This window comes from Macaca nemestrina, chromosome 8 (genome assembly GCF_043159975.1).
Source record: "Macaca nemestrina isolate mMacNem1 chromosome 8, mMacNem.hap1, whole genome shotgun sequence".
NCBI classification, from domain to species: domain Eukaryota; kingdom Metazoa; phylum Chordata; class Mammalia; order Primates; family Cercopithecidae; genus Macaca; species Macaca nemestrina.
In genome coordinates this window covers 22050797-22102902 of record NC_092132.1, presented here as the reverse complement: position 1 = coordinate 22102902, position 52106 = coordinate 22050797, and the positions used below count along the sequence as shown (strand labels likewise).

The following is a 52106-nucleotide window of genomic DNA, read 5'->3' as shown; positions in this document are numbered from 1 at the left end:
AGAACATGAGAGAATGAAAGAAATACTATGATCTTATTGTCCTAGGGTACCTCACCTAGGGTCAAACGCATCCCCAAACCAGGGACTTAGGATCACAGGACCTGTCTACAGGACTGTCAGCCAGCACGGCCTGAGGTGTGAGCTGCTAATGATCAACCCTGCTCCTCAGAGCCCCTCTCTCCTCGGAACGATCTGTTACCTGCACTTGGTCCTCATCAGATCCTGCTCTCCTGTCTCTCCATGTACATCATAGGAGCCCAGAGACCAAAGGTATCTCTCTGGACCCACAGGATGCCACAACGGTGCCACAGACAGTCTCAGGGCACAGTCAGTCCTCCCTGGTTGAACACTGGTGAGGAGCTTTGCTCCCACAGGGGAGATGAATATTCAGATACCCCGAGACCACCTTCACTCTCTGCCCCTCCAGAATGCAGGGGAGGAAGGGCTGCTCTGCCTTCACTTAGTCTTCCTGCTGGCCCTGCTGGCCTGTCATGAAATGCCAAAGCAGCTTCTTCAAATATTTCACTTTTTCTTTTCTTTCTTTCTTTTTTTCCGAGACAGTGTTGCTCTGTCGCCTAGGCTGGAGTGGCGTGATCTCAGCTCACTGCAACCACCGCCTACCGGGTTCAAGCGATTCTCCTGCCTAAGCCTCCCAAGTAGCTGGGATTACAGGCACCCGCCGCCACATCGACTAATTTTTGTATTTTTTGTAGAGACAGGGTTTTGCCGTGTTGGCCAGGCTGGTCTCAAACTCCCAACCTCAGGTGATCCACCCACCTCAGCCTCCCAAGGTGCTGGAGTTACAGGCGTGAGCTACCACGTCCAGCCCAAATATTTCACTTTCTGAACTTGATCCAAGAAGCCGGTGGACACAGAGAAACTGTCACTCACTTTCCTAGCTTCCTCCTGAAGATTGTCTGTGTGTTGGAACAACTGTTATTAGAGGACATAAATATCGCAGATACACATGCAAACAGAAACACAACCTCCTCTTGCTGTTATTCACTATATTTCGTTGACCCAGGCATTGCTTCCTAGGGCGCTCCATCCTTCTTTCCTCTGTAGTGTGTGGTGAAGGAGAACATGAAACCATGATGCAGCACACGGAGCGGACAGAGAGGCCCCGGCAGACAGCGGCGGCGGCACGCAGGGGAGGCTGAAGTCCACCATAGCTATGCTTGCCAAGGCCCCCTTCCCCTACTGTCCACTCCCTGAGTCAGGCAAGGATGCCCTTCACAAATTCACACGAAGACACTTTCTAGGCTAGTGGCCTTGACTTGAGAACCGAGATTTCCAGATTCTCCCACTGACATGGTGGTAAGTGAAGAATCGCCAAGCTCGTTGAGCCCTACCTTACCAGTCTCCCTGGAAAAATATAAGCAGGACTTTCCCTTGTTTTTCAGGAAAGTGGAGGAATAAGAAATGCAAACCCTGGAGGTAAGGAAGATGCCACCGACAAAGCACGCAAAGCAGCCCAGAGAAAAGGGAAGAGTAAGAAAATCCTCTGAGGAGTAAGAAAATTCCAACAGGGCTTTCCCTGTTTGTGTTTGGAAGGGCAGTGGGTTCCTAGGGCTGCTGGGACATAAACACCACACAATGGGCAGCTTCAACAACAGAAATGTATTCTCTCACAGTTCTGGAGGCTGGAAGTCCAAGACCAAGGTGTCCACAGAGCTAGATTCCTCTGTGGTCGCTCTCCTTGGCTCACAGCCTTTCTCCTTTCTTTTGCTGCCCCTTTACGTGGCCATCACTCTGTGTGCCTGTGCCCCAGGGGTCTTCCTGTGTCTCCAATTTCCTCTTCTTATAAGAACACCAGTCAATTGGATTAAGAGTTTAAGGAGCTGTGCACAGATGCCAGGTAGACCTACGATGGTTAATTTCATGTTTCGACTTGGTTATGGAGTGTCCAGATATTTGGACAAACATTCTTCTAGATATTTCTGCGAGGGTGTTTCTGGATGATACTAACACCTGACTTTGTAGATGGAGTAAAACAGATTATCCTTCCTAATCTGGACGGGACTCATGCAGTGGTTTCCCTGCTGAATATCCTATTCCAAATCCTGGATTTGCAATTAAAAAAGGGGTATAGAGTCGTGGAGGTCTGGGCTTGGGGAGGCCAGCCTTGGGTTCCACTTCAAAGGGACCTGCATTCGTGTATTTCATCACAGTTGTGGCCTACAACGTGCCAGGGGAAAGAGACTAGTGCTGGCACTCAGCTCACATGAAGGTGTCCGGAGCCTCCCTGCCTCTGGCATTTGCACTGCCCTGATCTGTGGTTTGTTGGACTGACAGAGAATGATATGGAGCAGCGACAGGGGCAGGGAAGGTCTGTATGAGGGGAGGCATCAGTGCTGAGACCTGGAAGGGAGAAGGAGCCAGCCACACAAAAGGCGGGCAAGGCATGCCAGCCAGAGGGCAGAGCCTTGGGGAAGAGCTTGGCTCTGTTCAACATGGAAAGGGAGCTACCGAGCGTGATGCCCTTTCCACCAGTATGGATCCCCAAGGTGCCTCTTCTTGAGTTCACCTCCACCCTCCAGGTGAGCACTTATACCTGGGGCTTTCCCAGAAAACACATATTGCTTGAAGCTTAAAGGTAGTTTAACATTTAGAAAGTAAAATCAGATTTGCCATTTAAAGCACAGCCCAATACTAGCCATTCCCGTTCACAAGTTTTCCGCCTGACTACAGCCAAGCTGCTCACCAGGGCATCAACGGGGCCTCGTGATTCAGCGCTGGCTCACCTGCCAGCCCCATTCCCTGCCACCTCCCTTCCTGCCACTCACCTGGCCTACCAACCTCCACTTCCTCTCTGCCTTTGCTCTCCTTATCCCTCAGCTGAGGACTGACACGGTACCTCTCATTCTCCACCGAGCCTGCTGCAAACCTTCCCCTCTCCTGAGATCTAACTCAGATGTTACCTCCTTCCTGAAGCTTCTTTGAGAGCCCTAGCCCTTGTCTGCATGCTGCACTATCCAGGCCTCCCTCCCTCCTACCCCCTCTTAAGTTCCACTTCTGGCCGGGCGTGGTGGCTCACTCCTATAATCCTAGCATTTTTGGGAGGCGGAGGCAGGCGGATCACCTGAGGTTAGGAGTTCGGGACCAGCCTGGCCAACATGGTGAAACCCCATCTCTACTAAAAATACAAAAATTAGCCCGGCGTGGTGGTGGGCGCCTGTAATCCCAGCTACTTGGGAGTCTGAGGTAGGAGAATTGCTTGAACCTGGGAGACAGAGGTTGCAGTGAGCTGAGACCGCACCATTGCACTCCAGCCTGGGCAACAAGAGCAAAACTCCATCTCAAAAACAAAACAAAACAAAACAAAAAAACAGTTCCACTTCTGTGGATGTCCTGAACCTCTAGTAGATGGGAGCTGCCTAAAAGCTGGTGTGGCCTCTGATCTTTGATATTGCCTACAACAATGCTAAATCAAGGTTTACCATTAAGCCGATGAGTAAAAGTATGTCATTTATAAAGAGCCTTCTGAGACACAGTGCTATTCTAAAGCCAAGGTAAAAAGGATTCAAGTGGCCCACATTAGGATTCTTGAGTTGCAAGGACTGGGTTACCTGCTGTGTTGGTTTCCTGTTGCTGCTGTAAGAAATGACCACACGCACAGTGGCTTAGAGTAACACAACGTTTTCATCTACAGCTCTCTCATTCCGACTCTCAGACGGGTCTCACTGGGCTCAAATCAAGGTTTCTACAGGGCTGTGCTCTTTCCTGGACACACTATAGGAGAGAATGTTTCCTTGCCCTTTCTACCCAAATTTCTTGGCTCATAGCTCCTTCCTCCATCTTTAAGTTAGTGCCATATCATCTTTCCGACTCTGATTCTCTCTGCCTCGACCTTCCATTTTTAAAGATCTCAGTGATGACATTGGGCCCACTTGGATAACGCAGGATAATCTCCCTATTTTAGTCAGCTGATTAGCAACCTCAATTCCCCTTTGCCATGTAACCTAATGTATTCATAGGTTCTGGGGATTAGGATGTGGGCACCTTTGGGAAGAGGACCTTCTTCTGCCGACCACACTCCAGGGTTCTCATGGAAGCCTCAGGCCCTAGAGACCAGGAAGGGCCTGGAATCGGAAGTAGTAAAGCAGGCAGGGGTAGTGGCTCATACCTGTAATCCCAGCACTTTGGGAGGCCAAGGCAGGCAGATCACCTGAGGTCAGGAGTTCAAGACCAGGCTGACCAACGTGGAGAAACCGTGTCTCTACTAAAAATACAAAATTAGCCAGGCATGGTGGTGCATGCTACTCGGGAGGCTGAGACAGGAGAATCGCTTGATCTCGGGAGGCTGAGGCTGTGGTGAGCCGAGATCACGCCATTGCACTCCAGCCTGGGCAACAGGAGTGAAACTCTGTCTCAAAAAAAAAAAAAAAAGAAAAGAAAAGAAAAAAGAAAGTAGCAAAGCAGAGAACTGTCCCTCTGGCCCTTTGGGGCATCTCCTTCATTTTGCTTCTCTGCAGACCTGCCCTGTCTATTCCTCAGTCACCTTGGCAGAACACAGCCACCCCCCCGCTTTTGAGCTTGTTAGGGTCAGACCCATGAGAAGAATCATTCTGAACCTCTGGGAGAGAATCTGATTGGCCAGGTACAGCTTGGGTCAGGTACACCCCCCGACTCCCCCATCAGTTAAGGTCGTTGAGTGCAAACATGATTGCTAGGTACTCGCCCCTGTGAAGAAGGGGGCAGTTCCCAGGGGGGCAGGGGTGGTGGTTAGCTCAGAAGCTGGGCCGATGCAACACCAAAGCGCGAGGCGATGAAGCCACTCTGTGCGAAGGAGGGAGAAAAGGACAAGAAGGACAAACGCCTTTCCTCTCCCAACTTCTTTAGCAAAGTCTCCCGATGGACACATTGTGACTGGGAACACGGAACTAGAGCTGTCACTCTTCGGACTGTTCTTCTGCAGGTTGGGGGGCAGGGGGCATTCTCCTCAGCTTCTGACCCTACAGCGCAGGGCCAGGCACGGAGAAAGCGAGCGTGCGTGGATGACCGAGTCCGACCTCACTGGGTGTGCAGCCACACTGGCAGAGTTCTCGGCTCTTCTGCACATCCCTCTCTGCTTGCTCATTGTTTTGTTGTTTTGATGAAGCCCCTGGAAAGCAGGGTGTAGACAGATTACCTAGATTCAAGTTCAAAAGCACTATAAAGCTGCCCTTTAAAACCATCTTTTAGGCCAGGTGCGGTGGCTCACGCCTATAATTCCAGCACTTTGGGAGGCTGAGGTGGGAGGATCACAAGGTCAGGAGATCGAGACCATCCTGGCTAACACGGTGAAACCCCGTCTCTACTAAAAATACAAAAAAATTAGCCGGGCGTGGTGGCGGGCGCCTGTAGTCCCAGCTACTCGGGAGGCTGAGACAGGAGAACGGCGTGACCCTGGGAGGCAGAGCTTGCAGTGAGCCGAGATTGCGCCGCTGCACTCCAGCCTGGGCGACAAAGATTTTTTACCCAAGGTTTTCCTAAAAGGAAGCACATTTTTTTGGAAACATGGTACTGTGCAGGGGACAGGCACTGGTAGTGGGGCTGGTGGACGGGGCTGTGTGCTTGTGGCTTGCCATGCCTCAGACTGCCTCTGCAAGGGCCTGAGCTCCAGGAAGGCAGCAATGGCAGAAGCCACCACATGTCCCACATGTCCACATTGCTGAGCTCCACCACAGAAGGCAAACCGGAGACAGCACCCTAGAGCTTGTGATCTGGCCAGGAGGAATTATACAATAAATTAATTACAATTCCAATAAGCCCTTTGTTTAAAAAAAAAAAAAAAAGCACAGGGCATATGATGACATTGGAAGGGGAACGTGAGCCAGTCTGGGGATTGGGCAGGAACATCTTGTCTGAGAGTGACCTTTGGGTGGAGATCCATAGGAAGGGGACATTTAAGGCTGGGCTGGGGGATTGCAGGGGAGAATGTTCAAAGTGGAGGTGACTGGATGGGCAAAGGCTTGAGCAAGGGCAAGCTTGAGGAGTCCAAGAACAAGAGAGGAAACCAGGGTGAGTACAGTACCAAGGGGAGCAGAGCGAGCTGGGCTGGAGTGGGTCAGGACCAGGCCATGTGGGGCCTCGCAGGCCTCATGAAGGACTATGAGAATGATGTGCTGTTTGTTTTTATGAGATGGAGTCTCACTCTGTCGCTCAGGCTGGAGTGCAGTGGCGCGATCTTGGCTCACTGCCACCTCCACCTCTCAGGTTCAAGCAATTATCTGCCTCAGCCTCCCAAGTAACTGGGATCACAGGCACCCGCCACCACGCCCAGCTAATTTTTGTGTTTTTAGTAGAGACGGGGTTTCACCATCTTGGCTAGCTGGTCTTGAACTCCTGACCTTGTGATCCACCCGCCTCGGCCTCCCAAAGTGCTGGGATTACAGGCATGAGCCTCTGTGCCCAGCCAGGACTGTGAGAATGACCTTTCTAAGATCCCTCTGGCTCCAGTGTGAAGATGGTAGGGGTGTGAGAATATAAAGGACAAAAGATGGCTGGGCGCAGTGGCTCACACCTGTAATCCCAACACTTTGGGAGACTGGGACGGGCAGATCACCTGAGTCCAGGAGTTCAAGACCAGCCTGGCCAACATGGTAAAACTCCATCTCTACTACAAACACAAAAATTAGCTGGGTGGGGTGGCGCAAGCCTGTAATCCCAGCTACTTGGGAGGCTGAGGCACGAGAATCGCTTGAACCCGGGAGGGGCAGGTTGTAGGGAGCCAAGATCATGCCATTACACTCCAGCCTGGGTGACAGAACAAGACTCCATCTCAAAAAAAAGAGAAGACTCTTATCAGCTCAGCTCAGACACCCAGCATAGATTCCTCTTGAGGAGCAAATGTTGAAGACAGGCCTTTTGAGAGTGGAAGAGGCAAGACATTTCCCTTAGGTCCCACCCCATGCACCTGGAGTACAGTCACATCCGTGGCACACATTTGCTCACCTTCTAAGTGACTCACTCACTGTCGCGGGTAGTGATGTCGGAATTGGCAGGCCTGAAGGTTTTTCTTTAGTGTAATCATTGCTCAATTACCTTCACCATCTGTGCTGGAAATGATCGTGATGACTTTGTGTGATGACACCCAGAGATGCCCAGTATTCCTGGGTGTCCTTTCTCATCCTTTATTACAGCAGAGGCATCAGAGTTCAGGAGGCCAAGTTCTCACTTGCATCAACAGCGTCAACACATTGCTGCCAGGAAGGCGAGGCGGGGCGGAAGTGAGGTGTGAGCAGGATCTGTGAAGACCACTTTGGCATTCAGGATGGCGCAGACAGCAGGTCTGGGAGGAGAGCCAGAAGATGAAACGCTCAAAGCACGGGCCAGGTTGGCAAGTGGGCTAGGATAGAAACCGGAAGCCTAGAGGGGTTAGGGGAAAAAATGGGGCCTTTCTAGGGAGGTCAGATGGACAGAAGGAAGAGGTTTAGCTACAGACAGAAACAGGCAGGGTGCTAGGACTGCCTCAGCACAGTATCACATCTGCAGGGTATTAACCTTTTGCACAAATTAAGATGCTGGCCAATTCATTCAGCAATTCTTCCAACAAATATTTAGTGAGATGCCAGATTATTGTGCCTTGGGGATACAAATATAAACAAAACAGTCATAGTCCCTGACTTTAAAAAAATTTAGTCTATCGTGGCAACCCATCAGGCAAACATGGAATAGAAAACACAGGAATAAGGGTCAGTATAGGAGTGAATGAGCAGTAAGGGAGCACAGAAGTGGGAAACCTCCCACCAATGGCAGGTCAGGAAGACTTCCAGGAAGCCGCAGGTAAACCAGACCTGAAAAATGAATGTGAATTAGCCATTGGATGGCGGGGGGAGGGGTTGAGGTGAAGGTCACAGTCCATTTAAAGGCGAGGAGCAGTGAAGGATGGGGCTGTAGGTAGCCAGAGCTACACCATGAAGGGCTTGGCAAGCCATGCTAGAGTTTATGCCCCATCCCGAGGGCAATCCACAACTAGACCACAAACTCCATGATAACCAGCGTCTCCCCAGCAACCACACAACGCTTGACACATCATAGCTCAGTACGTGATAGGTAAAGACCAAATGCATAGAGGGACAGCAATGAGGTGCTGTGGAAGGATGTGCACAATTTTTAATTCCTAAAATTGAAATGTCTACTAATTATACAAAGTCTTTGGCTTCACATTAGAGATTAAAGACTAAACGTGCAATTGCTGGTCATGCTATTGAAGTCACTAAAAGAATTGTTTGGCCGGACGCAGTGGCTCACGCCTGTAATCCCAGCACTTTGGAAAACCAAGGCAGGCGGATCATGAGGTCAGGAGTTCGAGACCAGCCTGGCCAACATGGTGAAACCCCATCTCTACTAAAAATACATAAATTAGCCAGGCATGGTGGTGCACGCCTGTAATCCCAGCTACTCAGGAGGCCGAGGCTGGAGAATTGCTTGAATCTGGGAGGCAGAGGCTGCAGCAGTGAGCTGAGATCGCGCCAGTGCACTCCAGCCTGGGCAACAGAGTGAGACTACATCTCAAAAGGAAAAAAAAAAAAAAGAAAAAGAGTTGTTCAAAATGTAAGAGCAGTTCCTTGCCTGTTTTGAGGAGGGTACTAGAAAGGGCGAGCGAGAGGGAGGAGTGTGGAAGGGAAACCCTGATGACTACACCTTTTAGCCCACGGCTGGAATTCTCTTCCTCTGCTGAGAAAGATCAAATAAAAGCTGTGCAGGACAAAAAGACAAAAATGAGCCAGGCATGTTGGTGCGTGCCTCTAATCCCAGCTACTTGGGAGGCTGAGGCAGGAGGATCGCTTGAACCCGGGAGGCAGAGATTGCAGTGAGCCGAGATCACGGCACTGCACTCCAGCCTGGGCAAGAGCAAGACTCTGTCTCAAAAACAAAACAAAAGAAAAAGCTGTGCAGGACAACATTTGCTGAAGTTTTTGATTGATTATTAAATTCCTCATCAGGGAGCTCTTCCATCCCAGCTAATTCACTGAGTAAGGTAATGGCCCTTTGTATTTAAGATGATGTTACAGGCTGTGATTAAAATTCATGTGGCTGAAAAAGGACAGGATGATCAACCTAGCAGACAAAGCTCCACAGCTCTCGTGTTTCTGTGCGACGTGTGAAAGAGGCACTCAGTGCTCATTGTTCCAGTCTATCTTCTCCAAGATGTTTGCAGGGCGAACAGCCTTAAAAAGGAGACAGCGTCTACCTCTGGAGCAAAGGGCAAGCATGCTCACTGCCCATTATCAAAGATTAGAGTTTCCCAAACTCAGCACTCCTCTCCTGAAGGCAACCAGTCATGTGTGCATCACAAGACATGGTAAAGCACATTCATTATATGTGAACGTAGGCATTCCTTCTGTGCCCATTATGTGCCCTTGGGACTTGGAGGCAAGAGAAACTGATGCAAACACACTGAAGTTTATACTGCCTGCTGGGCCATGGGTCGTAAAATCCTTTGTCTCTGACCCAGGAGTCTCCTTTCTGCCAGCATCCATGAAAAGTGGGAGAGGCGGCTGGGCGCGGTGGCTCAAGCCTGTAATCCCAGCACTTTGGGAGGCCGAGACGGGCGGATCACGAGGTCAGGAGATCGAGACCATCCTGGCTAACACGGTGAAACCCCGTCTCTACTAAAAAATACAAAAAACTAGCCGGGCGAGGTGGCGGGCGCCTGTAGTCCCAGCTACTCGGGAGGCTGAGGCAGGAGAACGGGCGTGAACCCGGGAGGCGGAGCTTGCAGTGAGCTGAGATCTGGCCACTGCACTCCAGCCTGGGCGACAGAGCGGGACTCCGTCTCAAAAAAAAAAAAAAAAAAAAAAAAGAAAAGTGGGAGAGGCTAACCTGTTAGCTTACAAGTAGGGTAAGATCTAGACGCTTCACAGGGTAAGATCTCCAACCCTTCACAGCGCTTGGTACACCCTTCTTAGAAATAGCTTAGTTTCACATCTCAACATTCTTGGTCATTCCCAATGAATTTACCTAAACAACGTGGATTCTTATGGTGCTGGCTATAATATAGTAACTGTTTTTAAAAGACCACAAATCTAAAAGCCTCCTTGATACACTTCCCCAACAGATTACCTTCTAAAGGGGTAGTAGGCCTAAGATACAGTACTTATAATGGGATAGGAAAAATCCAAAAAGAAAACAAAACATAAACTGAATGCAGTAGAAATTATTTGAGACAGAAGCCAGTTTTATAAAACATAATCATTTATACTCCATGATTAGCAATGGATCCTGTCTGAAGTAAACAAGGACAACTAATACAGTACAAGATGTTTGTGGTTTTGTTTTTTATAACCCACTAAGCTAAGATTTGTATCTCTGTATGGAACTGATTTTCAAATGGACAGAAATGGTCTTTGATCTTTCTGAACCACTTGTCTTCAAATTCTTCTGAGGATGCAGTCACCAAGGCAGTCAGGGCTACGGAGCCAACACACTTCACCTCTGCGTGAACTTCATCTTTTATTTTTTCTGGGATATCTTCTCCCATAACCTGTAACAGGAGGGGGGGAAAAAAAGAAAACTGTTCCAATAAGAGGCAGCAGACATGGAATGCTAGTTATCAACTGTAAAGGCTTTCACTCAAAGGCAGAAAATAGCAGCCAGGGGACATTCCCAACCCATTGAAAAGATGTTTGCTCGGAAGCAGTTATCCGTCTACCGCCATACCACCCTGAACGTGCCCGATCTCATCTGATCTCAGAAGTAGTTATCCAAGGACAAGTAAAATATCCCATATTTCTACTCTCATTCTCCCCAAGTGAAAGAATCACTTCGGTACTGCTGTGGCAGCAGTATTATTTGGTTTACCAGGAGTACTGAGTTACCCTCTTTGTTTCAAAGAGCATATTCTGTTGGTGAGAATGCAACTGTGCCATGTAGCTGGGCCCACCTTTTCCTGACCCAAAAGGACTCTAATCTCTCTATAACCAAAGCAATCTTAGGGATTTAAGGAGCCCGTTACCAATGAAGGTACAATACTGCCCCCTACTGGTCAGAATCAGGCCCAGATGAACACAGGGTCATGTCCCAAGATTCTGGGTTAGTTTCTTTGAGAAGACATCACAAAGTTAGGTTGTAGAAAGCTTGTACCTGAACCCACTAAGTAAGCAGTCTGACCTTGGGTAATGACAATGAACTAAAATTAAGTTCCAAAACATTTCTTTTTTTTTTTTTTTTTGAGACGGAGTCTCGCTCTGCCGCCCAGGCTGGAGTGCAGTGGCCGGATCTCAGCTCACTGCAAGCTCCGCCTCCCGGGTTCACGCCATTCTCCTGCCTCAGCCTCCCGAGTAGCTGGGACTACAGGCGCCCGCCACCTCGCCCGGCTAGTTTTTTGTATTTTTTAGTAGAGACGGGGTTTCACCGTGTTAGCCAGGATGGTCTCGATCTCCTGACCTCGTGATCCGCCCGTCTCGGCCTCCCAAAGTGCTGGGATTACAGGCTTGAGCCACCGCGCCCGGCCTCCAAAACATTTCATACTATCTGGCATGAAAGCTTACGTAGGTAGCCATGGAGCAGGGATGTTGGGGAGGGAATTTAAGTTCCACATAGATTTGCATTAGATAATCTCCAAGGTTCCTGCAAACTCGGATATGGAATGTGTTCATGAAAACTCAAACTATAATGAATTAAGAAGCAAGCTCAAAGAATGGTTTTGAGGACTGGGTTTAAATCTTCAAAGGTTACATATTGTTTGAGGAAATTGCCAATGAGAGCCAAGTTTCACTAGGCAACAGTCAGTATTTACTAAAGCCTGGTATGTCACCAGTTCTAAGATACCTTTTTGTTTTTGTATTTTAACATCTCTAAAATCAAGATGTAGCTGAGCCAGGTGTGGTGGTTCACACCTGTACCCCAACACTTTGGAAGGCCGAGGGCAGGATGGTCGCTAAAGGCCAGGAGTTAGAGAGGGCGGCCAGGGCAACAGAGCAAGATCCCTGTCCCTACAAAAAAAAAAATTATTATTACCATTTTTTGTGAGTCAGAGTCTCGCTCTGTCGCTCCAGGCTGGAGTACATGCCACTGTACTTCAGCCTGGGAGATAGAGTGAGACCCCACCTCCAAAACAAAAAAAAAAAATGTATTTGATAACCACTAGAGTGAGGCTTTATGTGATACTGTAAATGGCATCTTCTTTTTCTTTCTTTTTTTTTTTTGAGACAGTCTCTCTCTGTCGCCCAGGCTGGAGTGCAGTGGCGCGATCTTGGCTCACTGCAACCTCTGCCTCCTGGGTTCAAGCTGTTCTGCCTCAGCCTCCCGAGTAGCTGGGATTACAGGCATGCGCCACCAGGCCTGGTTAATTTTTGTATTTTTAGTAGAGACGGGATTTCACCGTGTTAGCCAAGATGGTCTTGATCTCCTGACCTCATGATCCACCGGCTTCGGCCTCCCAAAGTGTTGGGATTACAGGTGTGAGCCACCGCGCCCGGCTGACATCTTATTTTTCTTTTAGTGACACATCAAATGATATGTCTTACAACTGATGATTTTCTAGATTCAATGAAATGTAGTATTTTAAAATCTGGGATAAAACACCAAAAATGCCTTTCTTAAAAATAAAAAAAGATAAATGAATAACAGTAAGCCCAAACACACTATTTCCCAAAGAGGGATGGGCAGGTACAATATTTACAGGTGTCCAAAAATCTGCCAAAACAGTCAGCCACATAAACATTTTAAACTTACATATGCCAAAAAAGAATCATAAACTTCAGAAAATATAGTAACATATAGAAAGATACTTAAGTGTAATATAGAGAGAACTCTTAAAATTGCTACGAAAAACAGAAAGAATAATGAAGCAAAAGCAAGACTAGGCATTTGACATGATACAAATGGTCGATAAACATATGAAAGAATTGTTCAACTTAATAGTAAATAAATAAACATTAATGCTAAAAATATTACATTTTTACCTACCAAGCTACCAATTTTTAAAGTAATATTAAATTAAATTATGCAAAATAGATGATTTAAGAGGCCAAAATGATTGATTTCACATGGGCCAATCTAATAGTCAGGATCAGCGTAGAAAAAACAGTGCTTTCACATATTGCTGGAGGATACATAAACTGAACTAACCTTTCTAAATGAGAATTTGGAAAGGTGCTTTTTGGAAATGACAATTTGGAAATGTGCTTTACGTCTTTAAAATACTCATATATTTAAATCCAGTGATTCTATTTCTAATAATCTGTTCCAAAAGGTACAAATGCACACATTAATTTTCTTGCAAGGATTTATTAAACTAGGTACTGAGTATTTGTTAAATGTTCAACACAGGGAACTAAGTAAATTATAGTTTGTCCAAAAACTGACTACTATCCAGTCATTAAAAATTGTGTACTCAAATATAATATTTAGGATATAGGGTCATACCCACGTCACAATGTTAGGTAAATATCACAAAATAGAAAATAAAATGTAGTTTGGCAGTTCCTAAAAAAGTTAAAGATAATATATGACCCAGTAATTACCTTCCTAGGTATATACCCAAAATAATTAAAAACAGAGACTTAGCTGGGTGCAGTGGCTCACGCCTGTAATCCCAGCACTTTGGGAGGCCGAGGCAGGCAGACCACTTGAGATCAGGAGTTCGAGACCAGCCTGGCCAATATGGTGAAAGCCTGTCTCTACTAAAAATATAAAAGTTAGCTGGGCATGGTGGCACACACCTGTAGCCCCAGCTACTTGGAAGGTTGAGATAGGAGAATTGCTTGAACCTGGGAAGCAGAGGCTGCAGTGAGCCGAGATAGTGCCACTGCACTCCTGCCTGGGTGACAGAGCAAGACTCCGTCTCAAACAAAACAAACAAACAAAAAACAGAGACTCAAACATACTTATATGCTAATGTTCACAGCAGCATTATTCACAATATCCAAAAGGTAGAAACAACTCAAGTATCCATCAACAGATGAGTGGATAAATAAAATGAGATATGTACATACATATGAATATTATTTAGCCATAAGAAGGTATGAAGTTTTGATAAATGCTATAATATGGATAAACCTTGAAAACATTATGCTAAGTGAAATAAAGCAGATACAAAAGGACACATATGGTATGATTCCACTTATTTGAAATATCTAGAATAAATTCATAGAGCAAAATAGTAGATTAGAGGTTCTAGCAGGTAGAGAGAGAAGGGAATAGGGAGTTATTGCTTAATGGGTAGAGTTTGTTTGGGGTGATGAAAATTTTTGGAAATAGTGGTCAAAGTGGCACAACACTGTATATGTACTTCATTCCATTGAATTGTACATTCAAAAATGATTAAGATGGCAAATTTAAGTTACGTATTTTATCAGAGTAAAAAAGAGGGAGAAGAGCAGTTGTTATAGAATAAAAAACACACATGAGACAAAAGCACCACATACAATATTTAGACCTTGTTTGGATCCTAATTCAAATACAAGAATTATAAACAGGAAAAAAAAAAAAAGCATATGATCAAAGAATATTTAAGGATATGGGGTTATGTTATCACAAGTCAACTAAAATTAAAAGCACAAAATAAAGGCCGCATGGTGGCTCACACCTGTAATTCTAGCACTTAGGGAGGCCAAGGTGGGATGATCATTTGAGGCCAGGAGTTTGGGACCAGACTGGGCAACATAGTGAGACCCTGCCTCTACAAAAAATTTTAAAACTAGCTGGACATGGTGGTGGGTGCCTGTAATCCTATGAACTTGGGAGGCTGAGGTGATAGGACCACTTGAGCCCAGGAATTTCAGGCTGCAGTGAGCTAAGATTATGCACTGCAGCCCAGCCTGAGTGACAGAATGAGACCTTATCTTTAAAAAAAATAAAAACAAGCACAAAACAAAATGTACATTATAATCCTAATTACAATCCTAACGAGGGCCCAGACATTTTCTATCTTTTTAAAAAGCTCCACTGGTATATCACATGCATTGTCCACATAGGAAACTACTCTTCCACCCAACCAACAGATTTATCGAGCATGGTGAAGAATACAAAGATGCTCAAAACATACTATTACTTATAAGGAACCTAACACCTAGATGAAAACATAAGACACATTCTCATGTCTTTTTAGGGCCCAAAGAGCTATCTATTCAAGTAATCACTATCTGAGCTCAGAGGAAGGAGAAATTACAACAGAACAGACTATTCCAGAAAAGCTTCCTGGAGGATGTAGAACTTGGGGGAAGTAAAAGACTGACCACAAGTGTTTTTCTTGTGTTTTGTTTTTTGAGGCGGAGTCTCCTTCTGTTGCCCAGGCTGTAGTGCAGTGGCACAATCTCAGTTCACTGCAACCTCCACCTCCCGGGTTCAAGCGATTCTTCCACCTCAGCCTCCTGAGTAGCTGGGATTACAGGTGCCTGCCACCACGCCTGGCTAGTTTTTTGTATTTTTAGTAGAGATGGGGTTTCACCATGTTGACCAAGTGATCCACCCACCTTGGCCTCCCAAAGTGATGGGATTACAGGGAGTGTTTTGATGAGTAGTTCCATTTTAGACATTTTGCACTTGAAGTGACAGAAGAGTAATCAATAATTATCCCAAGTTAACCACCTATAGGCAATTAATCTGACGTGAGACACATGTCCCAGAGATGAGACTGGAGATAAAGACTGGAGAGTAATCAACCCAGAGGTGACAATGGAACCTAGGGATGTGGTGATGATTTCTGTGAGAGAAAAGTAGAAAACAGAGAGGCCAAGGGAATCCTTAGTATGCCATTACTTAAGCTACAGAAGAAACCAGCTGAGTCCCAAGAGGCAGAGGAACGTTAAGAAACACAGGAGAAAAACAGACTAGCATAGCCTCTCAGAAGTAAAAGGAAGAGATGTGGCATGGTGGCCCAGGCCTGTAATCCCAGCACTTTGGGAGGCTGAGGTGGGTAGACTGCTTGAGGCCAGGAGTTCAAGACGGACTGGCCAACATGGTGAACCCTGTCTCTACTAAAAATACAAAAATTAGCAGGGCATGGTGGTGCACACCTGTGACCCCAGCTACTTGGGAGGCTGAGACATGAGAATCACTTGAACCCAAGAGGTACAGGTTGCAGTGAGCTGAGATCGTGCCACTGCATTCCAGCCTGGGTGACAGAGCAAGACTCTGACTCAAAAAAAAAAAAGCCAAGGAAGGTTTAAATGTTAGTTTAAAAAAACTGACCTTTGAATTTCTATGCAACCATCAAAGTAGTAACAGGGTGGAGCAGAGATAAAATGGACTTACAGCTGGCAAACACAAGCTCCAGACCTGCTCTGCCACTGAAAATCTGACCAGAAGGAAAGTCACAAGCTCTCTGAGCCTCAATTCTAGCTCTACTCATCTTCACAAGCTGTTATGATGAATGGAGGAAAAAAAATAGAACTGCTGCACAAATGTAAGCATTCATTCATTCGTTTATTCAGCACTGAAACAATTATTGGGCATTGATGATGTTCAGACAGGCAGGTGCTAACAAGCGCTAACAAGTGCATGAAACACAGCCCCTGCCGTCCCACACGCTGCAGGGGAATGCCGATCAAGAGGCCGCCTTGGTGATTGCTGAGTGATCAAAAGGCACACAAAGGAGGGAGACAAGTCCTTCAGTAGATGAGATTTCACCCTGCTTTTTAAAAAATGCTATCAGAACCAGGGAAAATATCTATGATGCCTCGTTTCACATAAACCCGAGGGATACACTCACCTCAGCTATCAACAGCAAAGTGTCTTCTTTGAAGCTGAACCCTTTCATTTTATCTTCAATTTCCTGCTGAGTCCTTAAGTTCCTCTCCAAAGCAAACGATGTTTGCTGAGGTTGGGTAAACTGAAGCAGAAGCCTGAAAAACCGAAAAGTCCCAATGCGTGGCGAAAAGTCCCAGCGCTTCCAGATAAAGGAAAGCCGTGAGGAAACATTCAGAGAGCCCAGGTATTGAGTTGGCTGCGAGCCCCACCAGGTTAAAAAGCAGGTACCCACCCTCACTAGAACTATCATTTCAATCCCTAAAGCTTCCGACTCGGAATCAATTGCCCAACTTTACATTGGAGATTCATCTTTTCTAAAAGATAAAGACTAAAACTGCTCAAAGAAATCTTTAGAGGGCAACACGTGAAAAGAGCTTCCGGCCTCAAAAGAGCCTCCTGTGGAAGTCAAGGGATTGAAAGGATGAGTAATTTGGAGTGAAAGGAACAAGCCTCCCAATCAGACTCCTCTCACACAGGCCCTCCAGATTTGCTCCTTTGAAGTCAGTGTTCTGTGACCCTTCCATCTCGCTGACCCCACAGCAACTTGACCGCAAGGACTAATTAGATTCGCTAGCACACTTCAATTACCCCAAGCAGGGCCAAATCTTTGATGACCCTCTGACAACCACTCTGCGATACCTTACCACTGACTTCCCCGTCATGATCATAGCTGGTCTCCTCTCTCATTTAACTTCCTCCTGTCTTCCTCATTTGGTTCCTTCTGTTTTTTTTAAATAAATAATATGCAGAGCTTCCCCATTTTCTCACTGGTACCTACTGCAATGCCCAGAAGCACTCGGCTCTCCATACTGCGGAACGTGCCCGACACTATGCTAGGCATTGAGAGATACTGATGAGCAAAACACATTTGAGGCCTCATGGAATGGAAGGAGGGAGACAGCACATAAGCATTTCAGGTAGTGACAAGTGCTAGGCAAAAAACCCAAGACAGGGTGGACACAGTGTCCTCTTCAGATGCGGCAGTGTAGGCAGGAAGGCTTTCCTGAGATACTAGGCAAGCTACGAGCTACCTGACGAGGAACCAGTGGGAGAACATCTGGGGGCGAGGGCTTGGCCAGGGAGAAGGGGGCTCTGACACAGGAAAAAACTTGACATGCTTGAAAATCATTAAGATCACTGTGGCTGGAACACAGTCAGAGAGAAAAATGTGTAGGAAATGAGGTGGGGAAAAAAAGGCAGGGCCAATTCAAATCAGACCTTGCAGGCCGTGGCAAGAAACGTGGAACTGATGTAAGTGCAATGGGAAGCCACCGGGGCGTTTCAGAAAGGAGCCTGACCTGACTCACAGGTGAAATGATGATCTGTCTGCTTCAGTCTGACCCGCTGACATCACCTACCCGGCCTCGGGAAGCGTTCACCTTTGTGATCCCTTTGATGTAACTTGCTTTCCGCCCTCTGGATATCCTCCAGGCACCTGAGTCTCGGTACTTCAAGCCTAAAATCATTGCCTTCCACCCCAGTTCAGCTCTGCTCATCTTCCCAGGTGTCCTATCTCAGCGAAAGGCACCACCATCCACCTGTGCATCCACGAGAGACTGCAGAGACTCTTCCATTCTCCCACCCTCATCCTTCCCACACACTCCGCTGGTCACCACGTCCTGTCTATCATGCAGTGATATCCATTTCTTTTTTTTATTACCACTGCACCAGCCTAGGTCAGGCCCTCATCATCTTCCACTAATTAGTCCACAACCTCTAGTCCTTAGCTCCTCCTTCTAATCCAGCATCACAGTCACCAGAGCTCTCTAAATCACAGGTTTTGGCCAGGCGCGGTGGCTCACACATGTAATCCCAGCACTTTGGGAAGCCGAGGCAGGTGGATCACCTGAGGTCAGGAGTTCAAGACCAGCCTGGCCAACACAGTGAAACCCCGTCTCTACTAAAAATACAAAAATTAGCCAGGTGTAGTGGTACACAGCTGTAATTCCAGCTACTCAGGAGGCTGAGGCAGGAGAGCTGCTTGAACCTGGAGACAGAGGTTGCAGTGAGCTGAGATCGCGCCACTGCACTCCAGCCTGGGCAATAAGAGCAAAACTCCATCTCAAAAAAATAATAATAAAATAAAATTTGCCAAATAGATACCACTTCTCAGTAAGCCTATTAATACTTCTTGAATCCTCCTGAGTTGAAAAATCTGTACATTCTTTGGTACCATTTGAAACATGAGAGAATCTGCTTCTTCTCTCATCATTTATAGAACTGGTCAAGTGTATTATCCCCACCCTTCCCTCAAACTCTTATACTTTAAGGATGAAAAGTACTTGGTATCCCTAGGCACAAACCATGGGAATTCTCTAGAGAATGAATTAAGCATCATCTACTCCCATTATCAGCAATGCAAACACAAGAGCTGATTTTCTTCTTTAGATTTCTGTGGAACATATAAACAGAAAATTCCTTCTTTAAAATATCTCCTCTCCCTTTTTCAGTGTTTTATACATTTTTATTTTCCTAATTTTTAATGTTTTCTAATCTTAACATTCCATCTTGGGCAATGACACAGGTTATATTGCTTTTTGTTTCTGAGACAGAGTCTCACTCTGTTGCCCAGGCTGGAGTGCTGTGGTGTGATCTCAGCTCACTGCAGCCTTGGCCTCCCAGGCTCAAGCAATCTTTCCATCTCAGCCTCCCGAGTAACTGGGACTACAGGCATGCACCACCATGCCTGGTTACTTTTTTTTTTTTTTTTTTTTGAGACAGAGTCTTGCCCTTTCGCCAGGTTGGAATGCAGTGGTGCAATCTCAGTTCACTGCAACCTCCGCCTCGCGGGTTCAGCGATTCCCCTGCCTCAGCCTCCTGAGTAGCTGGGATTACAGGCACGCGCCACCACATCCAGCTAATTTTTTGTATTTTAGTAGAGACAGGGTTTCACCATGTTGGCCAGGCTGGTCTCAATCTCCTGACCTTGTGATCTGCCCACCTCGCCCTCCCAAAGTGCTGGGATTACAGTCGTGAGCCACTGCGCCTAGCCCGCATAGTTAACTTTTAAAAAAAATTTTTTTGTAGAAATGGGATTTCACCATGTTGCTCAGGCTGGTCTCAAATTCCTGAGCTCAAATGATCCACCTGCCTCAGCCTCCCAAAATGCTGGGATTACAGGCATGTGCTACCACACCCAGCCACCATAGGTTTTATTCTTAAACAAATGTAGTTTTGTTTCCAAGTATTACATATTAGAATGACAAACGTTCAACACAACCATAGGAAAAATTCAAAAATATATACCAAACGTTTAGCCTAGAACTTTTTGAAGCTTAAAATTAGAAAATAGGCCGGGCACGGTGGCTCAAGCCTGTAATCCCAGCACTTTGGGAGGCCGAGACGGGCGGATCACGAGGTCAGGAGATCGAGACCATCCTGGCTAACACCGTGAAACCCCGTCTCTACTAAAAATACAAAAAAAAAACTAGCCGGGCGAGGTGGCGGGCGCCTGTAGTCCCAGCTACTCTGGAGGCTGAGGCAGGAGAATGGCGTAAACCCGGGAGGCGGAGCTTGCAGTGAGCTGAGATCCGGCCACTGCACTCCAGCCCGGGCTACAGAGCAAGACTCCGTCTCAAAAAAAAAAAAAAAAAAAAAAAAATTAGAAAATAAAGCCTTTACTCTGAGCTCATTGCCAAGTGTTGCTTAAGCGACTCTCAGCTTACCTGGTTCGTATAAAAGAGGCACATGCTTTCAGCTGAGTCTCTGTCAACACTGTTTCTCTCTTTTCTGCCATACAGTTTTGGATATTTGTAATAGCTTTCTCATTTTTCTGGCTATTACTGCTATTTGCTTCCACAGGAAATAAAGAGCTCTCAGGCAAGGTTTCAGGAAAACTCAAAAGACAGTCTTTTCCTGCGTGTGGAAAGGAGGATTTGATAGTTTTGTCACTTGAGGTGAAACTCTGCTGTTTCTGAGATGACGCAAGTGCTGCTGAAAGAGCTGGCCCCAGACTCAGGTAAGCCTCGGCCAATCTGCCCCAGTTCCAAGGATTAAAAGGATGCAAAGAAATCAGTTTCTGCAGACAGAAAATTGTTTTCTCCAAGTTCTGCAGACTTGAAAAAATAGCAAGCTGGAGGTAGAGTACCGTGGTTAAATGGTCTGTGTTGGTTGCTTTATTTTCCTAAGGAGAAAAAAAAAGGTTAAAAAGTTTAAACTTCAAAGCATTTTCCATATAAAATGAGAATGCCTAAAAACCCAAGTTGTATATGTTATAAATCAGAAGTATCTTTCAGTAGCTATACGAGTGACCTAAATATATTTCAATACACTTCATGTTTGAAACCATAAACCTAGAGAGATACATGCTATCTAGAGAAATAGTCGCCAGCCATTCTCAAACATCCTAATGTCATAATAACTTAACAATTCATATGATGGTGGCCTGCCAGAAGTTCGGCATCAAAAACATAAATATCCATTTATGTCCAATTTTTATTATAATCTTTACTGTCTTCAGCCAGATATCTGAAAGACCCAGCCACTTTTCTTAGATCCTGGCCTAATGATTCCACTGTAATATTCAAGGCTTTCTAAAAATTCAAATGGTAATTTCCTTGAGGATTTGAACAAACTCCACTTCCAAATTTTATTTGGCTTAGACATTTTAAACAGGACAGCCCTGAAGCTCTCCATGCTTCATGACGCATTCTAATTGAATCCAAATGCCTTCCCTGGTAACCATTACCAAGGTCAATTATTTTTGGCCAAAAGGGGTTGCTTAGTTTCCTTCTGATCAGAAAATCCTTTTCAAATCTCCTTAACCAGAGCCACCATCTCTTGCCTAACCTGCCATATGGCAAATGTCCTCTGGGTTAGTAAAGACAGGTCTGCTTTTTGTAAGTTAAAGTTTGCAGAGAGCAGATGGCAGACTCAAATTACCTTCAAGTTGATGTGAGGTCTAAGGAAAGCCTGGCCTGCAAGCATCCAGATCAGGCTCCCTCATAGAACCACACTGAGCATGAAACAGGAGCAAAACTACCTGGTATACGGCCCCGGAAACTATACACCAGCAAGTGAAGGCCTGTGGGCAGCTCTAAATATTCCCACACTGAGTGAAGAGATAGGAGATAAAGCTCCATACAACTGACGTGGTGACACTGTACCTTCCCAAAGACAGAACACATCTCGTTTTATTGTTACTACTGTTTAGCATCTGTCCTTCCCAACAGACCATTTAGCTCCATAAGAGCTTTTGTTCAATGCAAATTCCTAGTATAGAGCACAGTTCCTCGGCCATCACAGATGTTAAATCACGTTTGAGTAATGACTTTTCTAAAGTCAAATCATGTCTTTTATTTATAAGGAAAACATGTATAGACTACATCTGTAACAAATGCTACCCTTCTTCTGTAATCAGTCTATAGGGCTTTATATTGTTCAGAAACATTTTTTTTTTTTTTTTTTGAGACAGAGTTCCGCTCTCATCGCCCAGGCTGCAGTGCAATGGTGCGATCTCGGCTCACTGCAACCTCTTCCTCCCAGGTTCAAGCAATCCTCCTGCCTCAGTCTCTGGAGTAGCTGGGATGATGGGCAGCTGCCACCACACCGGCTAATTTTTGCATAAAGTAGAGATGGAGTTTTGCCATGTTGGCCAGGCTGGTCTCGAACTCCCGACCTCAAGTGATCCATCCACCTCGGTCTCCGAAAGTGCTGGGGTTATAGGCACGAACCACTGTGCCCGGCCTCAAAAACATTTTGATATTGAGAAAGCAAGCGTATGTTAAGGTGGAGGCTGTTACTCACAAACTATGACTCTGATGACAGGGTTTTGTTTCTCTGAGATGAAGTCTTGTTCTTTCGCCCAGGCTGGAGTGCAGTGGCGTGATCTTGACTCACTGCAACCTCCACCTCCCAGGTTCAAGCAGTCCTCCCACCTCAGCCTCCCAAGTAGCTGGGACTACAGGCGCCCACCAACAGGCCCAGCAAGTTTTTTAAAATTGTCATTAGGGATGGGGTTTTACCACGTTGGCCAGGCTGGTCTCAACCTCTGGACCTCTGCCCACCTCAGCCTCCCAAAGTGCTGGGAATATAGGCGTAAGCCACCGTGCCCTGTCAATGGTATGGTTTTGAGAGCTGGATTAGTAAACTCCTTTCTTAAAATTAAATTATATTTAGGCTGGGCACGGTGGCTCACGCCTGTAATCCCAGCACTTTGGGAGGCTGAGGCGGGCGGATCACGAGGTCAGGAGATCGAGACCATCCTGGCTAACATGGTGAAACCCCATCTCTACTAAAAATACAAAAAATTAGCCAGGTGTGGTGGCGGGCACCTGTAGTCCCAGCTACTTGGGAGGCTGAGGCAGGAGAATGGCGTGAACCCAGGAGGCGGAGCCTGCAGTGAGCTGAGATCACACCACTGCATTCCAGCCTTGGCGACAGAGCGAGACTCCATCTCAAAAAAATAATAATAACAATAATAATATATATATACACACATACACACACACATATACATACATATACATACATACATATATTTAAATGAGTTTGAGTGATTTTTCCAGAATACTGCAACTCCTGTAACAATAACATGATGATGACAGTTAACATTTACTGAGTGCTTACCCAGTGGCAGGCACTATTCTAAGTGTTTTCCTCATTTAATCCTCCTGACAATTCTTTAAAGTAGATTCAGTAATTTTCCTTATGTTATAGATAAGGCAACTGGTCACAGAGAGGTTAGATAACTTGCCTGGCATAATATGGCTGGTAAGCAGGAGAGCTATAGTCAGTTATACTAAAAGTCAAGGAATAAAAGGTACTTAAGAAGAGGTGATATGGCCGGGCAAGGTGGCTCACGCCTGTAATCCTAGCACTTTGGGAAGTTGAGGTGGGCAGATCATTTGAGGTCAGGAGTTTGAGAACAGCCTGGCCAACATAGTGAAACTCCGCCTCTATTAAAAATACAAAAAAGGCCGGGCACAGTGGCTCATGCCTATAATCCTAGTACTTTGGGAGGCTGAGGCGGGTGGACTGCCTGAGTTCAGGACTTCGAGACCAGCCTGGGCAATATGGTGAAACCCCGTCTCTACTAAAATAAAAAAAAATTAGGCAGGCATGGTAGTGGGCACCTGTAATCCCAGCTACTTGGGAGGCTGAGACAGGAGAATCGCTTGAACCCAGGAGGCAGAGGTTGCAGTGAGCCGAGATCACGTCATTGCACTCTGGCCTGGCTGACAATGGGAGACTCCATCTAAAAAAACAACCAGAAAAAATTACCTGGGCATTGTGACACGTGCCTGTAATCCCAGCTACTTGGGAGCCTGAGACAGGAGAACTGCTTGAACCTAGGAGGCGGAGGCTGCAGTGAGCCAAGATCGCACCACTGCACTCCAGCCTGGGCAACAGAGCAAGACTCCATCTCAGAAAGGAAAAAAAGAGCTGATATATATACGTGCGCTGGTAAACCCACCAGACACTACATGAGCACTGCATGTACACGATGTATTGTTTGTCTTCTTAGCATCGAACCCAGAACCAGGAAAACAGGACTGAAATGTTTGTTGAGTGCTGAGTGGATAAATGAAAAGGAGTCATTTACTACCAGAAAGCCATTTTCTTACCACAGTTACCACGTAAGCATACCAACCACTATAAGAAAATGTTCTAATTATTTAAGAAATAAGTCCTATTATAAATCTTATCCAAAAATCATGAAAAGAGGTGAATGAATTTCAGCAGAAATTGTGAACAGAAAATGTTTGTATCTTGATGGGCACCTTGGGACTGTCTATTTTGTTCAATGTTACATACTGTGACAGGTCCCCTACAGAATGTGAAAAGACAGTAACTACTGTCACAAAAAACAGATATGGGTCAGAGCTAATAACAAAAGGCAAGGGTCCTCACGTAGAGAAGAAATTTAAAAAAAAAAAAAAACAAAACACAGCTTACCAGGAAATGAGAATGCCATGCAGACAGGCAGGGTCCACTGAGATTGTTATGCCCAGACCGTTTGTTCCCCAAAGAAGACCACCAGAGACCAGTGTCCCGGCAGTCGGGGTCAGAGTCAGCTGCTGCCTGGATCGCGAATGCGCTCCGGCAGCTCAGATAGCATTTTAAATCAGAAGAGAGCCAGGGGACGTCTCCCACCGGTCTCCGCTGGCCGTCCTATAGCGCATCCGCCAGGACTGTGCCAGCTCCAGTTTCAGACCTCGCGAGTCACAGATTCAGATTTAGAACAGACACACAGACACAGACAGACAAACGGAGACGAGCCAGCTCACCTATCAGTAGATCGATCCTAGCAGATCCGTTGACCAGGGGTCTGGTGGGCTTGGGGAATCCCGGACGAGCCCCCAGATGTTATGCCCAGACCGTTTGTTCCCCAAAGAAGACCACCAGAGACCAGTGTCAAAGCCAAGCGGCAAGGATCTTTACTACAAGTTCGAACTTGGTCCCTCCATTCCACAGTATACAAGAGGGCAAGAGGGCCCCGAACAATGCGAACGTTTGCTTTTTATAGCCCGAAAGTTGCAGGGGAACAAAGAAATTCTTTTGGCTCCCGCGCTTTCAGTAACCTTGAATGGCTGTCTCCTTATCGGAGATTTTCCAGGTGGTGTTTGTACTGGGCTCAGGGAGTTTGAGAGATATATGGCGGTATGTGGTGGGATGGGAGGATGGGATGTGTTTGTATTAGGCTCAGGGAGTTTTGAGCCCGGGGCTGAGGAATGTGCCCAGCTCCTTTTCAAGATCATGTGCAAAGCCCACAGAAAGGGGCGAACCCCATGAGCCCACTTTCCACCCGACAGTCCTGCCAACTAGATTGCTGGGACACCTGATGCACAGTTCTGAAAGTCCAGGATTCTCTGACTGGTGTTTCTCCTGCCTAGTAACCATCCCCAGCACCAAAAACCTGGCATCGGCTGATTGGCAACAGATCCTTCTCTGAGCCACCAAAACAGACTCCCTAAGCTAGAAGGAACCAGAGATGACTCAACCCCTGCCACGAATCCAGCTGCCACTACCTTCAACGATCAAGGCAAAGAGGAGGAAGCACAACAGTGACGTGCGAGAAAGCGGAGAGAGGAGGACAGTAATGAAGGCTAGAGAGAGGCACCAGAAAGGCCAAGAGCACTGTTAATTTGCAGACTGGGGAGACTAGAAATGAACACAATTAAATCCCATCAAGTTAACTGCTCATGCAAACGCTTCCTGTTCAAGTGATGTATCTTTCAGCTTAAGCATTAACCCCCAATTAGTAGAGAACAGAAAAGAAACAACAAAACACAGCTGTTTCCCTTGTTCTTAGAACAATTACTGCCAAAGTTTCCTTGCAAGAGGCGGAGGTCCTATGCTGTGAAGCCCTAAGCAAGCAAAGGTTAGGGATTTCTCTTAGTTAATGAGACGGCAGATGTCAGCTCAATTGTGTGCATATGTTAGGTTGATCGCTGGGCGGTACATCCACAGAGCTCAAAATCAGTGCCATAGTGTCTCCTTAATTCCCTCCGAGGAAGAAAACTAGTCCATTTAGACTAATTCCCATATAAAATTTACACAAAAATCAATACAAATAATGCCTTAACCTAGAAACAAAAGCAATAGAATCTAGAATTGGAAAGCACGGCCTTTCTTTATCCCTTAAAAAAAAAATTCCGCTTCAGAATGTGTGGAAAAAGGCAATAAAACTTTTTTTAAAGAAAAAAAAATGCCGATTGCAGTGGCTCACACCTATAATCCCAGCACTTTGGGAGGCCGAGGCGGGCGGATCACAAGGTCAGGAGTTCGAGACCAGCCTAACATGGTGAAACCCCTTCTCTACTAAAAATACAAAAATTAGCTAGGCGTGGTGGCGGGTGCCTGTAATCACAGCTACTCAGGAGGCTGAGGCAGGAGAATTGCCTTAATCAGGAGGCGGAGGTTGTGGTGAGCCAAGATCGCGCCACTGCACTCCAGCCTGGGCAACAGAGTGAGGCTCTGCCTCAAAAAAATCAATAAAAAAGAAAGAAAGAAAATTCGCTCTTTTTCTTCAGTGAGGCTGCCAAGCTCCAGACGCAGAGATGCAGACCTTTGTGAAGACCCTCACAGGCAAGACCTTTGAGATCGAGCCCAGTGACACCACTGAGAATGTCAACGCCAAAATTCAAGACAAGGAGGGCATCCCACCTGACCAGCAGCATCTGATACTTGCGGGCAAACAGCTGGAGGATGGCTGCACTCTCTCAGACTACAACATCCAGAAAGAGTCCACTCTGCACATGGTGCTGCGCCTGCAAGGTGGCATTACTGAGCCTTCCCTCCACCAGTTCGCCCAGAAATACAACCGCAACAACATGATCTGCCGCAAGTGCTGTGCCCGCCTGCACCCCGCTGTGCTGTCAACTGCCACAAGAAGGGCGGCCAAACCAACAACCTGTGCCCCAAGAAGAAGGCCAAAGAAGGCTCTTCTTTCCCCCAAACAGCAGCCTCCTGCCCAGGCCCCATGGCCCTGGGGCCTCAATAAAGTGTCCCTTTTGTTGATTGGGGAAAAGAAAAAAGAAAAAAAAATTCTGCAAATTTCACTTAAAAATAAAAAGGACTATTAAGTGTGGCTTAGTATGAGTATTTAGTCATTTTTGTGGGGGGGACCTTTTTTGTGCTTAGAAAAATATATGTTCATTGTAGAAATTTTGGAGAACAAAGTCTAAAAACAATCTAATGAAGAAAACAGATCACTCATAGTCCTTCCACACTGAATGTTACTCCTAACAAGAGAAAAACCTCTGCAAAGGAGATTTTCAGGCAATAAAGAATTTTGAGAATGACACAAGAAAAGTATTACAAGAAAATGATTATGCCTAGGTTCTAAGTTGGTCATCATAATAAAATTCTCTGACAATTTTGACAATTCTCTGACACCCCTGACAATTTTCTTCTGCTTATCCAAACCCATAGATTTTGCTACTAGCAAGAAGTTTGTTTTGTTTTCAAAAAATACACCATTCGACCACCCTTATAGAAATATGTGTGAAAATCAGCAATAAAATCACTCACCAAGTTTGCAGCAATCTCCAGTGCTTCCATATGCCTACCCAGGTGAGCCAGACACCGAGCCTGACTTTCCTGGACATCCCTTTTCATGGCAAAATTGGTTGGTGACAATTTTTCAGAGATACTGGAATACTCCTGCAGTGCTTTCTGGAAATTATTTGTTAAATAAAGGAATGAAAGGAGGAAAACACAACAGAAAAAAGGATTCAGAATAGGGGTGATTTTTTTCGTAGGTGGAAAGTAATGTTATAACTGACCAATGAATTAAATGAATATTTAAATGAATTAAAGAAGATTTCAGCATTCTAGTGATATGGTTTGGCTGTGTCCCCACCCAAATCTCATCTTAAATTGCAGCTCCCATAACCCCCGCAGCATGTCATGGGAGGGACCTGGTGGGAGGTAACTGAATCATGGGGTGGGTTTTTCCCATGCTCTTCTCATGGTAGTTAGTAAGTCTCAAGATACCTGATGGTTTTATGAAAGGCAGTTCCCCTGCACATGCTCTCTTTGCCTGCTGCCATGTAAGACATGACTTTGCTCCTCCTTCACCTTCTGCCATGATTGTGAGGCCTCCTCAGCCATGTGGAACTGTGAGTGCATTAAACCTCTTTTTTTTTTTTTTTTTTTTTAAATAAATTATCTACTCTTGGGTATTTCTTCACAGTAGAATGAAAATGGACTAATACATCTAGTCAATCCTATTTTCCTAAAAGGTAGAGAAGGAATGGCTAGAGAAAATAATCACTACTACTATGGAAAGAATCATGACATAGTAGAAAGAATATTCTGAGACCAAATATACCAGGCTTTGAATTCTGGTTTTGCCACTAACTTACTTTATAACCTCTTCATGAGCAAAATAAAAACAGGATTCTCATGAAGATGAAATGAGATACATGTGTAACGCAATCTAACATCTAGTTGTTAGTTCTTCCTTTTTCCTACACATCTTGGGGTGATTTGCTCCTGTGGCACAGTGAAATATCTGTGCTAGAGGGTCCTAAGTAATGAGGAGATACAAAACCTTGGGGAATAAACCTACAAGGACCCCAAATAGATCCTTTTGTTGGAGTTACAGGAAACAAACAAATCATACAGAGCCAAGCAGAAAAGGACAGAAACTTAGGCACCTCAGATTACAAACACACATCACAAAAGGTTAAATTCATCTTCATAAACACCACACTAACTTGGCACACTGTTATTTGCATATGCCATAATCGATAAAACAAGAGCCCACGTCAAGTACCGCCATCTTCTTTTTTTTTTTTTTTTTTTTTTTTGAGACGGAGTCTTGCTCTGTCGCCCAGGCTGGGGTGCAGTGGCCAGATCTCAGCTCACTGCAAGCTCCGCCTCCCGGGTTTACACCATTCTCCTGCCTCAGCCTCCCGAGTAGCTGGGACTACAGGCGCCCGCCACCTCGCCCGGCTAGTTTTTTGTACTTTTTAGTAGAGACGGGGTTTCACCGTGTTAGCCAGGATGGTCTCGATCTCCTGACCTCGTGATCCGCCCGTCTCGGCCTCCCAAAGTGCTGGGATTACAGGCGTGAGCCACCGCGCCCGGCCAGCACTGCCATCTTCTGTATGTGGAATTCTACCTGATACTCTTGTCGTCTGTAGGCCAGGTCTCCTTTGAATTTCTTGAGAGTCAGCACTTCAACATCATCACTGCTTTCTGTTTCTTCATAAAACCACTTGAAATCATGAAAACAGTCTATTAGAGAGTGAAGCTATGCTTTTCCACCTCATATCAGAAGCAATTTCCCATAATATAATTGATTAAACCTCAAAGACTTCTTTAAGACGAGACTCAGGAGAAACACACTGACAAAGAACGAACATTTTAATTAGGGCTCCATTTTTATTAAAATGATCACAAGCTGCTCAGGTGCAGTGGCTTACACCTGCAATCCTAGCACTTTGGGAGGCCCAGGTGGGTAGGCTGCTTGATGCCAGGAGTCTGACACCAGTCTGGGCAACATAGCGAGAGAAAGACCCTATGTCTACAAAATATTTAAAAATTAGCTGGGCAGGCCAGGCACAGTGGCTCACACCTATAATCCTAGCGCTTTTGGAGGACAAGGCTGGTGGATAGCTTAAGCCCAGGAGTTCAAGACCAGCATGGACATGGCAAAACCCTGTCTCTACTGCAAATACAAAAATTAGCTAGGCGTGGTGGCATGCACTTGTAATCCCAGCTACTTGGGAGGCTGAGGCAGGAGAATTGCTTGAACCCAGGAAGTGGAGGTTGCGGTGAGCAGAGATCATCCCACTGCACCCCAGCTTGGGCGACAGAGCAAGACTGTCTCAAAAAAAAAAAAAAAAAAAAATTAGCTGGGCATGGTGGCATGCACCTGTAGTCCCAGCTGCTCAGGAAGCTGAGGTGGGAGGATTGCTTGAGCCCAGGAGTCTAAGACCAGCCTGGGCAACAGAGGGAGACCTCATTTCTACAAAAAAAAAAAAAAAAAAAAAAAAGAAGGAGCTGGATGTGGGATGTGGTTACTTGGGAGGCTGAGGTGGGAGAACTGCTTGGGAGTCTGGGACTCGGAGACTATGGTAAGCTGTGTTCAGGTCACAGCACTCCAGCCAGGGCAACAGAGTGAGACCCTGTCTCAACTAAAAATATATTTAATAAGTAAAAAAAAAAATTATCACAGGTAATAAGCGCAACAATAATATGATACCTCTCTAGAAAAGCAGCACACAACTGTATGATTTTATCTACAGCATTTTCAATACATAGGGCTGTGGTGCCTGGGAACCTACATTTATCTAGCATAGTTCACACTAGTTCTTTACTTTATTTATGTATTTATTTTTTTGAGAGAGTCTCACCCTGTTGTCCAGGCTGGAGTGCAGTGGTACGATCTCAGCTCAACTTCTACTTCCTGGGTTCAAGCAATTCTCATGCCTGGGCCTCCCAAGTAGCTGGTATTACAGGTGCGTGCCACCACACCCAGTTAATTTTTGTATTTTTTTTTTTTTTTGTAGAGATAGGGTTTCACCATGTTGGCCAGGTTGGTTTCGAACTCGTGAGCACAAGTGATCCTCCTGCCTCAGCCCACCTTGGCCTTCCAAAGTGTGTGAGCCACCGCATCCAGGCCACATTGGTTCTTTAAAATGAGACATGCTCTCTTGTAGAGAAATTTTAGTGTGACTGGAATAGGGATTGACAATTCTTTACTCAAAGGACATAGGAAAGAAGAATTATAGATATGGTGCAATTATGAAAATGTCATAATGGCAAAAAACTAGAATTTCAGCAAAGGAGACAGAAATTAAGGCTAGACGGAGGCTCCAATGCAACGAAATACCAAAAACCTGTAGGAGAGAAGTCTGAGGAAATGCCCATCTGGGATACTTTATTTGCTTTTCTTTTTTTTTTTTTTTTTGAGACGGAGTCTCGCTCTGTCACCCAGGTTGGAGTGCAGTGGCCCCATCTCAGCTCACTGCAAGCTCCGCCTCCCGGGTTTACACCATTCTCCTGCCTCAGCCTCCCTAGTAGCTGGGACTACAGGCACCCGCCACCTCGCCCGGCTAGTTTTTTGTATTTTTTAGTAGAGACGGGGTTTCACCGTGTTAGCCAGGATGGTCTCGGGCTCCCAAAGTGCTGGGATTACAGGCTTGAGCCACCGCGCCCGGCCTTTATTTGCTTTTCTACTGATTTAAATCCTATGGATAAAAAGGAAAGTGAGACTGAGATTGTTTGACTATTGAATAAATAATATACGGAAAGGCAGTGGCTTACACCTATAATCCCAGCACTCTGGGAGGCCAAGGTGGGCAGATCACTTGAGGTTAGGAGTTCAAGACCAGCCTGGCTAACAACAGTAGAGAAACCCTGTCTCTACTAAAAATACAAAATTAGGCCAGCATGGTGGCATACGTCTGTAATCCCAGCTAGTTCCGAGGCTGAGGCAGGAGAATCGCTTGAACCCGGGAGGCGGAGGCTGCGGTGAGCCGAGATCGCGCCATTGCACTCCAGCCTGGGCGACAAACTCCACCTCAAAAAAAAAAAAAAGAAAAAAAAAAGAAAAAAATCACTTGACTTTAGAATTTGTGTTAAATTCTATGCACCTGTACAACACATCAGACCTGACAAAAGTATTTTCATATACATCGTCTCATTTCACTCTCACAATAACTCTGTGAGGCAGCATGTATTATTTTTCTGAAGGGACAAATAAGGAGCTGACACCTTCAAGGCAAGTGGTAAAGCCAATATTGGAATTCAAGAGTCCTATCTCATAACCAGTTTTTTTTTTTTTTTTTTTGTATTTTTTAGTAGAGACGGGGTTTCACCGTGTTAGCCAGGATGGTCTCGATCTCCTGACCTCGTGATCCGCCCGTCTCGGCCTCCCAAAGTGCTGGGATTACAGGCTTGAGCCACCGCGCCCGGCCTCATAACCAGTTTTTTAATGTTCTGCCACGTGGTTTCCAAGCCCATTCCCTGTTTTGAGTCCAAGTGATCCAGGGCTGAGGGTAACTTTGAAAGATCGTTATGTGATAAGGAGAAAATGTAACCGAAATAACCAAAAACATAATTCGGTAATTATCGAGGGCCTGGCATCTTGTCAGTACAATTGTGAGGAACGAATGAGACAATATATGCGAAGGAACCCACCACTGTGCCCGGAACACTTCCGTATTTTCCATACACATTAGTTTTGACTGATGAGCTATTTACACTCATGAAAGAATAGGAAGTAATACTGTACTAATTCAAAAATATTCGCGGAGTCCCTATTATGAATAAAAACTGTTAGGCACTGCCAAGGGCATCAAGAACCCATGCTGGTGCGATCATTTAGCACTCCGGGTCTCAGGACTGCATGAGAATACTGACAAGTGCTTTAAGTAGAAGCTAAATAGAGGGAAGGGAGCCAAAGACAAAAATATATGGCTGGAAGACGAAATCGGAAAAGACTTTCTGGAGGAGGTGACATTTAAGATGTGCCTTGAAAAACGAATATAACAGCGCGGGGTTGGTACGGGGAGGGGGAGCTCGCTGAAGAGGGAGGGGCGAGTGGGTTTGCCGGACGTCACCGTTTTGGGGGGCCTGACCGCCCGGCTGTAGGAGTAGTGAAGGCAAATGGGAGGTACCGGAGATTTCAGGGCAGGGGCGTGAGTCCAGCCGGCAACAGCCAGGCAGGCCAAATGCCAGTTGGGAGTCAAGCTGCTGACAACGCGGGGATTCTCGCCCATGGACCCGGAATGGGGCCTGGGAAGTCCGCTTCCCAGTGTAGGGTGAGGGACGGCGGGGGAGGCGGTGGGCGCTGGAGCTGGCCAGGGTTTGCGTTCGCGCGGGCGGACGGGCCGGGGACCCCCGGAGGGCGAGGCCTGGGGTGCGGGATGAGTCAAAGAGGCCCCAGCTTCTCACCTGCGGCTCGCAGAGCTTGGCGCAGTACGACGCGGGCGGTCCTGACCGCCGCTTCGGCCTCTCCTCGAACACAGAGTCCTCGAACTCGCCGCCGAACAACCAGCACCCGGTATCCATCGCGCCCCCGCGGCCGGGGCAACGAGGAGGCGGGGCCCGCCGGAAAAGGCGGGGCTTCCACGGCCCAGAGCGCGGTAGGCTGGGACTTGTAGTCTTTGAGGGCGACGCGGGGATGTGGCCGCTGCTGGCTGGGAGTAGTGGTTGAGCTGAGATGATTATCTGACCCACTAACTGACCCAACCCCAGGACGGAGGTTTTGACTTCATGTCAGGAGATGGACAGAACGATCCTTACCGGCACGCCTCAAAAAGCACGCTGGCCCCAGAGTAGCTGTTTAAAACTCGCAGGTACCTTTTTAAAAATTAAAATAAAAGGCCGGGCGCGGTGGCTCACGCCTGTAATCCCAGCACTTTGGGAGGCCAAGGTGGGCGGATCACCTGAGGTCGGGAGTTCGAGACCAGCCTGATCAACATGGAGTAACCCAGTCTCTACTGAAAATACAAAAAGTAGCCGGGCATGGTGGCGCATGCCTGTAATCCCAGCCACTTGGGAGGCTGAGGCAAGAGAATCGCTTGAACCCGGGAGGCAGAGATTGCGGTGAGCCGAGATCACATCATTGCACTCCAGCCTGGGCAACAAGAGTGAAACTCCGTCTCAAAATAAAAAATAAAATAAAATAAAACAATTTTGAGACAGGGTCTCACTCTCACCCAGGTTGGAGTGCAATGGCGAGATCATGGCTCACTGCAGCCTCGAACTCCCGGGCTCAACCGATCATCCCGCCTCAGTCCCCTAAGTAGCTGGGGCTACAGGCGCGTGCCACCACGCCTGGCTAACTTTTGTATTTTTTGTGGAGACTGGGTTTCATTACGTTGCCCAGGCTGGTCTTGAACTCCTGATCTAAAGCGATCCGCCCACCTCGTCCTCCCAAAGTGCTGGGATTACAGGAGTGAGCCACTGCGCCCGGTGCAAGTACCAATTTTTAACCACTGTGCATTCCTGGCACTGTGTTAAGCACATTTTCTCTTTTCGGCTAACGACCACCTTGTGAAAGCCACAGTGATTCCCATTTTGCAAATCCTATTTTGAAGATATTGGAGTTTGGAGAGGTTAAGTAACTTGTTAAGTTTCAGTCATTACGTGGCTGAAAGTTGGGAAATACAGAAATGAGTTCGTACTCTCCGTGCTTCCGGACAAGAGACACTACCACCAATAACAAAAGACTGGAGTCATTCATGCATTTATGAAAGAAAAAACACAGAAATATACCGTGGGAGGCTAGATCAGGGAGCATTCATTCGACCCTGGAGAACACCAAATCTCAAAATTCTAAGACTAACATTTACTACAATTTACTACAATTCTTACACTTTTGACTCTAGAAAGCAGAGATTGTTGACAAAATATTGGCCAGTATCATACAGCACAATATTGTGCCATATTACACGGTAGGTAATAAACATACAGGTTTTCCCTATTTTTTTCCTATTCCTCTTCACTCTCACCAGTTTCTCTTACACTATTTATGTCTTTCAGAGTTCTTTTTTAAAATTTTATTTTGTTTATTTCTGAGACAGGGCCTCGTTCTGTCGCCCAGGCCAGAGTGCAGAAGCGCGATTTCGACTCACTACATCCTCAACCTCCTGGGCTCAAGCCATCCTCCCACCTCAGCCTCCCGCGGGCCACCACACCCAGCTATCTTTTTGTATTTTCAGTAGAGAGGGGTTCCTTCATGTTGACCAGGTTCATCCTTCTTTCTTCAACCCAACTTTTTCCTCCACAAACTCACCTAATCCACTCCCCTAGGTGTCAGAATCCATCTCTCTGCTAATTATTGCCAAAATCTAGAACCAGCTCATTTATCCAGCAGCCTGGGGTGGGAGGCTCCACCTGAACAGCCTCCAGGTATTAGCTACTGATGAATTAATTCATCAAGATCCGTTTAAAACATTTTTCTGGCCGGGAGTGGTGGCTCACGCCTGTAATCCTAGCACTTTGGGAGGCTGAGGCCAGCGGATCACCTGAGGTCGGGAGTTCGAGACCAGCCTGGCAAACATGGAGAAACCCCTTCTCTACTAAAAATACAAAATTAGCAGGGTGTGGTGGCGCATTCCTGTAATCCCAGCTACTTCGGAGGCTGAGGCAGGAGAATCCCTTGAACTCGGCAGGTGGAGATTGCAGTGAGCCGAGATCACACCATTGCACTCCAGCCTGGGCAACCAGAGCGAAACTCCGTCTCAAATAAAAAGAAAAAACAAAAAAAAAAACCATATTTCTGCTGAAACAGGAAGTGTTAGGGTGCTTACGGATAAAAGGTAGTTCTTTGCCCTTTAGACTCAGGATTCCTGGGCTCGGGTGTTTCCAGCCTTTTTACCACTAATGACTCTTTCAGTTTCTCCCTGAAAGTTGTGGAGGATTTCTGTATAAAACTGCATTTATTAACTAATAATTATTTTATTTTTCCTTTAAAAAATAGAATCCAGATCCTATATAACAGCCAATCCAAACTTCTACCCAGCCTAAGTCTACCAGCATTGCCTCACTGTACATTAGAATTCCACTTGAAAGCAAAGCAGCAGCTGTTAGGGCCCTGGGAAGCCTGAAGAAAGGTAAAATATGATTAGCATCGGACCTCAGGCAATAATGAAAACACTTCAAAGACTCCTATCACTACTGAGGACCCGGGGTCTGGGACCCCAAGTTACACACCTCTGCCTCATTTGATAGAGAGGCGCTAGGGTAATGTCATTATAAAAAAGTAAACCAATAAAATAGAAGGGCATTATATGCTCTGTAACTGTTAAATCCACCTCATACACTAAGGAAATGCCAAGTGTTAGGCAGTGTTAGGAAACTAGAATTCTGCAAGTATCTAAAATTGTGTGGTTGCAATTAAAACCTGTTTCTGTAGACTTTTATCTATAAAAATCTGATTTTTGATTGAGGTGACTGAGTTCCCTATCACAAGGTAACCACCACCTCCTCCAGGCAGCCATCCTTCTTTCCTGTAATTCTTCCATGCTTCTATCTATCCACGGTGGCATTTAGCACTCTGTGTGGACTGTTGGAGGTTAGAGGTGGTGTCTTTTTCAATCTTGTCAACTCAGCCCCCAGTCAGGGATTAGCTCAGACCACTGCAATAAATGTGTTTGATTTATGGAGATCCAAATCCTGTTGAATGGATGGGTGAATGGGTAAATAAAAGAAAGGAGCTGGGAAAGGTGGCTCATGCCTGTAATCCCAGCACTTTTTGGGAGGCTGAGGCGGGCAAATCACCTGAGATAGGGAGTTCAAGACCAGTGTGACCAACATGGAGAAACCTTGTCTCTACTAAAAATACAAAATTAGCCAGGCGTGGTGGCGCATGCCTGTAATCCCAGCTTCTTGGGAGGCTTAGGCAGATAATCACTTGAACCCGGGAGGAGGTTGTGGTGAGCTGAGATCGCACCATTGCACTCCAGCCTAGGCAACAAGAGCGAAACGACGTCTCAAAAAAAGAGAGAGCGAGAACCAGGAAATGGCAAAAGGAGCAGAGGAGCACTTATCAGTTCTAAGTCAGAAGTTCATGTCCTATCTACAAGTAGGGGAGGGAAAGAACCAACATTTATTGAGCATCTATAATGAGGTCATGCTATGGGCACCCTATTATTTTTATTTATTCTCATAATCTGAGTTTAGATGTTATTATTCCCATTTTTACAGATAAGGAAATATTAATAGGATCTGAGCGGTAACTTGTCCAAAGTCCCAGGTAGTGAGTAGATCAGTTCAAAGTCAACTTTATTTGACATGTTGTTAAATATCCCCCGAAAACAAAATGGCAGAGCTTCATGAAGACGTGGAGAACCATGTCTGTCACTGGCTGGTTCTGCCTGCCCCATATTCTAGCGCCTTAGGTACTCTCATTTCTTCTGTGTGTCTAGGCAGAGTGACTTCTCTGCCTTGTTTGTACACATCCCAAACACGGCCTCTCCAGCTTGGGCTTACCACAGAGTTACATTAATTAAAACAATGTGGTACTGGCATAAGGATAGAAATATCAACCAATGGAACAGAACTAAGAGTTCAGAGGTAAACCTTCACACATTTATAGCCAATTGGTTTTTGACAAGGGTCCCAAGTCCATTCAATGGGGGAAAGAATAATTGCTTCAACAGATGATGCTGGGACAACTGGATTACCACATGCAAAAGAATGAAGTTGGACCCCTGCCTCACACCATATTAAGAAATTAACTCAAAATGGATTAATGACCTAAATATAAGAGCTAAAATCATAAAACCCTTAGAAGAAAATTATTCATGACCTTGAATTTGGTAATTTTTTTTTTTTTCTGAGACAGAGTCTCGGTTTATCACCCAGGCTGGAGTGCAGTGGTGATCTCAGCTCACTGCAACCTCCACCTCCTGGTTTCAAGTGATTCTCCTGCCTTAGCCTACTGAGTAGCTGGGATTACGGGAGTGTGCCATCACATCCAGCTAATTTTTTTATATTTGAAGAGATGGGGTTTTGTCATGTTGGCCAGGCTGGTCTTGAACTCCTGACCTCAGGTGATCCACCTGCCTTGGCCTCCCAAAGCGTTGGGACTATAGGTATGAGCCACCGCGCCCAGCCTGGTAATAGATTCTTAGATATGACACCAAAAGCACACAAGCAACAACAAAAAAAATAGATAAACTGGGCTCCAGAAAACTTAAAACTTTTTGTGTATCAAAGGACATTATCAAGAAAATGAAAATACAGCCTATAGAATGAGAAAAATAGTTAATTCTCATTATTCAGTTATTACATTCTATAAAGTCACACTGAATTAGCAAATCCTCAATACATGCTCCGAGGGTTAGGGTCCTGCGAGCCTCTGGTCACAATATATATCAAACAATCAAAACAGCACCATGTTTTGTATTTTTCTGTTTAAAGACCCCCTTTTTTTTTGAGACAGAGTCTCGCTCTGTTGCCCAAGGTGGAGTGCAGTGGCTTGATCTTGGCTCACTGAAAGCTCTGCCTCCCAGTTTCTCGCCATTCTCCTGCCTCAGCCTCCCCAGTAGCTAGGACTACAGGTGCCCACTACCACGCCCAGCTAATTTTTTTGTAACTTTTTAGTAGAGATGGGGTTTCACCGTGTTAGCCAGGATGGTCTCGATCTCCTGACCTTGTGATCCACCAGCCTCGGCCTCCCAAAGTGCTGGGATTACAGGCATAAGCCACCGTGCCCAGCCTAAAGACACCTCATTTAATACTGTTGATTCATTAACACTGAACTCATGACCAACAGCACTGTAACTCATGCCTGAATGAAGCTTATCTAACACACATTTTCTCCATAGGGCACATGACAGCCTTCTAATATTTAGAAACACTGACAGCACTTCAGCACTACACTTGGGACCATTTTAAACTGCAGAAAGCAGAAAAATATGGAAAACACAGTAATAAATAGACTACAAAAAGGATGCTTTTTAATTCCTATGTACACACACACACACTCAGATCTCTACAGTATGAGACCTGAAACAAGGCAAAGCATCTCTTTGGTTGACCTTTGCTGGGAACATGTGCACTGAGCAACACAATGTTTTTTTCCATTCTGTGTATGTGCAGGAATGACCAAGAAAGTACTATGAGTACTGATTTGGGGGTTACAAATACATTTTAATGTGTAGGCAAATTTGCATATACAGAATCCATGATGAGGATCAACTTATTTGCAAATCGTAATACAGACAGTCCCCAAATGATGATGAACTTAAGATGGATTTACTAACACATAATCCCATGGTAACCTAACCCCATGGTAAACTGAGGAACACGTGGATTTATAATTTATGATTGTGGCTGGGTGCAGTGGCTCATGCCTGTAATCCCAGCACTTTGGGAGGCCAAGGTGGGTTGATTACCTGAGGTCAGGAGTTTGAGACTGGTCTGGCCAACATGGTGAAACCCCGTCACTACTGAAAATATAAAAATTAGCTGGGCATGGTGGCGGGCACCTGTAATCCCAGATACTTGGGAGGCTGAGGCATGAGAATCGCTTGAAACCAGGAGGCAGAGGTTGCACTCCAGCCTGGGTGACAGAGTGAGACTCCGTCTTAAAAAATAGTAATAATTTATGATAGTTCAAGTTTATGGTGAGTTCATCAGGGTATTAAATGCATTTTCAACTTATAAAAATTTTAACTTACAATGGGTTTATCAGGACGAACTCCATTCTAAGTCAAGAAGCATCTGTATCTGATAAAGCTGTAACATCCAGAACATATAAAGAGCTAAAACTGAACGACAAAAAGGCAACCCCATTAAAAACTGGGCAAAGGATTGAACAGACTTTCAATATATTCAAAGGAAGATATATAAATAATTATGTGAAAAGATGTGGTTTTGATTTGCATTTTCCTAATGACATTATCATTCTTCATTAGGGAAATGCACATCAAAACCACAATGAGACACTACTTTATACTTACTAGGATGGCTATAATTTTTATTTTTTTATTTTTAGAAATGGGGTCTCACTGTATTGCTCTCACTGGCCTCAAACACCTAGACTCAAGTGATCCTCCCACCTCAGCCTCCCTGGTAGCTGGGACTACAGACACAGACCATCACACTGGGCTTATAATGACTTTTTAAAACTGAAAACAAAAGGTGTTGGCAAAAATGTGGAGAAACTGGAATGCTTGTATATTGCTAGTGGAATGTAAAATGGTACAGATGCTTCAGAGAACATCCTGGCACTGTGGAAGAGTTTGGTGGTTCCTCAACAAATTAAACACAGAATACCACATGATTCAGGAATACTACTCCTTGATATACTCAAAAGAACTGAAAATGGGTACTCAGATCCTTGTATGCCAATGTTCACTGCAGCATTATTCACAATTGCCAAAAGGTGGGAAAAAAGTTTCCATCAACAGATACATGGATAAACAAAATGTGTGTAGGGGGAAGTGCATATGTGTATAGACACACACACACACACACACACACATAATAAAACATAATTCAGCCATGAAAAGAAACAAAGTCTTGATATATGCTACAACATGGATGAACCTTGAAAACTGTAAGTGAAATAAGCCAGACACAAAAGGGCAAATATTGTAGGACTCTACTTCTTTGAAATATCAAGAATACACAAATTCATAGAGACAAAAAGTAGATTAGAGGTTACCAGGGGCTGGAAGGAATGGGGAGTTATTGCTTAATGGTTCCGAGTTTCTGTTTGGAGTGATGAAAAACTTTTGGAAATAGTGGTGAAGGTGGTACAGCATTGTGAATATAATTAATGCCACTGAATTTATACTTAAAAACTGGTATAATGGCAAATAGTATGTGATACATGCTTTACCACAATGTTTTAAAAATTGACTTCGTTAATAAAATGAAAAAAAAGGTCACTGTAAACTACTAATCACTACTAACTTTTATTTTGTATTCAAGGTCACAATCAACCAGAAGAGGGTTCTTTTGCTCTGTCAAATAAATGTATTTAAAAGCTAGCAAACGTCAGAGAAGAATTTTATCAGGCCTATAAAAGAGATGAGGGAAATTTATTAATAGTTATTTACAGCTACACAGAGTTAACATATTGCAAGGGAAACAAATATATTCAAAGGCTTCATTTCTAATACTTGACATTTCAAATTTTGAGAACATTAAAATTATTGTCAAACAAAACTCAGACCACATTAGCAATGGTTTATAAAAGGGAGCAATTTAATCATTATATTACAGAGTGCTTTAAGAAGTTTTTAAACGTGTAAAAGAAAAAAAAGCTTAGTGCATTACAGTCTTTACATTGCTTCTTTTTTAAAAAAGTTAACAATAGTATGAAAAAAGCCACCCACAAAGCCAGCTGTCTGAGTGAGGAAATCAGCTACATTGCAGCATTTTGGAATTACTAATAAAGCTATAGTTAAAAAATAAAAAGTTTATAAAAATGAAAGCAGCATGCATATTCAAGGCTTTTTCATAACATTTTCAATGGCTGAAAAACATTTAACCAAGAGCTTAATATTTATTATTCATTAAATTAGAGAAAATAAACTGGCCAAGCCTACATCTGGTCATTCAGAAAAACATGTTAAAATCCAAAGCTAATTTAAACTGAACATTTCTTCTACGAAGAAAGCGCGTTTTGAAAAATGGTCCTATGGTCACAAAAGAAAGGGTTCTTCTCAACATGAATGAACAGCACCAGTCTTTACAAAGTTTGTAAGTTAGTATGAACTTTCAGTCTCCTGATACGCCGAGTTAACAGTTAACACTCCCATGATTCATAAGTGAAAAGCTAACTTTTAACTCATTATGATCAGTTCAGAATTTTTTCTCTATTCACTGAAATTGTTATAAAAGTAGAATTTCACTGAAAGATAACTCTTAAAAATTCTGATCTGACACCTGTATAAACATTTCTGATTTCCACGATTGTAAGAAAACACTAAGTATATATTTACTACATGATTATTTTTCACATTTTTTGGTGCAGTATTTATTTCAAAGTTTCTCCCTATCCAAGTTATCATGCCAGTTTCTTTTCCTTCTTCAGAATTAATCACCTTCAGTTTAAGAAAAGCAAATCAGTTTCTAATGGAACAAGTAACAGTAGAAACAGTGGTATCCATGAATGTGTTTAATGAAGGATCCAATTATTAAGGGCCAGTGAAGCCATAAAATCTTATTGTTTCAACATATATAAATAGGCTGTTTTTACATTTGAAATTGTATAAGCCCATGCACAACTTTTAATCTTAGTGCAGGGTCTGATAAATAAGACATAGTAATAAATCAGGGTTTGGTTTTTTTACCCATTCCTAACAATTTTTACTGTAAAATTTTTGGTCAAAGTTCTAAGCTTAATCACATCTCAAAGAATAGAGGCAATATAGCCCATCTTACTAGACACACAGTATTAAGCTGGACTGAATATGAGGACAAGCTCTAGTGGTCATTAAACCCCCTCAGAAAGTCTAAGATTCAGAATGTCTCCATCATATTAGAATAAAAATGTACTGTATTAAAATTTAAATTGAATTTTTACAAGTTGTTTTTTAATTAGTGTTCTATTTACATTGCAGAACTTCCACCAACTGCAGTAGTTTAACTTTGGCACAACATTAAGTTCCATTTCTTTTGGGTATTGGATCCTGTTTTTTGAGTGTGTATGCCCCAAAACGTTTTCAATGTCATCAAAGATTGGGCCAATTCACAGTAAATCAGACATCTTGAGTTGAAGAATTGATTCTCCTTCAACGTTTTAGGCAGCTATAAAAGAAAAACATCATAAAAAACTGAAAATTTAAAGAAAACCGCATTTTAATTTTTACTACTTTTAGAAATAAAAGTATCAATTATTCATGAAAATACATCTTTTGTATTCTCTTGAAATCACCTGCCACAGGTCTCACACAATACACTAGACTTTGTGTGCAACTCATCTATGTATATGTTCTTCATATGCTAGATTTGCTTATAAACACTTATCACCTTTATGTAATAATTAATTTAAAATTGTATTAGCAGGGAGTATATATTTCATTGTCAGCATCTGTAATAAGCAGACTATGAAATCTAAAGACTTGTACTTTTTTCTATTTCTATATAAGCTACAAAACATTTTTTTTTTTTTTTTTAGAGACGGAGTCTCGCTCTGTCACCCAGGCTGGAGTGCAGTGGCCGGATCTCGGCTCACTGCAAGCTCCGCCTCCCGGGTTTACGCCATTCTCCTGCCTCAGCCTCCCGAGTAGCTGGGACTACAGGCGCCTGCCACCTCGCCCGGCTAGTTTTTTTGTATTTTTTAGTAGAGACGGGGTTTCACCGTGTTAGCCAGGATGGTCTCGATCTCCTGACCTCGTGATCCGCCCGCCTCGGCCTCCCAAAGTGCTGGGATTACAGGCTTGAGCCACCGCACCCGGCCTACAAAAGATATATATGTACCTCACTTCCTGTAATAACTATTTTGGGAAGGTTGGTAACTTTTTTGGTAAATTGAAGAATATTTAAATGAAGAAATAACTGTTTAGAGAAGGCTATGGTGAATCCTCTTATAACTGAAAAATTATTTTACTAAGCCAATGGTAACTTGATGTTTTATAAATTTAGACTTTTGTGTATTTAAAAAGCAAGGCATGCTTCTATGCTACCACAAATGTATATAATATGGTTTGGCTCTGGGTCCCCACCCAAATCTTACCGTGAATTGTAACTATTAAGGGACAGTGATACCACAAAATCTTATTGTTTCAACACATGTAAATAGGCTGTTTTTACATTTGAAATTGTATAAGCCCATACATAACTTTTAATCAGGGCGTGTTGGGGGAGGGAGCCTGGTGGGAGGTGACTGAATCATGGGGGCGGGCGGACTTCCCTTCTGGCTGTTCTCATGATAGTGAGTGAGTTCTCACGAGATCTGGCTGTTTGAAAGTTGTATGGAACATCCCCTTTTGCTCTCTCTCCTGTTCGGTCATGGTGAGATGTGCTTGCTTACCCTTCTTCCCCTTCACCTTCTGCCATGACTGTAAGTTTCTTGGGGCCTCCCAGTCATGCTTCTTGTTAAGCCGGCAGAACTGTGAGTCAACTAAACCTCTTTTCTTCATAAATTACCCAGTCTCAGGTAGTTCTTTATAGCAGTGTGAAAATGGACTAATACAGTGCATGTATAGCATACATCATATAATTTTTTGAAAACTGTAGCTTTAGGTGAATTTTCTGACCAGAATTAGTATCCATTACAGTGTTAATACATAACATAAGAATTATCTATACAAACTTAAAGGTCAAACTAAATTGTACTAAAAAATTCGCATTATTTTTGAAAGACTGCAAGTCCCCAAAAAAATCATTGCAGAGGTTACAACAACATTCACTGCAGCAACAAATTTGTTGATTTAATCTTGGCTGAGTGCACATTCTTGTGTTTAGCAATAAAAAAAAAAAAAAGGCCGTTAAAAATATTTTATGTATCTGGGTCAGAAGAAAGCCTGCTCTGAAGATTTCTGACATTAGGAAATGGAGGGCTGCACTTCAGGATAAAGCTGTACAAAACTGTTTAAATTCTTATAACTTAAAATGATTACATTATACCCTATAACCTGGAATGATATTTATACTGCTTATTAAAATAGGTACATTTTTAGTTTCATCTGTTATCCCTTAAAAAATATTAACAAGGAGAAAACCTGAAAAAGGATTGCCAGACAGTAAGAACAGTGCCTGGCACACATTAAGCTCTCTATAAATAATTGTTAAAATAAATAAAACCAGAGAGGAGATATAAGGGAATTAAGGAAAAACTGCACAGAATAAGAAAGCATAGAAGTAGGGGATGGGATACCGATGCAAAAAGCCAAGGAAATAAGTAAGCATGCTCACTTGTAAAATAATAATGAGGGTCAACGTCTCATTTCCTTTCTTACTGTTTGAGAACACTGCAGTCATTTCTGATAGCAAGATGCTATTTGGACTACTGACAGACATACACAAACATTTCATGACAACTGCATTGTTTTCAAAACAGTGTACTTTTACCCTGGAACACTCCAAAACAAAGAATAGCAAAGAACAAAACTATGTTATTAAATTCCAGAAGTATTAAAAATTCAATTCCTAACTCCAAAGCAGGTATCTGATTTGCAACTACAGTACAACTTTAATTAATCCAATTTATATAACTAAGATTTAAGGAACATGCCAAAACCTTTCAAATTTAAGCCATATTTATTTGCATTTTTAAGACTACAGAGATATACTTTAAATCAAATACAATGTTAGTGCTGGTAGGTTTGTTTTATACCAAAGAATGAAAAGATATTTTAAGTAATTGGGTTAATATCAAATCTGTTATTTGCCTTTTGATCTCTAAAACAGAAATAATTTATATCACAGTTTTCAAAGAGAGATGCTACCTAAGCAAACATGAATTTATATATGGCCTAAAACAGACCTTTGACTTTTAACAGAAAAAGATATTGAGTAATTTTATAAATTACTAAAAAGATACCGAGTAATTTCATAAATACATAAAACATTTTAACTCTAGTTAAAAATCGAATAAAGTTTTGAGAGCAATGCAATGAAGAAAAAAAGATACCCATTTTCACCTAGTTTCCTAAAAAAACTGTGCAATCCTCAACCCTGTGGTCTTTCCTTTGGTGTACTTTTCCCCTTCCTTTTAGTTTTCATTTTTGAATTCTTTCCTTAAATAGGCAAAAAATGAAGCTTTAGTGAAGGGGGCGTTGCAATAAATACATTTTAGTTATCTTTAGTATTTGTTTGTGAATCCCCTCAACCCGACCGCCAGTCTCCCTTCATTGAGACTGGGTAACTTTCCTTCAAAACAAAGTAAAAAAAAACCCAATTCATATGAAAACTAGTAATTAAGACATTAAACTCTACATAATAATAATAAAACTACGCATGATAATCATTTATCTCTTGGCTATACTAGTGGTACCTAGACTTATTAGGGAAAAGAAAAACTACTTCAGAAAAAACTATCAAAAATGAAGATGACTGATACAACAAGGTGATGGTTCAAAATGTATGTGGTTGATGAACATATACACAGATTAAAAATTTACATAACTTACATTTCAGTCATCTGATTTAGAAAGCTTCCGTTTCACATGTCGTGGAGGTTCCCAAGTGTCACTATCATCTGTTTCTTCTTCATCCTCTTCCTGGTCATCAATAACTTCATCTTCCTCCTCATTTTCCTCAAATAATTCTATACCTAATTCTGATCTTCTCTGTCTTTCTGCAAACCACTCTCTGACCTGCTCATAGCCCATATGTGATTTGTTAACAAGTTCATCAAGGTCTTGCTCATTAAGAAACTTGTGCTTCAGGTAATAATCCTTAAGTATTGCAGTTCCAGTTTTAAATTTTATGAGTGATGGTCCCCTGTCCCAGTTGTTAATTCTTTTGCTTCCTCTAGGCCGCCCACGTGGTCTTCCTCTTCCCCGTCCTTTGGGTCTCCCTCTCCCTCTTTTCCTAAGGGAAGACAGACCATTCATACTACTTGAATTGGCGCTCTGATAGTAGTAGTACCATTTCAAGTTTCCATTCTTCCAAGCATAACGGGTGTCCCCAAACCAACTAACTATGTCTGTTCTAGCAAGCCCGCTTTCTTTGGCCAACTTGTCATATTCTTCTGGTGATGGCCACTGTGTCCGGACAAATGCACTCTTAAGCATGTGCAGCTGCTCAGGTGTTTTTTTACATATCTTGCCTGTACTCCCTGACTTAGGTGCACCAGATTCATCTCCAGGAGAAGTTTCTCCAGCTTCTTCTTTGGAACTACCTGCATTACTTTCATCTATCTCCATTTTCTCTTCCTTTAAAGCTTTTGATTTCTTCTTCTCTGTAAACCAAGCATCGATTTCTCTTCTGGTAAGTTTGGTTTGTGCCCTTAACCTATTTAATTCTTCATCTGTAAGTACAGAGCTGTTGAGAAAACTTGCCTGAAGGACACGAAGCTGCTCTGCAGTTTTCTCTTTAAATTTTTGGGGAGTAAAGTCAGGAAAAGGATTCCAGGATTGCTTAGGCTGTGCAGTACCAACAGATGGGGATTCCGTGGTTTCATCACTGGAGTCTATAATAATGGTGGTAGAGGAATCATTGTTGAGATGTAAGCACTGATTACTCTTTGAATTTCTCTGGTTGTACCTTGTGTCACTAAACCATTTTTTAATCTCTCCTTTTGTCAGGCCTGTTATTTTCATAAGTCTGATAATTTCTGAATCATGGGGAAACTGATTTTTAAGGTAGCTAACTTTTAATTCTGCCAGTTGCTCTTTTGTCTTTTTCGCCCGAATGCCAAATGAATCAGGGTTTACCAATGCAGTTTCATGTTTGACACTTTGAGAAGCTGGAACTGCTGCTGTTGCTGGCTTTGCTTCTGCAGTAGGCTGAGCAGCAGGTACCTGACTTTTCTGTACATTATTTTGACTTGGAACGCCTGCCACTGTCAAGGCTATAGGTGCTGTAACTGGCAAGCTGTTTGTTCCAGCCACTTGAGTAAGGACCAGACCAGGCTGACCAACTATTTGGCATGTCTGTAAAATAGATGGTAAACCATTACTCCCTGTGGAAATGTGTGTAGGAATAACAGTTATGGTCTGAGGTACAGTATGCACTGTTCCATTGAATTGTTTCCTTCTTGCCTCCTCTACTTCCTCAGGAGTCCAACTAACACCGTGTTTTAAACGTTGGGCTGAAAACCATATCTTGATCTGTTCCTCTGTATATTTTGCTTGAGCAGAAAGAACTGTAATTTCTGACATTGTTGGATAAGGGAATTTGTTATAGGTGTTAAGTAAAAGGGGATTGTTATCCAATGCAGCATTGTAGGTGGGAATGCTATTAACAGGGATTAAGACTTTGGGAATCAAATTAGAATTCTGCTGAGCAGATACAGCAGTTATCACCTGTGCCAATCCAGGAAGAACTGCTGCTGGTGTCACTACCGTGCTGGCAGTACTTGGATGTATTCTGTTTACAATGGAAGTACTTGTATTCGATTCAGAAGCTGAAGAACTTGGGTTTTCTACAATTTCTTCACGGTCTGGTTTGATTTCATTCTCTTTCTCTTCAGGAACGTCCTCAACTGAGTTATGATGAACTGCAATCCGTTTGTTTTCCACTTTATTTTTCATCATTTTCATGATAGGAGTTTTACTGATAGATATTCCTGAAGAAGAAACTTCTGTAGGTTCTGCTTGCTCTAAATTCTCCTCTTTAACAAAACTACCATCAAAAGTCAGATCATTTATTGTTTGTTCAAAGATTGTCTGGTTATTACGTTTCACCATAGTCAACTTAAAATTCTCTTCTCCTGGGTGATATTTCAGATTATGCTCAGAAAGTGCATCATACCTTTTGGTAAGAAAATTGCATTCGACACAAACATAGGATGAATTTAGCACTACGTTGGGATGTTCTGAATCCACATGAAAAGTAAACATATTTAGATCTGGAGTTTGAAAAGTACAATATTTACATTCATATCCACCTTCAACTTTTTTATTTTGCTGATTGTCTGAATCCAAAGATTCATTAACTTCTTCATCACTTGAGATACTCTCTGCTCTGGTGTTTTCTACAGGTGTAAGTACAGGAGGACCTTCCTCCAAATCTGATATCAACTCAAGGTCTGGATCTTGTTCACTGGCAAGGACCATGCAAGGTGTTGTTGATTTTCGCCTGCTTGCCATTCTGATGTTATGAGGAAAAGCTCAGTGGTGATTAAAAAGCATCGAGGCTGAAAACTGTTCAGTGTTCTTCATTTGAAAACAATGGCTTTTCGTTCTTCAAGTCCATTTTTGTGCTCGACAAGTCTCATTAGCAGCTTTCTCATGGTGCAATCAAGTAAAGAGCTTATTGTTGGCAGATAAAATACTGTTGAATTTCTGAAATTTTTGAAGCACAACTCCAATCACCTACATTAAAATAAATTTAAACATGTTTTAAAACAAGTAACTATGATCTTTTAAACAAATTATAGTTATAGTTCACTTATATGAAGTGGCTGGATAGCTCAGTTATAAAGATCTAGAATAAGATAAGAATCAGAAAAAATGTCCTCTGAAGATCAAAATAAATGTCTCCAAGCCAACTAACTTACTGAACGTTAAGTACTTTACCTTGGGTCAGCCACAAGCTTATTCATTTGAATTTTTTAGCCAGCTATATATTAGAAGACAAGGGGGAAAGGGCCTGCTTTGGCAAGCACACTACTATTAATGTGAAATGGCAATGTTAACAAGGGAGGAACTTTAACACTATAAAAAACATTCACAGCTACTAAAATATTATGGCCATTAAGTGTGTAAGAAATTCAGCGTGGCCAACATGGTGAAACTCCATCTCTACTAAAAATACAAAAATTAGCCAGGTGCAGTGGCAGGTGCCTGTAGTCCCAGCTTGTCCGGAGGCTGAGGTAGGAGAATCACTTGAACCCAGGAGGCAGAGATTGCTGTAAGCCAAGATCACGCCACTACATTCCAGCCTGGGCAACAGAGTGAGACTCCGTTTCAAAAAAAAAAAAAAAAAAGACAAGAAATTTAATCCATTAGTTCATTAGTTATGTCCGCTTCTTCCTACTGGTCTAACTCATCAGCCAAAAGCATGCTTCAAGTATGGCAAAAATAGCAAAGATGGAGGATGAATAATCAAAGTTTCAGAAACATCATTCTCTTTTTTTTTTTTTTTAAAACCAGTCTCACTCTGCCACCCAGGCTGGAGTGCAGTGGCGCAATCTCAGCTCACTGCAACCTCTACCTCCTGGGTTCAAACGATTCTCTTACCTCAGCGTCCCGAGTAGCTGGGATTACAGGTGCTTGCCACCAGCCGCCTGGCTAATTTTTGTAGTTTTAGTAGAGACGGGGTTTCACCATGTTGGCCAGGCTGGACTCGAACTCCTGACCTCAGGTGATCTGTCCACTTTGGCCTCCAAAAGTGCTAGGATTACAGGCATGAGCCACCGTGCCTGGTCTACCAGAAACATTATTCTTAGCACTTGCCACAGTGCTACCAAAAGTTATAAAGCATATCCAACCACATCAGTCTCCTGATACAGGTCCCCAATGTTGAAAGAATAAAGTCCAAACTCCTTGTGGGACAGACATATAATCCCTTTCACAACCTAGTCTAACCCCGCTTTCCTTCCTCCTGTTTCCTTATGCTTTAGGTACACTAGAAATGACTGACAATCCACAGACATTCAATGCACTTTCAGACCCTTGCTCAGGCGCTTCCTTAGGTTAGGACACTGGATGCACTGATCTCTCTGTGTGCCCTCCAGGACAGCAGTCCCCAACCTTTTTGGCACCAGGGACCTGTTTTATGGAAGACCATTTTTCCAAATACCGCACGCACTGCAGGGGGATGAGATAGTTTTGGGATGAAACTGTTCCACCTCAGATCAGGCATTAGATTCTCACAGGGAGTGTGCAACCTAGAGCCCTCGCATGTGCAGTCACAATAGGGTTGTGCTTCTATGAGAATCTAATGCCGCCACTCATCTAACAGAGGGCAGAGTTCAGGTGGTAATGCTTGCTTGCCTACCTCTCACTTTCTGCCGTGCGGCCCAGTTCCTAACAGGTCGTGGATTGGTACTGGTCTGTGGTACAGGGGATGGGGAGCCCTACTAGAGACCACCTTCTCCCTTTCACTTGGTCTCATTTCCTCCCCTGTTTATTTTCTAGTCTAGTACTTACCATACTGTACATGGCAGAGTAATATTACATTTCTGTCCCTGCACCCCCATTCATATCTGTGGTCTCCTTACTATAGATATTGTGTCTCTCTCTTTTTTTTAATAACAGCTTGCTATAATTTGGATGCTTGATCCCTCCAAATCTCATGTTGAAATTCGGTCCCCAATGTTGGAGGTAGAGCCTAACAGGAGGTGTCTGGGTCATGGGGTCAGATCCCTCGTGAACAGTTTGGTGCTGTCCATGTGGTTCTCACTCTATCAGTTCCTACAAAAGCTGATGGTTAGGAAAAGCCTGGCACCTCTCCCCTGTCTCTCTTGCTTCCTTTCTTGCCATGTGATCTCTGCACACATGGATTCCCCATCATCTTCTGTCATGAGTGGAAGCTGCCTGAGGCCATCACCAGAAGCAGATGCTGGAGCCATGCTTCTTATACAGTCTGCAGAACTGTGAACCAAATAAACCCTTCATCTTTCTAAATTACCTAGCTCTGGGTATTCCTATAGGAACACGAAGAGACTGAGACACAACTTTTTTGAGATAAAACAAAGTCCCCAAAACTCTGGATTGAGCCAAGAAACTTTGTATCTTCAACCTAATGCTCTCCTAGCTGAGCTATTTTGGCTGACATCTCATTAATGTTGCATTCCCAAGTGCATACAAGAAGCCTGAATTCAGGGAGGTAATCACTCAATGTTTATTAAATTCACTAGAACGAACAGGAAAATAGTCCTACAAAACTCAACAGGACCTGCAGGAGGCATCACCATAGAGAACAGTATCTGAAATTCACAATAACTAAATCATCAAGAAAACATGAATTAGGATCATACAAATATATTTAAATAAATTTTATACCTAAAATTTGTAAAATAAAAAGTTTACTGCTAAAGTTTGTGTTTCTGAAGTCTAATCCAAATGAAAATGAATAAAATGGGTAAGTGATTTCATTTATTCTCCACCACAAATTAGACCTATTTTTAATTTACTGGCACACTAGCTGAATGGAAGAGAAGAGAGTGCTTCAAAAATTATAAAGCAAAACCAGGTCCCTATGAGACAATACATCTAGTCAGTAAATGGAGAGACATTTTTAGGAAAGAGAGCAGTCCCAAGAGAGAATACCCCGATTTTGAAGGATGGTAAAATCCTCCTCATTGGAATTATTCAAATAGAGACTACACATCCAAGCAGCAGAAGGAAAGTTGGACTAAATGTCCTTTGTTCCCTAATTTCCCATATTACCAAATAAAGAGCATCAGTTTAAAAATAATAGTGGTATTAATAATCCAGATCCCTACTCTCAAAGGCGTCATTCTTTTCTTCCTTAAAACATTCTTGATTTCTAAGATATTATAAAGAAATCACTCATATTTACAACTATTTCTTAACCAAATGTTACAAACTAAGCCAATGTTATCTTTTAATCAAATAGGGGTTGCCATTACTTTTTTTCAAGTATCAACACAGATGTTTGATAATTTTTTCTCATTAGAAACAGGTAATTCCTTAAATGGCTCTAAATAAGTGGTACAGACATGGTGGTATACATCTGTAATCCAGCTATTCAAGAAGCCAAGGCAGGAAGATTCCTTGAGTCTACGAGTTCAAGACTGGGCAACATGGGAAGATACTGTTTCTAAAAAAATTGTAAGTGGAAGAGTAATAAATGAGCAGCACTCGTATTTTGAACAGTAAAGGGAATTGTTGAAAGGCAGAGGAGTAAGCTATTTTGTGTCTGTTACTTTCCTGGAATCTGAGAGAGACTATATTTAATTGGGGTATAATAATAGTTGGAAG

The 52106-nt window shown here is 43.7% G+C and overlaps 2 protein-coding genes and 1 pseudogene across 8 annotated transcripts; 1 reads left to right on the top strand and 2 right to left on the bottom strand.

Annotated features, from left to right (window-relative positions):
* Nucleotides 1-10161: 10161 nt before the first annotated feature.
* On the bottom strand, nt 10162-33446 carry C8H8orf76 (chromosome 8 C8orf76 homolog). Of its 7 annotated transcripts, none has more exons than XM_071067856.1 (6): nt 33034-33444; nt 29252-29347; nt 27655-27798; nt 20346-20803; nt 16643-16775; nt 10162-10471 (listed from the first exon to the last, which is right to left on the bottom strand). In XM_071067856.1, exons 1-6 carry the CDS (start codon nt 33148-33150, stop codon nt 10277-10279), a joined length of 1143 nt encoding a protein of 380 aa, XP_070923957.1. In that variant the 5' UTR covers nt 33151-33444; the 3' UTR covers nt 10162-10276. The 7 variants fall into 7 exon arrangements, with proteins under 7 accessions (XP_070923957.1, XP_070923962.1, XP_070923964.1 ...); XM_071067863.1 differs by lacking the exon at nt 10162-10471 and adding an exon at nt 12110-12468 and having other exon boundaries at nt 33034-33445; XM_071067859.1 differs by lacking the exon at nt 10162-10471 and adding an exon at nt 12480-16564 and having other exon boundaries at nt 33034-33446.
* On the top strand, nt 26649-27124 carry LOC105479429 (ubiquitin-ribosomal protein eL40 fusion protein-like; annotated as a pseudogene).
* A 7339-nt stretch (nt 33447-40785) lies between the features above and the next one.
* On the bottom strand, nt 40786-48305 carry LOC105468493 (zinc fingers and homeoboxes 1). The gene is made up of 2 exons (XM_011718693.3): nt 45681-48305; nt 40786-42354 (listed from the first exon to the last, which is right to left on the bottom strand). The coding sequence occupies exon 1, from the start codon at nt 48303-48305 to the stop codon at nt 45684-45686; it is 2622 nt and encodes an 873-aa protein (XP_011716995.2). The 3' UTR covers nt 40786-42354; nt 45681-45683.
* Between the last annotated feature and the right edge of the window lie 3801 nt (nt 48306-52106).

What these genes read in the sequence shown, in the direction of transcription:
- C8H8orf76 (XM_071067856.1), bottom strand. Translation starts at nt 33,150, where the DNA reads ATGGATACCGGGTGCTGGTTGTTCGGCGGCGAGTTCGAGGACTCTGTG. An exon ending in CCAAGCTCTGCGAGCCGCAG is followed by an intron (nt 29,348 to 33,033) that starts GTGAGAAGCTGG and finishes CATGATTTCAAG; the next exon opens with TGGTTTTATGAAGAAACAGA. An exon ending in ACAGACGACAAGAGTATCAG is followed by an intron (nt 27,799 to 29,251) that starts GTAGAATTCCAC and finishes AATAATTTCCAG; the next exon opens with AAAGCACTGCAGGAGTATTC.
- LOC105468493 (XM_011718693.3), bottom strand. Translation starts at nt 48,305, where the DNA reads ATGGCAAGCAGGCGAAAATCAACAACACCTTGCATGGTCCTTGCCAGT.